At 39.2% G+C, this 72,089-nt stretch overlaps 2 protein-coding genes across 3 annotated transcripts; one reads left to right on the forward strand and one right to left on the reverse strand.

Moving 5' to 3' along the window:
- The first annotated feature begins 1,521 nt into the window (after positions 1–1,521).
- LOC137237458 (ATP-dependent RNA helicase p62-like) lies at positions 1,522–28,428 on the forward strand. Of its 2 annotated transcripts, XM_067761098.1 has the most exons (5): positions 1,523–1,997; positions 22,214–23,359; positions 23,478–23,716; positions 26,291–26,469; positions 26,543–28,428. In XM_067761098.1, exons 1-5 carry the CDS (start codon positions 1,615–1,617, stop codon positions 26,819–26,821), a joined length of 2,226 nt encoding a protein of 741 aa, XP_067617199.1. In that variant the 5' UTR covers positions 1,523–1,614; the 3' UTR covers positions 26,822–28,428. The 2 variants fall into 2 exon arrangements, with proteins under 2 accessions (XP_067617200.1, XP_067617199.1); XM_067761099.1 differs by lacking the exons at positions 26,291–26,469; positions 26,543–28,428 and adding an exon at positions 24,183–25,889 and having other exon boundaries at positions 1,522–1,997.
- Positions 28,429–40,850: 12,422 nt separating this feature from the next.
- LOC137243567 (hatching enzyme 1.2) lies at positions 40,851–54,864 on the reverse strand. Its single transcript, XM_067771391.1, has 2 exons — positions 54,211–54,864; positions 40,851–43,308 (listed from the first exon to the last, which is right to left on the reverse strand). The coding sequence occupies exons 1-2, from the start codon at positions 54,371–54,373 to the stop codon at positions 42,500–42,502; spliced, it is 972 nt and encodes a 323-aa protein (XP_067627492.1). The 5' UTR covers positions 54,374–54,864; the 3' UTR covers positions 40,851–42,499.
- Positions 54,865–72,089: the final 17,225 nt, after the last annotated feature.

Below are 72,089 nucleotides of genomic sequence, written 5' to 3' on the forward strand. Positions count from 1 at the left end.
GTATGCAGCTCTCCATTCAAATACATGTGTTCGGCATCAAAGCGTACAAATTTCGCCTGCAGCGTCTATGACGCGTAGCCTCGTGTGCACCTTACCTTATGAACTCATACGATACACGATAAACGCTTGCAATCTGTTATACCATATTAGGAAATAAATTCTGTGTGTGTGTGAAACCCGATCGTTAGCGTTTATCGTGTTATTTCCCACAAATGACACACACAAGATTGCGCATGTAAACAAAAGATCAGCTGTTTTTTATGGCCATTTTCACGTAATTTTCCTTTAGCTCTTGTTTTTTTCTCTCTTTCTTTCATTGGCTCAAGCAGTCAAGTGTGACGTAGTTCCGCAGAACGAAGCAATTTTGAACTCGTGAATACGTAATCTTATGTGTATGAATTGTGGTATTGCCATACGCTAACTATCGCATCAGCTGTTCAATTTTCTACGCTAGCTAACGTTGATAAATTTTTGCATGATACGTTGGGAGCTATTTAAATAAAAGAAAATATGATTTTATTACAAAATCCAAAAGAATCCAAGTAAAGCCTCTTTCCCAACACTCTGATGCAACACCCTGGGCAAGAAACATTAAAGTGTCACAAACCTTTGTGGGGACACACATAGCACACAGCATCTGGCAACACCATTCTATGTGGCAGTTCTTCTTCGTTTCTGCTTCCTCTTGTCATTCGCTGGCGGTTGCAAGTTCGAATTGCAACCGGAGACAGATTCATTGAATCGCTACCAACTGAACTAAGCTGACGCTTCTATACAACATTAATAAGATTTCAATATGTAATAATTTCACACTTTGTAACTTAATATATAAATTATCCACATAATAAATATACGTTCATTTGATACAAAAGTAAATTGGCTAAGTGGTTAACAACCACACCTTCAAAATATTTGGGATGGAAGACCTATTTTTACGGGCGCGCAAACTGCTTTCTATTTTTGTTGACATACTCTGAAATCTATTTTTTTTACTTCTAGTATGTCAAGTACTTACAGTGTAGAGTTCATTTTAAGAAGATTGGAAGCATCTCCCAATTTTCTTCTTTATATGGCCTTTCGTCAATTTGTTCATTTGAGTTTATAAAAAAGGCAACAGAGGTTGCAGAAAAGATCTTATTATTAAAGCTTTTAAAAACGTTTGCCAGTTTTACGTACTAGACAATTGAATTTGTTAGTATTTGCATATTGTTTTGCTATCCGTTTCGTATAGATTCACAATAATTTGTAAAAAAAACTGTGCTGTCATTCACATCGGGCGTGTGGAAATCTCAATATGATAGCTGATTTTTTACGATACGCTAGCAAGCGTTTATCGTATGAAAATTTATGATTGGGGTGTAAGTCTCTTGTTCTTTGCTCAATTCGCTTCATTCACAATATTGGTGTTAAAAGCAACCCTGACTGAAAGTAAAAATCAACCCTGCGTGATCCGGATGTAAAAATTTCCACAGCCATCTTGCACTGCGTCATTCCACTTTTGGACGAGGTTAGGTAAGAAAGACTTTTGTAATCGGTGTTTCGCACGAGTTAAGTTGAGCTGTTAAGTCCTAGTGAATGTACTTGTGAAGTAAATCTTTTATTAAACATTATAAAATGTTTAAATTATTAGTGCAAAGCTTGGCGAAAAACTCCTGCGAATGCCGAACCAAAACACATGTTACATGTGTTAAAAATTTTTTGATTCCGACTAGTGAAAGCATTCCAGTAGCTAATCAACTTCGACGCCATTTTTTCTTTTCTTCAACGAACAGAAGGCCTTTAAATTTTGCTTTTACCGATTATCAACTGGTAGCAGGTTTCAAAAAAGACGTAAAACCGGAGCACAAGAAGTTCATAACAAATTTTAGTGGAATAAATAGCTGCAACAGTTTCTGCAAATATTTTCACAGTACAAGCAACAATTTAGTGGAAGCGTCGCCTGCAGAAAAGCAAAAATCTACGCCTAATACAACTACTTCACTTGACGAAGACGATATGTAAGTGAAATTTAATGTCTTACCTTGAAATATGTACTTAGATGCCATTGAGTGAAAATTTTCGGCATCTAGTGTGTATACCATATTTAATTCATGCCAGCTCTATATTTGTTGGTGTGCTGACGGCCATTGTAGTTGTTGAGTTGCTCGCTTTGTGTATCTGGCAATTGCCTATTCACACGAATGTAAAGCATACTTTTGCGGAACGAAACGTATACGCGTGTAAAAAAAACGCGGCTATTATAAGCCGATCATTGATCGTTTTTAACGATTGTAATCACTACACTGTTTATTCATGTGGGTACTCTATGGATTACTCTGTTCTAATTCTGAGCTGGAGTATATGGTCCAGTCTTAGGACATCGCAATGCTAATTGGACCATATAATAATATTTTCTAAATTTTTTTTTTTTTTTTTTTATATAATATTTTCGAATTAGGCTTCTGGCCGTAATAAATAAATAATCTAATCTATTTTTTTGTATGAATTGTGGTTAATTTGGGAGCACTCGCTTGGTCCATAACGAGTACTCCATACATGCATGCATGGAGTACTCGCCATTTTTGCAGGGCGCAACATTTAGACCATATGGTCATGAGTAACCAGTTACAGTATTTATTTATTTATCAGTCTACAAATTAAACAATTATACAGACCAAATATACCGACACTTAAATCTCAGATGTAATACACGATATAAAAAACATAAGCAGTCATCAATTTTAAAGTAATATTTAAACAGTATTGAATTAAACGCTTGACAATTTCAATTAAAAACTTAGAAGTACGCAAAAGATAAAATGTTGAAAATGTGTTAAAATGTACTCATGAAGGAGATAGTAAATAATAATTTATGAAATTGACAATAAAGCAAATTAATAGTAGATAAAATATATACAGAAAAGAATTTATACAGAGTAAATTTGATTGCATACATAAAAAAATAATGAGCACAACGCAATTTTGCAAACAAGTTTCAAGTAACTGGTACTTCAAATTTGAAACAGGGTTGAACAGTATATCACGGTTTAGCGTTCTATGCTTCATTTCGAATTACAAATTTAATGTAGTTAAAAGGTATTTTTTAATACCAAGAAACGAGTCGCAGACGTCTAAATTTTTACAGTGTTTATTAAAATTACGACATAAGCAGTGAAGTGGTTCGTGCATTTCATAATTCGACCTGCATGTAGCTACAAAAATTGATTGAAAATGTCTAGATGGCCTAATAGGAACGTTACACTTAATTTCACCAAGCAAAAATGGACTATTTATTGACCCTCTTATTAATTTAACTATAAATAAGACACCCAGCATCTGCCTGCGGCTCTGCAATGTAGGTAGCTGTATTAGTTTTAACCGGCTGCAATAGGGGGGAAGATTTTTAGAAGGATCCCATGGTAAGTGTTTTAAAGCGAAAAGCAAAAATTGTTTCTGGACCGATTCCAGCTTGTCAGAATGAACCTGATAACGCGGATTCCAAATTATTGAAGCATATTCCAAAGTAGGTCTGACCAATGTGGTAAAAAGGGTTTTTGTAACGTATGGGTCATTAAATTCTTTAGACCAACGTTTAACGAAAGCCAAAGTACCTTTCGCGCTATTCACGCAAGATTCAATATGAAGTTTAAAATCGAGTTTTGGGTCCATTGTAACGCCTAAATCAATAAAATTAGTAACTTGCTTGATTACATAGTCGCCAATAACAATCATGGGATTGGAAGGACTTTCTTGTAAAACACATGAACTTACATTTAGGTAGGTTTAGTGACATGGCGTTTACATTACACCAGTCACCAAGACTATTCAGATCAGCCTGAAGACATGCCCTATCCACGGATGAGCGGATAGGCATTACAAGTTTGACATCATAAGCGTACATCAACGGCTTACAGCTCTTCAAAACACTAGGAAGGTCATTAATGAACAACAGGAACAAAACCGGACCAAGATGGCTGCCTTGGGGAACACCAGAAGTTACGTTTATGAACCGAGACCAATTATTAAATATAACTGTTTGTTTTCTTTCCCTCACATAAGAAGAAACCCAAGATAGAAGCAAAGGAGGAAATCCTAACCGATCAAGTTTGAATAAAAGTATAGAATGAGGAACTTTATCAAATGCCTTACTAAAATCAGTATAAATAACATCAACTTCACAATTAGTCTTAAAACTTTTGGATACAAAGGTTGTAAACTCGAGCAGGTTGGACACCGTTGATTTACCCTTGCAAAAGCCGTGTTGTGAAAAGTCAATTAATGAAGATACTCTAAAAGCAATCTGTTTTGTGATAATCAATTCAAATAGCTTAGGAATAGTGTTGAGTTTGGCTATTCCTCTATAATTTATAACCCACGTTCTGCTTCCATTTTTATGCAGTGGTATAATGAATGATTCTTTCCACTTCTTGGGAATAGCCCTTGCTTCAGAGACGCATTAAACAAACAGGTTAGAGGTCGATATAAGTATCGAGCACAAAATTTCAGCACTACCGACGGAATATGATCCGGACCACTAGAGTAAGCAATTTTTAGATTTTCCAGATGAGTTAAACATCATCAGTACATATATATGGGACTGCCTGGGAATCCAGAGGAGACAATCTGAAAGAATAATTCGATGGCGGGTAATCATAGGTGTTTGAATAATTAGATTCGAAGAAATCCGCAACGAAGTTGAGCCAGAGTGACTCGCGTTTCCCTGGGGAGTATGCGTTCTTCTTCCTCAAGTTTTGGGTACTGTTCTGTGAGTACTGGATTCACCGGGCAATTCCCGGCATAAACGTCCGACGCCTGTTTGTGGAGTTCACCAAGGACCTGCTTGTGTTTTTTAGCTTCATACGGCTGAGTTCTCAGGTGCCGTATTTCCTCAAAATGCTTACGGAGATGACTCCTTAAGCCCCTAAGCGGTGCTGGTCCATCAATCAGATGTCTGTTGGGATGCCCAGGTTTCTGGGTATTCAACAGGAACTGTTTGGTTAGCATCTCATTTCTCTCCCTGATGGGGAGTATTCTCGCCTCATTATGTAGATGGTGTTCTGGGGACATAAGAAGACAGCCCGTGGCGGTTCTGAGCGCAGTATTTTGGCAGGCCTATAGCTTCCAGTGGGTAGTTTTTAAGCTTGGCGACCATATAGGGGCGCGTAGCAAGCAAACGGCTGGCCAATTGCTTTGTATGTGGTAATGAGCGTTTCTTTGTCAATTGCGTGCTCACCAAAATGTAGATCCTGATCAAACGTCACACCCAAGATTTTGGGGTGTAGGACAGTCGGCAGCGTAGTGCCATCGACGTGGATGTTCAAAATAGTCGAAATTTGGGACGTCCAAGTTGTAAATAGGGTCGCGGATGATTTAGTCGGTGATAATGCCAGGTTTCGTGAGGCGAAAAAACTGGAGAGATCAGGGAGGTAGCCGTTTATTCTGTCGAACAGCTCATCGATCTTTGGGCCCGGGCCTGTGGCCATTATTGTGCAGTCATCGGCGTAGGAAAGGATAGTAACTCCTGGTGGCGAAGGTAGTTTTGATATGTAAAAATTAAACAAAAGTGGGGAAAGGACTCCACCCTGAGGCACACCTTGTTTAATTCTTCTTGGCTTTGATATTTCGTTTCTGAATTGCACCGATGCCTGCCAACCACCCAGATAATTTGCGGTCCATCTTTTAAGACATGGGGGAAGGGTAGACCCTTCCAAGTCTTGCAGTAACGTGCCATGGTTGACCGTATCAAAAGCCTTTGATAGGCCTACGCTAGGAGTACTGTTCTATGGTGGGGCTTCTGATTTAAACCACAATTTATCTGGGTGCTAATGGCATTTAGCGCGGTGGTGGTGCTATGGAGTTTTCTAAAGCCATGCTGATGACAGGCTAGCTGCAAATTTGCTTTGAAGTGGGGGAGGAAAATGGCTTCAAGCGTCTTGGCTACTGGCGATAGGAGAGATATCGGGCGATATGACTCTCCTATGTTAGCTGGTTTCCCAGGCTTTAGTAGCGGGACCACCTTGGCCATTTTCCATTTTTCGGTTATGAGAAAGGTGGAAAGAGACAGGTTGAAGACGTGCTAAATATTTGAAATCCCCCTTTCCCTAGGCTTTTAAGCATCGGCATGGCTATGCCGTCTGGGCCCACTGCTTTGGATGGTTTGGCATGACCGATGGCATCATCAACCTCTTTGGCGGTGATGGTAATTGGTGACGTGCTGAACTTATGTTTACGTGCGTGTATGTTGGCTCTACGTGTATTTTTGTCGACCGTAGAATGCATTATGTATTGTCGGCAGAAAGCGCTGCCGCATTTTTTCGTATCCGACGGCACTTAGTCGCCAAAGGCGATGGAAACTTTGTCATTGTGCCTAGACGAATTCGATAGGGACTTTACAGTGGATCAAAGTTTACCTACACCGCTTAGGTGCTCCTCCCATTTTACCCGCTTGTGTTCATCCACAAGCAATCTGATCCGTTGTTTTATATCCCTTATTTGGGGGTCGCCGCGATAGAGCTGATTTGTATAAAGTCAGAACCGCTTCTGTGCGCCCCTTGTCATATGAGGGCCAGGTTTGCCTGGATGTCTCACACGATAATATGGCTGACCATAGTCCATTTACGATTCTTAAAGTGCTTGTGCTCACACGAAGCCTGAAAGTGGCCATGGGTATGCCTACCGAATCATTTACCGGAAGGATATGGTCGGTGGGGCCTCTTCTGGCCAGCTCGTCTGCTCTGCAATTGCCTTCAATATCCCTGTGCCCAGGTACCCATATAAGGCTGATACTGAAGTGCTGAGCCATCTCGTTAAGAGATATGCGGCCTTCAGTGACCGACTTTGCGTTGTCGACGAATGAGTCCAGGGCCTTTAATGCGGCCTGGCTGTCAGAGAAAATAAACACCCGTTCCTTAGGCATAGACCCGAGATGGTTCACAGCCCTGTGTATTGCCAGCAATTCCGCTTGGTAAACACTACAGTGATCTGGTAGGCGAAAAAAGACCTCTAGACCCAGATCCGGTGAAAAAAGGCCTGCTCCCACCTTCCCGTAAAGCTTAGAACCATCCGTGTATATATTGATGGCACCCGGTACCGTATGTTGCCTGGTATTCCAGTCCTGTCGCGATGGTATATATATATACTATAATTTTTACGAAGGCTCGCTCGTGCCCAGGATTGTCGCGTGTCCACTAGATCCATTTGACCAGACACCTATTTACCTTATGCGTAGATCGGCGATGACCGCTATTTCCTTCGCCACCAGGTCAAGAGGTGGAAGGTATAGCATTGTGTTGAGTGCTTCAGAAGGAGTGGAGCCGAGAGCCCCGGTGATGCAGAGCTCCGAACTCCGTTGTACCTTTTGAAGCGTCTTAAGATAGGTAGTTTTAGCTAGTGCAGGCCACCAGACCAAGGCACCATAAAGAAGAATCGGGCGCACAATGGCTGTATAAATCCAGTATGTCACCTTGGGGGAGAATCCCCAGGTGGTGCCAATTGCCCTCTTGCAGGTGAACAGCGCTGCTGCTGCCTTCTTGCATCGCTCTACTATATGGTCACTCTATAATAGCTTCCTATCCAGAATTATTCCCAAATACTTGACTCGATCGCTAAACGCTAAAAACGTACCCCCAATTCTTGGCGGTGTTAGATTTGGCACCTTATACCTCCTCGTGAAGAGGACTTCCAAGCCTGTGGCTGTGGCCCAGTGCGAGATTTTGGATAGTGCCCCTTCCATTAGGTTGCAAAGAGCTTGCGGAAATTTCCCCCGCATGGTGACGCAGATGTCATCTGCATACGCGATCACTTGGTGACCTTCCGATTCCATGAGGCGGAGTAGTTGGTTGACGGTAACCATCCAAAGTAGCGGAGAGAGAACACCTCCCTGCGGAGTGCCTCTGCCGACCGGTCTGCGAATCACGCATCCACCTAGCTCAGTTCTAATCTGCCTACGCGTAAGCAGATTGTATATAAACTCCACCAGGCACGCGTCCACCCCCAGATCGGTCAGCGCAGAGGTGATGGACTCAGGGAGAACGTTGAAAGCACCCGCTATATCTAGAAATGCCACCAATGTGTATTCCTTGAGGTCTAGTGACCTTTCGATAGCGGATACTAGTGAGTGTAAGGACGTGTCAGTTGACCTGCCCTTAGTATAGGCATGCTGTGCTTGCGAAAGAAGCGACGGCTCAATCCTCCTCCTGATGTGGTCCTCTAGAAGCCTTTCAAGCGCTTTAAGCAGAAAAGGAGATAAGCTTATGGGCCTATAATCATTTGGTTTAGAGTGGGAGGGTTTTCCTGCCTTGGGGATAAAGACCACGTTGACTTCCCTCCACGATACTGGTACGTAATTTAGCCTAACAACCTATAAACATCCCTTTAATCCAGGGCCTTATAAGTTCGGCAGTATACTGGAGCTGAGCCGGAAAAATTCCATCCGGCCCCGGCGATTTGTAGGGCTTGAAGGTCTGTAAAGCCCAATCTATCCTTTTATCATTTGTGAGTTCGCTTATCAGCTGATCATTAGATGACCCTCCGCTGACAATACTTGAAGACACGCCCGTTCCTGCTGGGAGGTGCGTATCCATTAGCAGGTTTATGGTTTCAGCGCTGGAGTCCGTGCCCATCCGGCTTTTGGACGTAACTTAGCTGAGTTGGGGAATTCGATAGCACCTTCCTTAACCGGGAGGCCGCGGATGCGGATTCAATCCTGCAGCAAAAATCCCTCCAGGAGGATCGCTTTCCATTCCGGATTGCTTTTTTATATATATTTATCTCCGCTTTATAAGCAGCCCATGAGGATTCATGTCCATCATGCCCATCATGCTTTGCTTTATTGAAGGCCACCCTACATGACTTTCTAAGTTCAGACGACCACCATGGTGGTTTGTGAGTTTCCAAAACCTTTTTAGCCGGGCAAGCCCTATCTAAAGCATTCCGGCAATTTTGACTGAAATTGTTTACAAACACGTCCAGCTCCTCCTCGCTTTCTGGGACTCCTACCTCCTCAGATAGCTTTTTACCTACAATCTTCTTATAGTAGCCCCAGTTAGTTCTTCTAATATTTTGTATATACTTAGGACTTGTGTGCGCCTGCGATATAGAAAAACTTATATAGATAGATAGATAGATTGATATTTATTATTAATATGTTTACATATTTTTTGATTTCACAATAAATTTTAAATATCACAAATTCATTTTCAATTCACAGACGTGTATGATATATATATATATTAAGTAATAAAAAGTAAAAAGTAATAAAAAATATTTTAGCCTCGAATAAGATCTATACATAGCCGTTTAAAATTCATAATATTATTCTCTCGTTTGATATAATCAGGTAACGAGTTAAATATGTTAAGGCCCTTATATAATAATGTGTTTTGGGCTGCAGTAGTCCGCTGAAATCCTAGTCGAAAGTCATTCGCATTCCGCACAGCATATTGGTGTGTATCTCTAACATACTGAATGCAACTTGTTAAATACATCGGCGCCCTGTTCTGTTTAATTTTAAAAATCATTATTAGTGTATTGAGCATCAGTTTTTGCTCAATATTTAGCCATTTCAATGTTTCAAGCATGTGACTTATTGGGGTGTATTTGTGGCATTTTATTATTGATCTCATACATTTGTTTTGTAATTTCTGTATCCTTCCTATTTGTGATTGGTTACAAGATGTGTACAGAATTGTGGAACAGTATTCAAAATGTGGCTTTATGATTGTATTGTATATTTTTATTGCTGTTAAAGTGTCTAATTTATTTCGTATTCTTCTAAAGAAGTAAATCTTTTTTGCAGCTTTTTTACAAAAATAGTCCACGTGATTGTTAAATTTGAGCTCATTGTCTATTATTACACCTAAGTATTTCATATTGGTTACTTGCTCAATACTAGTATTATTTATCTCTAAATTTATTTGGCTATTTGTATTTATCACCATTACTTTTGTTTTCTGTTCATTTAATTTGAGCCTATTCATTTTAAGCCATTTCATAATTTCATCTATATCACATTCTAACTTTCGTTTACATTCTTCCACTGTTTCTGCTTCTGTATATACCAATGTATCGTCTGCATACATTACCAATTTGGATTTTGATATCACTTTTTCTATATCATTTATGTAAATTATAAACAGAATTGCTCCCAGAAGAGATCCTTGGGGCACCCCTGTATTCACATATGAAAAACTTGATTTTGTGGATTTTATTTTTGTTTGCTGTCTACGATTTGTAAGGTAGTCCTTAAACCAAAGTAGCTCTTTTCCTCTTATTCCATACATATACAGCTTTTTTATTAGAATACCTCTGTCTATTGTTTCAAATGCTCTTTTAAAATCAAGAAATAGAGCTGCTATTATTGTTTTTCGTGGACGCTTCTTCCACTCACTTACGACGAAGTTTATTGCACTTTCACATGAATGATTCTTACGAAAACCGGACTGGTTTAGAGACAGTATATTATTAGTTTCTAGGTACGTTTGTAGTTGATTTTTCACAACACTTTCCATTATTTTTTCAAATGTCTTAAGAGTATTTATTGGACGAAACCCTTCACATTTTTTTGTTTTAGCAATTTTTTCAACTGGCACTACCAATGAGTCCTTCCATTCATTTGGGAATACTCCGCTCATTAATGAATGATTTATTAACTTTGTTAAGAAAGGCCCAAGTACATTCCAGTTGTCCAAAACGATCTTTGGGCTCACATTATTCCAATCCTTTTTGTTCTTAAGTTTTTTACAAATTGCCTTTAGTTCGCAAATTTGTATTTCTTTAAAATGAAAGGTTTCAGGACAATGATCAATATTGTTAATATATATTTCTTTATCAATTGACTGATCTATTAATTCTATGCTCTCAATGAAGTATTTATTGAGCTTACCAGCTATTTCATTTTCATCACTTATTTCTTCGTTTTTATAAATTATAGAGCTTATTTCTTTTAGATCTTTGCTAAGTATTAAATTTTTAAGTATTCTCCACATTTCTTTTTGATTTGTTGCGCTATTGATTTTTAGCTTAAAGTATTTATTTTTTTCCTTTATTATCTCTTGTTTGTATGTTTTACATATACTTTTATAAATTAACCATGAATTGGTATCGTCCATTACTCTCGCAGCTTGGTATGCTCTAATTTTATTTATTTTTAACTTTTTTAACGTTGAGTTAAACCATTTGTTGCGACTTGAGCGATTTCTAATCGTTCTACTTCTCGTATTAGATACCACCAAATCTTGTATGCACTTTTCCAGAATAACAGTGTTTTCATTTACATCATATGCGTTACTATGTTTTAGGTTTTTGTTTAAAAGCATTCTATTAAATTCACGCTGGTTGTAGTGGAATTGTTCAATTACTTTGTACTTTGGTTTTATTACACTTTCGCGAGTAGGTTTTTCTATAACTATCGACTCATGATCTGATATTTTTTGAGAATGTTGCACTGTTACTCTCAGATTGTGTATATTCGTTAAAACATAATCAATCAAGGTTTTAGAGTTTCTAGTTATTCTAGTATTCTCGTTCATTTTCTGCATTATACCGTTATCATTTGTTATTCTTTCTAATTCTCGCTTGTATAAACTATCTTTCGACCAGTCAATGTTAAAGTCGCCTGCTATTATAAAATCTTTACTAATTTCCGTTATTGTTTCCAGTTTATCTTGAAATGTGTTGCAAAATTCACGTTCCGAGCTATTTGGTGATCTATAAAGCCCCATGATGTACAGCTCGTTGTTATCAACGATGCATTTTATTGTTAATGTCCATATTTTCATATCACTGACTAGACAGTCTACAATATTCGCTTTAATTTCTTTATGCGTGTATATAATCACGCCACCTGTTCTTCGAGAGCTTGATACACACTGAAAACTATTGAAATTTTGTAGTTTTATTTCACTAAGTTCTATGTCTTCGGTTACATGAGTTTCCGATAGAATTATTATATCGTATTGATGCTCTTCTATAATGTGCTCTAACTCCGCTTTATTATTTATAAGTCCTTGTATATTTGCATAAAAAAGTATTATTGACTTTGATTGCTAGTAACCATTTTTTCTCCTTTTAGCTTCCAGTTTATTCACATATAGTGGACAACTTTTACTAAATGTCACGTGATTAATGTCCACATCGATATTTAGTCTTTCTTTCGCACGTATGCAGTTAATACATTTATTTGTTAATTCTCGGTTGCAATCCCTTGAACTATGTTTTTCTAAACATTTCACACAGATTTCTTCATTTTTACATTGTGCGGCTTTGTGGTTGAATCCTCTACATTTATAGCACTGTTGTACCTCAAGGCCATCAAAAACTCTACATTTTTCCCAACCTATATTTACTTTTTCGGCGGCGATAGTCTTTTGGAACGTTTCCGGATCTGCTTCGATTAATGCATTGTAGTATATTACATTGACCTTTTTTGTTTCATACTGTTTTAAAACTTTCAGATTTCCATCCGCAATGTAAGTATTTTGTTTTTTTAACATTTCAATTATTTTTTCATCTGCATGTTTAAAGTTCATCCTCGATATTACAAATCTATGAGACATAATTTTGGGTATTTTTACTTCATATTTTTCACCAATACGGTCCTCGATTGCACATTTTATTTTATTTCTTTCCGTGTCGTTTTCACTTTCGATTAATATCACACCATTTGCTCTAGACTGTACATTGCTTATTTTCAGTTCTTTTGGATCAACTTTTTCATTTAAATCGGTTTTTGTTTGATTGCTGTTTTGTTTTGATTTAGGCTTTATTATTAAAGGCACTTCTTTTCTAATATCTGGCATCACTCTCTTATCTTTTTTTAGTACTTTCAGCAAATGACATTTGTTTGTTGGCGGCCTTCGTTTTACCGACTAACTCTTTTATTTCTTTTTGTGCTTTCTTATTCTCTTCGCTACTATTTTTAATTTCACTGCAAATTTTCTCGCTGTCTTTCTTAAATATCTCCGCTACATCTCTTATTTTCTTTACTTCACTTATATTTACTACACATTTTTCTTGCACCTTTTGCATTTCTTTTATTCTCTCGCTAAATTTAATTTCAATCGCCTCTAATAATTTTTTTATTTCATACTCGTTATGTTTAAGCGCCAATTCGAATTCACCTTTGTACTCTTCTAATAGGGCACCATTTTTGTTTATCACTGCTTGCATGTTTCGCATTGCAGAATCTATATTATATATATATGTAACGCAGTCGTCACACATAAATCTTAACAATTTATTTTGATTTAGCACAGTAGATGCATATTCATCTAGGCCACAACACTTTGTTTTTAGGTGAAAAATCTTCCCGCAAACACCATCGCACCGTATTCCAGTTTCTCTGTTAATTGCTAATTTGCACTTATCACACGACATTTTTATTTTTGAGCTTTCGTGTATATTTGAATTAAAAACAATTCATTGCTCGCTCGCACGTATTATAGTGTCTAAGTAAAATCAAAATATTATTTTACTACTGCACATAAACCATTAAATTCAATTTATTTACAAATATCACACGGAGCTAGTTAGATACACGTCCGAACTCGTTGAAATCACTCGTAAGTATAAAGAGGCTTAAGAATCAGAGGAATAGGTTTTACAAAAAGTTCAAGGCCACTAAGCTAATGGCGTATAAAGAAAAATACCTGCGTTATTCCAAATCGTTCAAAGCGTTAGGCAAGAGGCTCTATGGTAACTATGTTCGTAATTTTGAATCCGACATTAAGGAAAACCCTATGGCATTCTGGACTTATGTAAAGTCCAAAAAACGATGCTCAAGTATCCCTGCCTCAGTCATCTATAATTCTGAGCATGCTTCATCAACAGCTGAAGCGGCCAACCTTTTTGCAGCCTTCTTCTGCTCCAATTTCGTGACACCACCGGAAGACCCGCAGGAGTTGCCCACTGTGGTTGACAGTCCCATTAACTTTGGTGCGCTGACTATCAATTGAAGATATGGTCGATGGAATCCAGAATATTAAATCATCTACCCATACTGATATTGACGGCTTATCGTCTTATCTTTTGAAAAATTGTTTGGCTCTGGCATTTCCCCTCCTTTTAATTTTCAACAAATCATTAGAGTGCGGCGAATTTATTGCTGCGTGGAAGATAACCTTCATCAACCCTATTTTCAAGTGTGGTAGCAAGAACAATGTCTAGAATTATAGGCCCATTGCAAAATTATCATCTGCACAGACTTCACGGATCCCTACACCCTCAAGTTATTGTTCACTGCACTAGTTCGTTCGAAGCTGGAATATGGCTGTTTTATTTGGAGGCCGTATCATGAATGCCATATTGTTAGGCTTGAACGTGTGCAGAAAGCGTTTGTTCGGTTCGCGCTGCGCTCGATGAACTTTTCTGAACCGATTCCATCTTATGAATCCAGGTGCTCACTTATCAAATTAGAGTCCCTGGAATGACATCATTAATGGTGTAGTTGATGCACCTTGTCTCCTCAGGAATCTCCAATTCCATATCCCTATAAGGCCTCTTCGCAATATACCAATTTTCTATACGGATTGTGTCCGAACCCTCTATGCCTCAAACGCACCTTTGCTTAGAGCTATGACCGACTTTAATCGCATCTTTGATTCTTCAGCTATTGATTTTGCTCTTTCTAAGTTTACTTTTAAAACTATACTTACTGATATCTTTTGAAACAGATAAATGTACTGGTCAATCTCGTTATAGCATGTAAGTTTTATTGTGTCTATACTCAACTTATGTACTATACTATTAAATAATTATCTAATTTTAATTCAACATTGTTATCTAGTCTGTAAGGGCTTTAAATGCCATAGATTGAAATAAAGAAATGTGAAATATGAAATAAAAGGAGTGCTACTTTAGAACCCTCCATGAAACGATAAGGTCACTGAAAGAGTCTGTGACCAGTGTTATGTCAAGGACCTCTTTGCCTTGCTCTTTGCTTCCTCGTAATGAAAGTGGGATCATTTCCCCTATTACATATACTCAGGTTAGTGCCTAACAGATAGTTGAATAGAGACTCACCTCGGTCATTTGTATCTCTGCTGCCCCACTGGGCGTGATGAGCATTGGCGTCGCCTCCGAGCAACATAAAGTCGTTTCGTGGATTTGCCGCTCTCACGAACTCCTTGAAATTATCCGGTGGTAATGAGCCTTGGTGATCGTGCGCTAGGTAGAAGGAGGCAAGTTTAAAGCTCCTCCCTAGCCCCTCGACGCTGACCGCTGTCAAATCCCCATCGCTGTAGTTGGGTAGAAGAAAAACATTAAGAGTAGACTTAGCCAATATACATGTGCGAGGCTTACCCTTTTCCTGAGCGCTATAAAGCTTATACGCTGGTGTTCGCAGGCCACAGATCCTATTGCCAGTGATCCACGGCTCCTGGACTAGAACGATGTCTACCACACCTGAAGACAGGTGCAGTAGGAGTGCAGCTGATGCTGCTTTGCAGTGATGCAGGTTTATTTGGAGGACCCGGATCACTTCTTGATTGTGCTCTCCTCCGTGAGCGTCGCGTCGGAATCGCCATCCTCCAGAAGCTTACCCTCAGAGTACAACCCTCTGAGAGCCAAGCTTCCGCTCGAACTTGCCGAAGCATAGCCACCAGCTTCTTCGCCCTCGTCTACCTCCATCTCGTCTTCACGGGGGGGGGGGGGGGGGGGGGGGGGGGTGGAGTTCAGCCACCTCCGTACGAGATGCAAGGTTTACCAAGGCTTCGACGTCAGCCTTATAAACCTTAAGGCTTATATTTTTGAAGCAGTAGCTTACCCTGAAATCCTGCCTTTTCAACGCTTCGACGCTTGCGCTGTCGAGCAGCAGGACTATCGGTAGTAGTGCAGTTTACGGTACCCACCGAAATTTGGCCAAAATTTTCGAGTGAGGTATCAAAAGACGCGTATTCACGTCTAGATCAAGAATCCGAAAGCGGTTCAAAAGATATTAACGAAAAACCGAAAAAAGACCCGCGTTCCCTCCGAAACCGGGGGTGGGATCCATAGTATTTTTGCGCAGAACACCTTTCTGCGTTGGCGGCCTTCGGCCGCGCTTATAAAAATAACCCTGGGCTACGCCATGGCTACCGCCACGGTGATGCACAATTTTTTTTGTGGTTACAAACACAACAACAACCACATGAAAATCGCCAACTTCAACTGCAAATATCTCCGGACAGAGATAACATTTTTCTTTTTTCTTTCTACTACCGGACTATCTGCATCGTGGCCCGTTCAGTCTTCTCCACGTTAACCACCTTCCAGTTTTGGGTCGGTAGACCCGGGTTGTACTCCAGTTCCAGGATATCAGCGGGGTCCGTTGGCGTCACTGGAACCCAGGCTCGCGCCCTTGGTCGTGAGGGGATGTCACACGCCTGCACTACCTTGAGGCGCGCGCCCGGATACACCTCCCCTATCAGCGAAACGGCGGCTTTATAAAGCTTCGCCGACCTGGCGTCGTCACACGCAATTAGTTTTATATTGCCCTGGAACCACCCCGCATCGGTATAAGAAGGCGGCGGACCAGGGTTATCTTTTTTGACCTTAACGGCCACAGTAGCGAGCGCTGCCTCAATCCACTTCACTGCTGTTTCGGGATCCTGCCATCTTCGCTGCTCTCGTCCATAACACCAATGATCTGCCGATTCTTGGCTATTTCGGCGAAAGACCGAGTCCAGCCTCCCTGCACCTTGGCCCTTTTTTGCGTCATAGGGTTGGTTTCATCTATAGACCGCTGACGCTTCGAGTCTTCATCGCTCTCGACCCAGTCCGACCTGAACTCCGGCAATATTTGCTTCGCCCAAGCAAGATCACGCTGAGCCTTCGCCCAGTCCTCCGCGGAAACTTCCCCCTCCCTAACCGGCGAGGAGGTATTCCTACGCAGGATCCGGGCAGCCCAGCGCTTGTCCTGATGACTGGGCTTTTTGACTCCCTTGACCCTGAAGCCCCCCCCCACACACTCCTGGAGCCCCCAGCAGCCCACCCGCCAGACGCTTTACGCTGAGTGGCAGCCGTGCTGGTGGCTACGAGATGGGCGGCAGCCGTCCCAAGAGCCTCCCGGTCGGTGGCCCCTCCCCGAGAGGTACCGACCTTTGCGAGTACCATGGCTGGATTTTACCTCAGCCCTTTCCTGCATAGATTGGCCCTTGGCCCTATAGCCGACCCCTCCCCTCACCCTGAGGCCCCCAGCAGTTGACCCACCAGACGCTTGTCGCTGGGTGGAGGGCTTGCTGGTGGGGCCAAGGGAGGGGCGGTAGTGGCACTGATGACCTCTCGGTCAGTACCCCCTCCATGAGAGGTACGGCCATCGGACTGCTCGAACCGGATAAACTCTGCCCTTTTCTGCATATCTGCCGCTGCAGGAGCGAACCTCTGAGGAGTTCTCTCAGCTAATTTTAGGCCCGGCTGAGCCGTAGCCTTTGCGGAGCAAGCTCCTAACTACTTCTTCTTTGGAGAGTCGCCCTCCTTACAATTTTTTAAAAATTTTTCCTCCATACTATAAACCCACGAGTAGCGGAGAAGGGGAAAGGTCCACCCGGACAGAGATCCACGATGTCCGGGTAAGGCTTAATAGCATCGAAGGTCGCCCGGTATTCGATGCACTCCGTTAACGACTGGGCTATTTATGGGCCCCCAGCCAGGCTGATCCTCGGCATGGGTCGTATAACACCTTGATCCAGCCCATTTAAGGAGAAGGGGAGAGAAAAAGGAAAAGGAAGAAGGGAAAAATGGTTTGAGGGGAGTGGGAAGAGAGGTCGCCGCTTGAATTAGCCGCCGAAGCGTTACCAGGTACCACCACGAGGACGCTCCGCCCCTACATGAGGGAGGGTTGTAAAAACACCTACGAATCGACGGTTTGGGGAGACGCCGGTGAGTGCAAGGCGCAAACACCCCCATGAAAGGCACCCATTGAACAGGTGATGCTCTATTGTGAATTGGCAGTGAACAAATAATTTACTTACAATTGTGTAAATTTTGTTACCAAGGATATATTTCCTTAAAATAGAAATAAAAAATGTATAAAATAATATTTAGTAATGCACTTAGGTTGGTACTGATTGAGCGCGAGGAGAATATAAATGTGAAAGCGATTCGGAGGCAATTAATGGACAGTTCTAACCCTTTGGAACTAAATCTCCCTGTAAGCTAAAAATTACTATTTTCTGCACTTTTGAATACCAAGTTAATTTTTTTTTCAATTAGCTTTCGCCAATATTACAGGCTAAACAAGGCGACATTCTAATATTGGCTAGATATTTTTACGAACTCCATGCCACCATTGAAGCAAAAATTTGGAGTTCCACCAATTGTAAAGTTGAGTACATGTCGCATAGGGAATAGCGTTGGAAAGGACTATGAAGTGGGTCTTAGCCAATCTTGTTTCAGTGAGGTGCTCAACATTTTGGAACCATTGCTTTCTCCACAATGGATAACTTGGCCGACTGATACGTTGTCATAGAAAATAGAATTTACATACTTAGCAATACAGGAATTTCACTTTTTTCCACTCAGCTTCCGCTTGTGCATTATTCATTGATTTATTTCTAATAATAAAAGTACATAAGAGTATTAAATTTCAAAACAAAAAATTACTTACATTTTGTTTTCCTCTCGTTCGCCTGTAAAATATAAGTGAACAAATTTGGGTTTCCCCGCTGTTCATTTCTCCGAACAAAGAGTTGCCGATAAGGTGAAATCTTTTTCGAACACGAAAAATTGTTTCGCCACCCTCTGCAATAGCGTGAACAAAAACTGAATATTTTCGGGTGAAAATAAAACTCGCGATAAGAGTGATTAGTTCAGTGACATTTAACTCAAAACATATTTATTATACATATAATTTTGTTCGCAATATTTTATTTTTCAACGAGAAAAGAAATCGGATTCTCGCGAGATTCTCCAATCTCGAATTACTCGTAAGTCGCCGCATTGGCAATATTCTATACATTTACGGGTTTTTACTTGTGGTTTTGCGGACATTTTGGCTTGTGCTCCAGAAGAAATCGTAAGCTCTATATAAAACAGCCAATGATATCTTCTCGAACATGTTCGAGAAATCGTAAGCTCTAATATCAACAAGTACTTCAATGTGTTTCTTGGCATGGTGCACCCTATAAAAATAACAGTTAAAGGTTGTTCTTTTGAAAGAGTCATAAGCCACCTTTTCATAGGCCGGGTCACACATACAGTATTGGACCATAAAATATAATTAAATAAGCGGAATTAAACACTGCACAAAAAAGGAGAGGAATTTAGTTAATAAGTCTAAGGAAGAAAGGCAATAAGATGAGTTACATAGCAGATATGGTGAACCGTTTCAAAAGGGTAGTGGTCACTTCCACTCAGCGAAAAAAAAAAACAATAACATGAAGTAAAATTGAAACATCTCTGCTGGCGATGAATGGAATTTAATTCGCCATTAAAGAGCTAACCATATTTTGTCCTCAGATTTGCTCTTACCGGAATACATTTTTTCGCCAAACTTGAAGATCATGTTCAAAAATGTGTTTATTAGCGCTTTACATATTGTTTACCATCTGCTTCAAACATACCAATACAGGACTTTCAGACCGCAGCCCATTTTTCAAGTTTGACGGCAAGTATGTGTTCTGGTGAAAGCAAGTCTATTGGTTTTTGTTTATAAGGCTCAGTAGAAGTCTAGGATTTCTGACTGAAAGTTTGGCATCCGCCAATTTTGGAATCGTTCAGTTTTTCACAAATAAGACAAACTGAACAAGAGGATCCTTTAACTGTTGTTTTTATAGGGTGCACCATGCCAAGAAACACTTTGAGGTACTGCTGATATAATGGATTCGATATTTGTCCCTATTAGTTTTTTCCATCACTGTATATCAAAATTCCAGCACCAACAGCATTTGAGAAATTTTTTTTTTTTTTTTGAAACTGCCAGATTTTTCACTTCTCCGGTAGCACCCGAAACCTTTTCTTATTTATAAATAAACTAAAGAAATAATTTACTTTTCAAAAATTTTATTAGTTTATTATTTAATATTCAGCCCTATAAACTAGTTTGCGTGAGTAAGTTGGTTGCACCTTAAGTGGCCCGTGGTAGGTACCGCTGTATACTATTGACAAATATTTATCTGTTCATTTTCATGAAATCAAATTACCATCTATATTGATTTGGCTTGATTAATAAAGATTGCATTTTGATTGTACTTTAATGTAAAGAACATCCTTCACAAAATGCTTTGCACGCCATCGCTGCTTATTATTAGATTGAACAAGTAAGGAAGGCTAAGTACGGGTGTAACCGAACATTCATACTCAGCTGAGAGATTTGGAGACAAAATAAGGGAAAATGAACCTAGGTTAACCCTGGAATGTGTTTGTATGACATGGGTATCAAATGGAAGGTATTAAAGAGTATTTTAGAAGGGAGTGGGCTATAGTTTATAGGTGGACCAGAGGTGACTCTAGAATGTGTTTGTACGATATGGGTATCAAATGAAAGGTGTTAATGAGGGTTTTAAAAGGTAGTCCTAAGTTGTATATTTTCGAGATATCGACCAAAATGTGGACCAGGGTGACCTAGAACATCATCTGTCGGGTACCACTAATTTATTTACATATATATGTAATACCACGAACAGTATTCCTGCCATGATTCCAAGGGCTTTCGATTTCGCCCAGCAGAACTTTTTCATTTTCTTCTACTTAATATGGTAGGTGTCACACCCATTTTACAAAGTCTTTTCCAAAGTTATATTTTGCGTCAAAAAGCCAATCCAATCACCATGTGTCATCCCTTTCTTCGTATTTGGTATAGAATTATGGCATTTTTTTAATTTTTAGTAATTTTCGATATCGAAAAAGTGGGCGTGGTGATAGTCGGATTTCGGCTATTTTTTATACCAAGATAAAGTGAGTTCAGATAAGTACGTGAACTAAGTTTAGTAAAGATATCGTGTTAACGGCCGAGGGGATGACAGACAGTCGACTGTGTATAAAAACTTAGCGTGGCTGCAACCGATTTCGCCCATTTTCACAGAAAACAGTTATCGCCATAGAATCTATGCCTATACCAAATTTCACAAGAATTGGTAAATTTTTGTTCGACTTATGGCATTAAAAGTATTCTAGACAAATTAAATGAGAAAGGACGGAGCCACGCCTATTTTCAAAATTTCTTTTATTTTTGTATTTTGTTGAACCTTATCATTACTGGAGTTGAATGTTGACATAAATTACTTATATACTGTATAGATATTAAATTTTTTGTTAAAATTTGACTTAAAAAAATTTTTTTAAAGTGGGCGTGTTCGGCATCCGATTTTGCTAATTTTTATTTAGCGCACATATAGTAATAGGAGTAACGTTCCTGCCAAATATCATGATATCTGCAACGACTGCCAAATTACAGTTTGCAAAACTTTTAAATTACCTTCTTTTAAAAGTGGGCGGTGCCACGCCCATTGTCCAAAAATTTACTAATTTTCTATTCCGCGTCATAAAGTCAGCCCACACACCAAGTTTCATCGCTTTATCCGTCTTTGGTAATGAATTATCGCACTTTTTCGGTTTTTCGAAATTTTCAGTATCGAAAAAGTGGGCGTGGTTATAGTCCGATTTCGTCCATTTTAAATAGCGATCTGATATGAGTGCCCAGGAACCTACATACCAAATTTCATCAAGAGACCTCAAAATTTACTCAAGTTATCGCGTTAACGGACGGACGGACATGGATAAATGAATTTCTTTTTTCGCCCAGATCATTTTGATATATAGAAGTCTATATCTATCTCGATTAGTTTATGCCCTTACGGATTACCGTTATGCGAACAAAATTAATATACTCTGTGAGCTCTGCTCAGCTGAGTATAAAAAGTTTCGATCTATAAAACATCAAACTTTGAATATTACAGTCAGTTGGCTTTGGGTATTAGATTTGTTTAAGCAGCTTAAGCGATTAACGTTAATACATACATATTTATTTCTTTAAACAAAAGCAGTAAAATAATATACTTATTTGTGTCAGTTTTCTTAGCATAACACACGCTGAATAGGTTCTTCAAAATTTCAAGAGGCTATAAAATTTCAAAATCAATTGTTGAAACTCATTACTATTTTATTTGTGTTGTTTAGTCATTGTTATCATAAATAAAAAAAATGAATCAAAAGAAAAGAAAATCTTCACCTAAAAGGTTATTTACGAACATTTCATTCAGCAAAAGGAAAAGAATATTTCTTAATATATTTTTTTTTTGTTTCTTCTTTTTTAATTCAATAGGTCACCTCACGATAGAAATTTTGGTGGTCGTGGTGGCCGCGGCGGTGATGACCGTCAACAAAAGCATGGTGGTGGTGGCCATGGTGGCATGCGCAATGGTGGCGGTGGCATGCGCAATGGTGGCGGAGATTTCCATGGAGTGCGCAATGGTCGCGTTGATAAGAATCGTGGAGGTGGTGGACGTGGCGGTTTTGGAGGTGGTAGCGGTGGTTTTGGAGGTAGTAATGGTTATGGTGGTGGAAGTGGCGGCGGTTATGGAGGTGGTCAACGTGGTGGTACCCAAGATATCACACTGGGAGCAGTCGATTTTTCAAATTTGCCGGCTTTCAAAAAGAACTTTTATGAAGAACATCCAATTGTTGCAAATCGTCCATCTAATGAAGTGAAACGTTTTCGCGATCAACATGAAATTACAATTCGTGGAAATGCCCCAAATCCCATTCAAGACTTCAACGAAGCATATTTTCCGGATTATGTGATGAAGGAGATACGCCGCCAAGGTTATAAAGCACCAACAGCTATTCAGGCACAAGGTTGGCCAATTGCAATGAGCGGTGCCAACTTTGTTGGTATCGCCCAGACGGGTTCGGGTAAAACTCTTGGTTACATTTTACCTGCAATTGTACATATAAACAATCAAAAACCATTGGAACGTGGGGATGGCCCAATCGCCTTGGTTTTGGCACCTACGCGTGAATTGGCACAACAGATACAACAAGTGGCCACTGAATTTGGCTCTTCGTCGTATGTTCGTAATACTTGTGTGTTTGGTGGTGCACCAAAAGGAGGTCAAATACGCGATTTGCAACGTGGCTGTGAAATTGTAATCGCTACACCTGGTCGTCTTATTGATTTCCTTTCAATGGGAGCCACTAATTTGAAGCGTTGTACGTATTTAGTATTGGATGAGGCTGATCGTATGTTGGATATGGGCTTTGAACCTCAAATCAGAAAGATTTTGTCGCAGATACGCCCAGATCGTCAAACACTAATGTGGTCTGCCACATGGCCCAAGGAAGTTAAGCAATTGGCTGAAGATTTTCTTGGTAATTATATACAAATCAATATTGGTTCATTGGAGTTGTCGGCAAATCATAATATCCGACAGGTGGTCGACGTTTGTGAAGAACACGACAAGGAAGACAAGTAAGTTGAAATATTAAGCATGAACTGCATTTAAATTTCACGCGAATTCGCTTGCTGTATTAGGCAAATTTAAAAAGGCTCAACACGTTCAATTGTTTTTTTTTTACTTTATTCGTAGGCTGAAAAACTTGCTTTCTGAGATCTACGATACAAGCGAAAATCCCGGCAAGATAATAATCTTCGTGGAAACGAAACGTCGTGTTGATAGTTTGGTCCGTTTCATACGCAGTTTTGGTGTACGATGTGGTGCCATTCATGGCGATAAAGGACAATCTGAACGTGATTTCGTTTTGCGCGAATTTCGGTCTGGCAAATCAAATATTTTGGTAGCGACCGACGTAGCTGCTCGTGGATTGGGTAAGAAGTTTTACCATTTATTTTTAATCATCATTATCATGATCACATTATCATCTCTCATCTATCAATTTAAATTTCTCGAAGATGTTTTCGAAAAAACTGGAGCACATACTTTTTTCAAATGAGCTAAGTAATGGTGAATGCAAAGATTTTAATGTCTAAGCAAAATTAAGTCAAGATGACATACTTAGCTTGGCAGAGATTTTGCAATCACACATTCATAACATTTGACGATTGTTAGCAAAGGCGTTTGGACATTCCTATGCTCGTAGGCAGATCGATATGCATGTACTTTAGATTTAAAAAAACTACCCGAACCAATTATCGAAATTTCATTTTAGCTTTATACATAGATAACAAAAAGTCAACCTACAATCAAAATCTGTAAAAGTCATATTAATCAATATGGAATTTTTCCTTTCTTCCCCCCAAAAAACTATTCTCTCCTGATTATTTTCATTCACAGAGGCCGAATATTGTAGCAGTATGGTGGTGGGGATAAAATCAACATTGAAGCTACGCAATCCACAATGATTGTGTTTCAAATGAACTCGTGACATTTCATCACAAAAATAATCGGGTATGAAGTTCCTTCAATGGACTTACTATTAAAACCGAATCAGACAAACGCAGTGTTGGCAGCTTTACTCGTTTACTAACATTCCAATCAAAGGAATGTCTTTTAACCATCTGCTGCCATACTTTGCGTGTATCAATGCAATGCACATTGGAAGAGGAGAATGCTACACTTCCCTATTATGGGCAACATGTGCGTTCTAGCGTAGTTATCAGCATACATACACACATATTCCAAAAATATGTAGTTCAACAACAGATGACCAAAATGCGGCATTAATCGTTAATAAAGCGAGAAATTTATGCCGTTTCGCCGTGACAAAAAAATCTGTTTACTCTGTAAAAATAAGTCAAAAGCGAAACCAGAATAACGATTCTTCTTCCCGGGAACGCAATGTGCATAAAGAGTTCTGCAGCTTAATATCCCTATCATCACGCAGCAAATGTGGCCTCTGATATCCTGTATGGAGCAACTATGTCAGGATTTTCAAACCCGTGTACTATGGAGCACATAAAGGAGAGTTGACTATTATTTGAATTTAAAAATGGGGTTTTTTCCACACTTGGTATGTACATATCTCTCCGGCGTGTGCTCCATATAAAGGAAGCAGTATTTAAATCACACGCAGGCACCTAGAGATACTATACTCCATATACAACAAAATGCATGTCCGTCCTGTTAACGCAACAATTTACTCAAATCTTGTGTTCTTTGGCTCTATTTGCCAAAGTCTATATACTTTGGATTTGTTTTGGAAGGAACAGGATCACTATGGCTATGAAAAAGTGAATGTTTACGTACGAGTTAAAATTAGTTAATGGATAATTAGTGCAAGGTGAACGATGTTTATATATGCTGACAAGCGAGAGGTGATCCTGTTCAACAAGCGGTTGAATGATGTAACGTGGCATGACGTAAAAAATGTTTTGCCTTTGGTATCTACGCCTTTAACAAAATATAACAAACAAGTTGTTGGCGACATTCTTTTGGGCAACAAATGTTGAGAAGCTGTTGCTGTTGTTCTTATTTAATAAGCATGGACATCACAGAACACCAGTTCATCATTTGCTGCAAGTTTAGAAAAAAGTGTCGTTGTCATCTTCACCTATGGCTATTTTACTTAAACACCACGTATCACGTTTCTTGAAATTTGGAAAGTTCGCGTTGAAGAAGGCAAGACGTCTATTAGAAAAATTGCCACAAATGCATCGGAAATCCGCCAACAAATGACACATTTGTAAAATGGATATGTTTGAAAACGTATAGCTAAATTTGGAGGAGGATGTGCATGCATATGCTTCAAACAAAGAAGATCGAGATTGTCATCATGCCTGCCTGCGATTGTGGTTTTATCTGCCTGAACCCCAAACATAGGTTGCTGTTGATGGATGCACGACGTTGTTGGGTGGCGCACAAACATCTCTACAATTCTAAATAGTTGGATGTGCGCTGGACTCCGATCGAGACGCATTTTATTCAAAACATATGCGGAATCGAGCTGCATCGTTCGTCCATCTAATGCCTATACAATGTTGATTGAGAAGGGAGAAATATAAAACAGTCCTGTTAATGAGGAAAATTGCTACTTAAATTTAAAAATGAATATTTGTCCCACAAGCTCTTTTTCTCGTTTCGCTGAACGTTGCGAGAGGAGGGCGTGGTGTGGTATACCCACAGTTCGACAGTTTAAAGGTAAAGTACATTTTTAAATAAGTCCACTAAATCTCATAGAATAATTTAACTCTGTGTGCTTAAATAAAACAAATTAAAAACAAGTAATTGAAAACAAATACATACGACACAGTTACTACAATAGATATAAAGATTATGAATGTATTCAGATAAAAAACAGTTCTATATATATTTTAGAAACGTCGAGAGTAGATGGAATATGTTTCCTTGTTATATAAAGTACAATAGAAACTTCTTGACAATTTAGCTAACTTTGTTGTTTTTCTTTCTATTCTACTCGACTTTTTACTTCTTCAATGCCGCAGATGTGGATGGTATTAAATATGTAATCAATTTCGATTACCCACAATCTTCTGAGGATTACATTCACAGAATTGGACGAACTGGTCGTTCTAATACGAAGGGAACTTCATATGCATTCTTCACCAAAAATAATGCGAAGCAGTCGCGTGCTCTGGTTGACGTATTACGAGAAGCAAATCAGGTATGTGTTTTGGTTTTATCTTTTTTTAATTTGATTCTAATAAATACCATTACCATTTATTTTTGTGTCATAGGAAATCAATCCTGCGCTAGAGGGTATGGCGCGTAACAATCGTGGTTTTGATGGTGGCCGTTCACGTTATGGTGGTGGCGGCGGTAACTCACGCAATAATGGGTCGTTCAGAAAGGGTGCACTAGGAGGCGGTGGCGGTGGCGGTTATGGTGGTGGTGGTCGTAACAATGGTTATGGGGGCAATAGCGGTGGAGGAGGTTATGGTGGCGGTGGCCGCAGTAATGGTTATGGCAATGCCGGCAGTGGTGGCGGTAGACAGCAGCATACGCGTTTTGAATAAATTTTATTAGCTTAGGTTATTAATTAGTTATTATAACTTTTTTTTTTATTAATGTACAAAAATAGCAGCTTTAAGGCTAAAATTCAAAAAAAAAAAAAAAAAAAAACAACACACTTTGATTTATGAATGTGTTTGCGATTTAATTAAGTTGCTGTTATAATCACGGATACAAATTTAGCTTATATTTGATTTAGCTAATACGAATACATTGTAAGTGAATTTAGGACGGTTTTCTCTTGTAAACTTTAATTTTTTTGCTTGAGTAACACAAATTTTTATTCATAACATGCCAACCTAATATAAACGCACGCAAGTCATTTTCTGCCAAAAATGCCTCATGCACATACAACTTGTATAAGCAAAGAGGATAAATAAATAAGAGCCACCGGTCTGCTACGTGTGGCGAGTAACTCGCTGGAAATCAAAAAAATTGATGTGTAATGTTTTCTGTGAGGGACATTTTTAATTGTCTCGCATTTATCCATGCCGTGTAGGTACCTTATTCAAATGTTATTTTTGAGAGAGAATTAATTAATTAATTAAATAAAGTTGGAAAAATAAACCCAAATACCCCACGAAATGTATAGAAGACATTTGTGCACATCTCGCCAAAAAAAAACTGGGAGTACCCTAACGAATAACATTACGCAAAGTAACAAGTGACGTCTCTTATTATATTTATCCTCTTTGGTATAAGAGCAACCGAAATTGAATTTGCTGCATGAAAACCTAACTCGATTTCCAATTTTTGTTCTGCGTGACATTCAGATTTGACGTTTGCATACATGTTTTACATTATCGCAACGCATACTTATTTCGGTTCGGGCAGAAAACGCCGGTTGTTGCGTGCGCTAAAAAAACAGTGCGGTTTTATTAGGGTGGCATGCAACAAATGTTTTTGTCGAGTATAAACCTTCAAAGTTTGCATAAGAAAACAGCTCGTTAAGTTTTAAAAAAATAACAAATTCTCATTTCGCTTTAACAACAAGAAAATTACTTGAGTTTGATTACTTGCGCTCAAAAACGTGATATCATTGCAGATTTGATTCATACAAAAAAAAAAAAAAAAATCGAATGAATCGTACACATTCCTCACAAAGTTAAATTTGTTTTCATTTACTTAAAATTTTTTGGATTTGTGAAAACCTTAATAATGTATTTGAATATTTAGTATGTGAATAATGCGCTTTGGAACGCAAGTAATTTGGGATATAGACCCAATTCTCAAAATTTAATTTATTCTAGCTGTACAAAACGCGTATTTATCATTTACTAACGTCACCGTTTACCTTCTTCTTCTGTTTATTGTACGTATCTACCTAGTATTAAGTTAGCCACTTTTCTACTCATAAAACCTATCCAGGGGCTAGCACAAAATCACCCTCTGAAATGATATGTGCTTTTACTTGACATTTACAAGCAAAATGTATAAATAAACATATTACATACAAATATTATTTAATGTAAAAAGCCCATAATTAATAGGCTTTAAGTGAATTTTAAATGCTCTCGTAACAACAATTTATATAAAATTAAAATGTATGTTGCTACGCGATGAAACAAAAAAGAAAAAAATTGAAATAAAAATAAAAACCATTTGGTGTGAATTAGCGTTGCTATTTATTCTCGAACATTCAGACTATTAGCAAAAACCTCGCTTACATTACCCGAAGATGCTTGTCTGCGTACGGATTGGGCATGATCAAATACTGAAATTGGGTATTCATAAATTAGAGGAAGATTAGAAACCATTACCGTTGTTTAATTTTCTGTACCAACCATCGCGGGAACGATTGATAAGACCAAGGCAGCCGGTTCTATGCACCGGAGCGACTCAGAATTTTTCCCGACCAAAGGCGGTAATTTCAGTGTAACCCCATTTAATTTGTTGCGTCCCTCCCATAAATTGTCATCCTCCCAGAAGATCTTTGCAGCGGGATTACGCCATGCTCCTGCTCCGGAAAGGTATCGAATCCAATCCGGGTCCTTCAACTGACCCCGGTCCTGAGAAATGGTTTTGCTGCGTTTGCCGGAAAATAATGTTGTGTTGTAGCAATGCTCGCCCCACCTAATAGCCGCGACCGATCACAAATTGTCATCAATATCCTCTAACGGGAGTCCAAGGAAACTTGCCGTTTCAACAGGGGTGGACCATAAGGAAAGGGGTGTTAGAGGCGTTGGTTCCACATTACAATTAAAGAGATGGTTGGTGTCATGTGGGGACACATTGCAAGCAGGGCATACATTTTGTATGTCGGGGTTGATTCTGGATAGGTAAGAGTTTAACCTGTTACAGTATCCAGAACGAAGTTGAGCAAGAGTGACACGGTTTCCCTGGGGAGTATGCGTTCCTCTTCTGCGAGTTCTGGATATTTTTCTTCAAGTACTGGATTCACCGGGCAATTCCCGACATAAAGGTCCGACGCCTGTCTATGGAGTTCACCAAGGACTTGCTTGTGTTTTTTCGCTTCATACGGCTGGGTTCTCAGGTGCCGTATTTCCTCAAAATGCTTACGGAGATGACTCCTTAGGCCCCTAGGCGGTTCTGGTTCGTCAATCAGATGTCTGTTGGGATGCCCAGGTTTCTGGGTATTCAACAGAAACTGTTTGGTCAGCATCTCATTTCTCTCCCTGATGGGGAGTATTCTCGCCTCATTATGCAGATGGTGTTCTGGGGACATAAGAAGACAGCCCGTGGCGATTCTGAGAGCAGTATTTTGGCAGGCATGTAGTTTCTTCCAGTGGGTGGTTTTTAGGCTTGCGACCATATGGGTGACGCGTAGCACGCAATCGGCTGGCTAATTGCTTTGTATGTGGTCAAGAGCGTTTCTTTATCTTTTCCCCAGGTACTGCCAGCAAGGGATTTGAGGATTTTATTACGGCTCTGAATTCTTGGAACAATTGCGGTTGCGTGCGCACCAAAATGTAGATCCTGATCAAACGTCACACCCAAGATTTTGGGGTGTAGGACAGTCGGTAGCGTAGTGCCATCGACGTGGATGTTCAATATGGTCGACATTTGGGGCGTCCATGTTGTAAATAAGGTCGCGGAAGATTTAGTCGGTGACAATGCCAGGTTTCGCGAGGCGAAAAAACTGGAGAGATCGGGAAGATAGCCGTTTATTTTATTGCATAGCTCATCGATCTCTGGGCCTGGGCCTGTGGCCATTATTGTGCAGTCATCAGCGTAGGAAACGATTGTGACTCCTTCCGGTGGTGAAGGTAGCTTAGATATGTAGAAATTAAACAAAAGCGGGGATAGGACACCACCCTGTGGCACCCCTTGTTTAATTCTCCTTTGTTTTGATGTTTCGTTTCTGAATTGCACCGATGCCTGCCGACCACCCATATAATTTGCGGTCCACCTTTTAAGACATGGGGGAAGGGTAGACCCTTACAGGTCTTGCAGTAACGAGCCATGGTTGACCGTATCAAAAGCTTTTGATAGGTCTAACGCTACGAGTACTGTTCTATGGTGGGGATATTGATTCAAACCGCAATTTATCTGGGTGCTAATGACATTTAGCGCGGAGGTAGTGCTATGGAGTTTTCTGAAGCCATGCTGATGAGGGGCTAGCTGCAAATGTGCTTGGAAATAAGGGAGCAAAATGGCTTCAAGCGTCTTTGCCACTGGCGATAGGAGAGATATCGGACGATATGACTCACCTACGTTAGCTGGTTTCCCAGGCTTTAGTAGCGGGACCACCTTGGCCATTTTCCATTTCTCGGGTATGACAAAGGTGGAAAGAGACAGGTTGAAGACATGCGCTAAATATTTGAAACCCTCTTTCCCTAGGTCTTTAAGCATCGGCATGGCTATGCCGTCTGGGCCCACTGCTTTGGATGGTTTAGCGCGACCAATGGCGTCCTCCACCTCTCTATCGGTGATGGTAATTGGTGACGCGCTGAGTTTGTGTTTATGTGCGTGTCTATTGGCTCTCCGTCTATCTTTGTCGACCGTAGGATGCATTATATATTGTCGGCAGAAAGCGCTCGCGCATTTTTTAGCATCCGACAGCACCTTATCGCCAAAGGCGATGGAAACTTTGTCTTTGTGCTTAGTCGGATTGGATAGGGACTTTACGGTGGACCAAAGTTTACCTACACCGGTAGAGAGGTTACAATCTCTTAGGTGCTCTTCCCATTTCGCCCGCTTGTGTTCGTCCACAAGCAATCTGATGCGTTGGTTTATATCCCTTATTTGGGGGTCGCCTGGATCAAGCTGTCTTATAAGGTCGCGTTCCCTCGCTAAGCTCGCGGCCTCCGCCGGGAAGTGGGACCGGATTTCGGGAATTCTCCCGGCGGGAATGAAATGTGCCGAGGCGGATTCAATGACCTTACGGAAGGCACGCTCCCCTTGGCGGGCATCAGTCGGGATAGGGAGGGCAGCAAAGCTGCTGTCTGTTGCGGATTTATATTCTTCCCACTTTCCTTTTTTGAAGTTTATGAAAGTGCGTTTTTCGGTGACGATGAAGTCGGCGGTACGCTCGAACGAAATAAGTATGGGCAGGTGGTCGGATGCCAATGTTACCATCGGCTGCCAGTTGACGCAGTTTACGAGTTCTGCGCTCACGATTGAGATATCTGGCGAGCTATGACAGCTTCCTACCATACGTGTGGGGGCGTCTCCGTTTATTGTGCAGAACGTCGTTTCGTCTATTTGATCCGCCAACATCTCACCCCTACTGTCCGCCCGCAAGTTTGAATGCCATAGGTCGTGATGGGCATTGAAATCGCCTAAGATAATGCGATTGTTGCCAGTGAGTAAGGCCTCGATATTAGGGCGGTATCCACTGGGACAACAGGTGACAGGAGGGATGTAGATGTTGATGATTTCTAGATTTGCATCGCCTGACCGGACAGATAGGTTTTGACGTTCTAAGACATTGTCCCTGCGGTCGATGCCAGGATCAAATATATGATATTGCACAGAGTGGTGTATAATAAACGCGAGGCCGCCTCCATTTCCGCACTCGCGGTCTTACCTGTGGACATTATAACCAGAGCAGGTCTGCAATGCAGATCTTGCTGTGAGTTTAGTCTCTTGAATCGCAGCAATGCGGATGTTGTGCCGCTTCATGAAATCGACTATCTCCGTAATCTTCCCACTTAGTCCATTACAGTCGAACTGCAGAATTCTGAAGTGCATGAGGGGTGACGCCGCCACCCTAGGGGTAAGTGACGGGTGACTACGCCTAGGTTGTGGAAGGCTAGGGCGCAATTGCTGTTGTGGCCTTGGGACTGGGCGCCCTTGGGCAAGCATTGGGGTACCCGGATGATTTGGGTTTGCGACCTGGCAACATGGCGCGATGAAACCCGTCGAGGGGTTGCCGTCGCGGAGACCAGAACATCTAGGAAAGTGGCACACCCAAGGCAGGAGCTGCATTGAGCGGATGTCGCAAACCTATATATTCTGTGCTGGCAGACGGTGCAAACGGAGGCAGGGACTAAGAGTCTGTTTCCCTGACCTGCACGATTGCTGCCAGAAAAGAGGGGGGGGGAGAAGAAGACGGGGGCAGGGCCTGATGCTCAGCATTGCTACCAGCTCTACTACGAAGGTAGTAGTTATGAGTGGTATCAGCTGTGTGAGTTGTTGGCGCCGTGGGGCGCGAGCAGCAGCGGGTACTTGTTGTGGCTTGCTGAGCAGCGAAGCTGCTGGAAGGTAGTGGGGATACGCTTAGGCGTAGACTACGGGACGCCCTTGAGCGTGAGCAGCAAGGAGCCACAAAAGATTTATAAAAGTTACGTGGACGTCGGGTTTTGGGATCAAGGCCAGAACAACCTGTCCGATGCAACCATCCCTTGCACGAGACACACTGAACAGAGTATGACCGTCCTAAAAAGATTCTTTTCTGGCAAATGCAGCAAAACCATTTCTCAGGGCCGGGGTCAGGAGACGGACCCGGATTGGGTTCGATACCTTCCCGGAGTAGAATATGTAGCAGTCCTGCTGCAAGGAGCTGCTGGGAGGATGACAATTTGTGGGAGGGACGAAACAAATTAAATGGGGTCACACTGAAATGACAGTCCTTGGTCGGGAAAAATCCCGAGTCGCTCCGGTACATAGAACCGACTGCCTTGGGAAGCGCCGGAAAATAATCTTTTAAGGTGGTCACACATGTCAGTGTGTCACGTGCTACGTATGGTTGTATCGACAGGTTGTTCTGGGCTAGACCCCAAAATCCTTGTAACTTTTTTATAAATCTTTTGTGGCTCCTTGCTGTTCACGCCCAAGGGCGTTCCGTAGTCTGCGCCTTACCGCCACAAGTACCCGCTGATGCTCGCGCCCTACGCCGCCACCAGCTCCCACTCATAACTTCAATCTCTGTAGTAGAGTCGGTAGCAATGCCGATTATCAGCCCCCGTCTTCTTCTCTTTCCGGCAGCAATCGCGTAGGTCAGGGAAACAGAATCTTAGTCCCTACCACCTTTTGCACCGTTTGCCAGCACAGAATATATACATATGTATGTTTGAGTCATCCGCCCAATGCAGCTCTTGCCTTGGATGGTGCCATTTTCCTAGATGTTATGGTCTTCGCGACGGCAACACCCCGACGGGCTTCATTGCGCCATGTTGCCAGGCCGCAAACCCAACAACACCGGGTACCCCAATGCTTACCCAGGGACGTCCAGTCCCAGGGCCACAACAACAATTGCGTCCTGGCCTCCCACAACTCAGGCGTAGTCACCCGTCACTTAGCCCTAGAGGGACGGCGTCTCCCCCGCTGCACTTTAGAATTCTGCAGTTAAACTGTAATGGATTAACTGGGAAGACCACGGAGATAGTCGATTGCTGCGATTCAAGAGACCAAACTCACAACAAGATCTGCTCTGCAGACCTGCTCTGGGTATAACGTCCACAGAAGAGATCGCGAGAGCGGAAATGGTGGCGGTATTGCGTTTATCATACACCACTCAGTGTAATACATTTTATTTGATCCTGACATCGGCCGCAGAGACAGCAGCAAATCTGTCCGGCCAGGCGATGTAAACCTAGAAATCACCAAATAAGGGATATAAACCAGCGAAATGGGAGGAGCACTTAAAGAGTTGTAACCTCTGCCGGTGTGGACAAGCTTTGGGCCACCGTAAAGTCCCTATCGAATCCGTCTAAGCACAACGACAAAGTTTCCATCGCCTTTGGCGACAAAGTGCTGTCGGATGCGAAAAAATGCACGAGCGCTTTCTGCCGACAATATGTAATGTATTCTACGGTTGACAAAGTTAGACGGCGGGCCAACAGACGCGCACACAAACATGAATACAGCGCATCCCCAATTACCGTCACCGCCAAAGATGTTGACGATGCCATCGTTCATGCTAAAGCAGTGGCCCCAGACGGTATAGCCATGCCGATGCTGAAAAAACTAGGCAAAGAGGGATTTAATTATCTAGCACATGTCTGCAACTTGTCCCTTTCCACCTTTGTCATCCCCGAAAAATGGAAAATGGCCAAGGTGGTCCCGCTACTAAAGCCTGGGAAACCAGCTAACATAGGAGATTCTTATCGTCCGATATCACTCCTATCGCCAGTAGCCAAGACACTTGAAGCCATTCTGCTTCCTTACTTTAATGCAAATTTGCCAATCATCAGCATGACTTTAAATGCCATTAATAATCAGATAAATTGCGGATTAAATCAAAACCCCCACCATAGGACAGTACTAGTTGCGTTAGACCTGTCAAAAGCTTTTGATACAGTCAACCATGGCACGTTACTGCAAGACCTGGAAGGGTCTTCCCTTCCCCCAAGTCCTAAAAGGTGGACCGCAAATTATCTGTCTGGACGGCAAGCATCGGTGGAATTGAGGAATGTAACATCAAAGCCAAGAAGAATTAAACAAGGGGTGCCACAGGGTGGTGTCCTATCCCCACTTTTGTTTAACTTCTACAAATCAAAGCTACCTTCACCACCAGAAGGAGTCAGTATCGTTTCCTACGCCGATGACTGCACAATAATGGCCCAGGCCCACAGATCGATGAGTAGCAAAATAAACAGATATCTCCCTGGTATCTCCAGTTTCTTCGCATCGGCGACCTTATTTAAAATATGGACGCTCCAAATGTCGAACATATTGAACATCCACGTCGATGGCACCACGCTGCCGATTGTCTTACACCCCAAAATCTTGCGTGTGACGTTCGATCAGGATCTACATTTTGGAGAGCATGCAGCCGCAATTGTACCGAAAATCCAGAGCCGTAATAAAATCCTCAAATCTCTTGCCGGCATTACTTGGGGTAAAGAAAAAGAAACGCTCATTACCACTTACAAAGCAATTGGCCAGCCGATTGCTGCTACGCGTCCCCGATATGCTCGCCAAGCCTAAAGACTACTCACTGGAAGAAGCTACTTACTTAATTGGCGCTTAACCATTTAAACGGTTATGGTCGCTCCTTCGCTCTGCCAACCTGCGCCAATTGGTCACACCAAGGGAGTTAAAATGTTCCTTCCAGCGGAGTGGGGCCGCCCTCTACCTCTGCTTCCATAAGCGGGTTCCGATAGCAACACTTTCTTGGCCGGAGCGTCATCTTTCATTCCCATAACATGGCCTAGCCAGCGCAGCCGCTGTGTTTTAATTCGCTGGACTATGTTGATGTCTGCGTATTGCTCGTTTAAATATTCTTCGGTACTCGCCACCGCCAGCGCTTAGAGGTCCATAAATCTTTCGAAGAACTTTTCTCTCCAACACTCCCAGAGCCGTTTAATCTGATGTTGTCATGGTCCATGCTTCTGCACCATATAGCAGGACAGGAACGATAAGTGACTTAAAGAGTATTATTTTCGTTTGCCGAGAGAGGACTTTACTTTTCAATTGCCTGGATTTTAGACCTGATGTTGTTGCTAGGGTTGATGCTGGTTCCCAAATAAACGAAGTCTTTTACTATTTCGAAATTATGGCTGCCAACAGTAGCGTGGTTGCCAAGGCGCTTATGCCCTGACTCTTTGCTCGATGACAGCAGGTACTTCGTTTTGTCCTCATTCACCATTAAACCCATCATACCGCTTCTTTTTCCAGCTTGGAGTAAGCAGAACTAACGGCGCGGCGCTTAGGCCGATGATGTCAATGTCATCAACATATTTATTTATTTATTTATTATTACCGCGTTTTAAGCCTAAAACTTTTATTATTACAAATTATAAGTACATTTTATAATAATAGGATCTCTAGAATTTGGGGTGTCGGAATGCATGAGATTCCGATCAGCACGGGAACTAGTGGTCCCAACGGGCGGATCTGGAGTCATCTCATTGGGAGGTTGGAAGGAACGTGTTCTCAATCCTGCCTTACTCCAAGACGTATGATTACACAGTTTTATTATTTATGCTGTCGGAATGCATTTGATTCCGGTCAACCCAAAAGCTAGCAGCTCAGCAGAATGAGCCACTCTTATCGGACGGTTGGAAAGGACGTGTTTCCAATCCTCCCTGTACCAGCTTTTATGTAAACATAATTAAAATATATTATTGTTTTATTATTTTTGTAGGAATATACGTGATTCGCATGAACACTCCAACTGTTTGGGTCGATAATTTCAGGAACTCTTTCCCAATTTGATTGCGAGCGATATATGTATTTGACCTGATGCATAAGGTTCCTCTGTGTCTGGATTGCCATGTACGCTCAAGGATCAGTAACATGAAATACAGATACAAAATATTTTATCTTATTGGAAGGGTTTTGCAATATTCTAATCAACTTTTTTTTGAAGGTGTTTAAGTTTTCACAATTTTTAACATGATTAGGTACCCTGCTAGACAGAGCTGACGGAAACTTCAGCACATTAACAAAATTTTAGACATCTCTAAAGGCTCCATTACTGATACTTAGCATAGACTTGACTTGGCTTGCGAACTGTCACTTACAGTTCTGTTAAATTAACATTGCATGTTTCTGATTACTCAAGACTTTACTTGACTTAGAAGTCTGTTGAATTTTGATTTTCTATGTAAGTTCTAAATGACGTTTACATTTTGAGATGCTATTTGTTTGTTTTCATTTCATTTTGACATTTTGTCATACAAATTGACATTTATTTAAAAATAAATTTCAACGCTGATTATGATGCCAGATTTTATGCGCCAAGTGGAGTATAATCGTGGCTAAGTTGCCAAGTTTACGCCAAGTCAAGTCAAGTCTATGCTAAGTATCAGTAATGGAGCCTTAACACACTCGCATACATTTTTCTCGTGTTCCTCTTTCTTTTGACATTTCTTACCGAAAGAAGAAGAAGAACGAACAGAAAGCCAAAAATGCGCGTCATTTAATTCAATCCTGAAATTTTGTTTGCTAATTTAATTAATACAGCGGTACCTGTTACAAAAAAGTGAGTAAATGAATAAGAGGCATGAATTCCAATTTTGACGCAGAGCAGATAACACATAGTCACGGAGCAAAATTTTTAAACAGCAAATCAGCATCAATATAACGGATTAAAAAGGAAAAAAAAATGTAATAAAAAATTTTTCTTTCTCGAGTGAAGCGGCTAATTTTTGTTATAAAGTTAACTTTAGTTGTTTTAAAAGTTAGTGTATGTGTGAAAAAGTAAGGTTTGTATGCCTTGTCTAAAAGCCAAATTAAACTTCCTTAACCCTAACGCCATAGTCGTAACCATACCCATATCCATAACCATCTCAATGTGATCGATTAATGGTGCCTTAACCTAAAAATCGTGAAAATTTCATAAAAATTATGAAAACGGAAAAAATTACAAACATATTCCACAAAAAATAAGTATCTTAGTCATAACGTATCCAAAACAATGAAGAAAATCTAAAAAAAAGTTATTAAATTCACCAACTCAAATATTTTTAGGTTATGGATATGGCGAGAAACCAAAAACCAATTGAATGGCTATGGCGTTAGCGTTATGGTATGGCACCATTAATCGATTACATTCCTTTCCATAAGGTAGGTTCGATCAGCTGATTTATATGGTTATGGCTTTATGGTTATAAGTCACCATTAATTCGCCCTTAACTGGTGAGTTTTTTCATGATTTTAACATACTTATAGTTAAATTGGTGTAATGGAGGAAACTTCGGTGTCTGATGAGTTAGACGGGCTTTTTTCTGGGTGCAATCCTTCCGTAAGACGGTTTGGGGAGGGGAGGACTCAGAGAAGGGTGCGTAGTGGGATAAAAAGACAAAATAGGCAAAAAAGTGACAAAAATTTGGACAGTGAGATCGACAGTGACACAGATAACGGTAGTGGTAAAAGACATAAAAAAAAAAACTAGGACAGAGCAGATTAAAATACCGTTTCAAGGTACAATTGTACCGAAAGGTGTACCTAAAACTCAGCAAAATCAAACTATAGAGAATAAAAATGTGGACAAAAATATGGATAGTGGTATAGACAATAAAAACAAAAATACTAAAGATGATTTGAATAAAGATTTTGTGGAAAATGTAAGTGTAACAGAGGATACTGTACCGAATGTACAGCTAGCCGTAACTGTTGAAGATTCTAATATGCAAAATATAGGGATGAACGTTAATGAAATGAATACAGTTGTGCAGTCAGATACAGTTATGTATAAGGAAAATCATAAAGGGGCGTTTTGGGTACTTTTTGATACTTCAAAAAGTTCTTTGTTCAATAATGAAACGGTAAAAAATGGTCTTTATTTTTATCAAAGGATTTTACATTTTAATATAATAGGTATTAAAGACATAATTGCAGTAGGTCGTTTTTTATATAAAGCTTCTTTCAGCTCATATCAGAGAGCTAATCAATGCTTAGATAATAAAGACCTGTAAGAAAAGGAAATTAGAGCTTTTATACAAAAAAATATGTTACAAACTGTGGGAGTAGTTACTCAAATTCCATTGGAATTTACGAATACTAATATCATGGAAAATATTGAATCAGAAGTTAAAGTTATGGAAATTTCTAGAATTACAAGGAGAGATCCAAATAATTCTGAGCAATTATTACCAACGTATGCTGTAAAGATCATTTTTGAAGGCAGTGAATTGCCGGAATTCATTAAAATTTTTTGTGTTATGCTGAAGGTTAAACATTATATTCCGAAAGTGCGCCAATGCTATAATTGTCGTAGGTTGGGGCACACAAAGTTAGCGTGTAAATCTCAGAAGAGATGCATCATTTGTGGGAAGATAGGAGGATGTGAAAACAGATGTAATAATGATACAAATAAATGCATATTATGTGGAGGGGAGGGACACAATGCGTTAAATAACAGAAATTGTCAAAGATGGCTTAATGAGAAGAAAATTACGAAAATAATTACTTGGAAAAAAATTTCCAGAAGAGAAGTCAATGAAACATATGGACATGCAATAAAAAATATCAGTCAACTTTCAGTATTGTAGGATCTTAACTATATAGATTCTAATATTCAAAATTTTGATGGAACTTTTAAAAAATCCTTAATAAATAAGAAATATATAAATTATCTAATAAAATGCAACAAAATGTACAAAAATTAGAAATCTCAGATAGAAAGAAAATAGAGTCATCTCAAAATGTTTTTAAAACAACTAATTGGAACAGAGTTGGCGAAATTGAGAAACTTATAACTTTGCTAATTAAAAAATTCAAAATAAATGAAGATGAACCATTGGTTAAACTAATTTCAAACATTTGTAAGCAGGATGTTAATAGACTTTCTTTTTCTTCTTTTGTTAATAATGGCAGTCATGAAAAAGATTCTCCAGTATAATATTCAAAGTCTTAAAGCTAATAAAAGTTATGTAGATACATTTAATAACAAGTATGACATAGACATTCTATGTCTACAAGAAATTTTCTTGCATGATGAACAAGTTATCAATCATAATTTTCAATTTAATTAAAAAAAAACAAGATCTGATGGATATGCAGGTGTGGCTATTGGTTTCAAAAAGAACATTAAATATAAAAGAATTAGGTATAGAATGCAGTTTAGAGTTTTGTTATCTAAAAGGAAAAAGCGAATCTTACTAATAGAATAGTTGATATACAAGATGCAGTAAAGGCAATTGATGAATGGAAAGTAGCTGTTAAAGAGGAGGAAAGGAAAAATTTTTTAAGCAAAGTGAGGAAGTAAATTCTAATCCAAATAGTAATGAATCGTGGAAATTTATATCGAACATTAATGGCAGAGAAGAAAATAAAATTGATATTTGGAATGATGAAAATAATTACAATTATTTACGCTTGTTGGAAAATCAATCGATTCAGTGTATAATGATATTGCTCCATTACTTGATACAAAAATCTCTAATGATCAATTAGAGGTATCGTTTGACAAATTTATAACACATTTAGAGAAAAAAAAAAACAAATACACGGCAGGTGGGGCTGATAAAATTACATATGATAATATAAAAAATTTATCAACTAAAGCTAAATATAAATTTTTTTAAACAGCTTGAACTTCATTTTCAAAATAATATAGTTAGAGATAGCTGGCGGATTATTAAAATTATACCTATTCCTAAATCAAATAAAAATCTAGAGGATATTAGAAATTTTCATCCTATTTCTTTAATATCGGTAGTTGTTAAAAGTTTAAACATGTTACTGAAAGAGGAAATAGTTAGGATATCTGATAAATTTGAAATTATAACACAACAAAGTTTTGCATATCGCAATATCTTTTGACAGAAATAAAATGTTTAATTTCCGCTGCGTCCTTTGACACTTCTTCCGATATTTTTTTACGAGTTTTAGCAGTTGTGAGCTAAAGCAAAGATTACCGCAAATCAAAATATTTGCCAATTAAATCGAAATATTGTTCCGGTTGAGGCCAATTATAATTATTAATAAACCAATCGATGTCCTTAAACAGTTATTTCTAAGACTTAACGAAAGATAAAATGTAGAGTTAGTTCCTACCTATTTCACGACTTCGCCAAATAAACCACACATTCAACTGAGTCTATAATAACTTTCACTGTGTTAAATTTAATTTATTACTATCTTTATTACATGCGGAAATCAAAAATTCCTCTTTCAAAAATTCCTCTTCTTTACCACTATTAATAGCAATATGTCATCACAAAACAACGGTTACTTTAATTAATTTTTTAAATAAAACCAAGTAGAATATTATATGAGTATCATTTTCAGCGGAACCCCTTTATGAACTTCGCGACCAGCAGAGGTTTTAATGAGACTGCTCATGCTCATTATAAAGAAGATATGCTGGAGATGCGTGATGATGAAAAATCAGCATTGGAGTCTATTTATGATCAAGTTTTCGAGGCAAAGGAGAAAAGTATTGTCTGGAGTATGTAATTTAAAATTGATCACTTATTGATACACAACCCAACGGAGCGACGCAAATAAATGAATTTGGCAGCTGAGGCAACGAAGCCAAAAGCTAAGCCAAAAGTTTTTGGTAAAGCACATTGTCGTAATTTTGATCGTGATGGCACTTGTAGATTTGATCTAAAATGTCCTTTGCACATTTGGCTCCAGCAAAGGCTGACAGCGATGAGCTACGTAAAAACGAGAAGGTGCTTTACAATGATAACAAGTTCAAGCCCATCCACTTATTAAATAATTTATTTTTAGGGTTCCTAAATGATAACGAGGAAGAGAACTGGTTCTTTCTAGAGATTCGTTTTCAACCTAATACCAAATATCCTTATGAAACATCATTAATCTACCTCAAAAAAACATGTCACGAAATAACGAAAAAGAAGGAGGATGAATTGATTCGTGAGTTAGAATATACAGATATTAAGTCAGAGACTGCTGTGCCTGGAAAGAGCATAAAAGATGATAAATTAAGTTGGCGCAAATGTATGGACGTTACTGAAGCTAATACAAGCGCGTTAATTAAGATTTTTTAATTCAACTAAATTTTATGTTTTATGGCTTTGTATATTACTATTAATGAATAATGAATTTCGTATATTTATAAATCAATATGATTTAAATAAGATACATACTTATAATAAATAATAACAACATTTTAATACTACTTGTAAACATGCGAGAACGTACGTATACACGTTAATAGCTGTGTTTTTTTACATCTATATACATATACACTTAAATTTTATATGACTGCTAAGCGTTAAACTTTATATAAACTTCTGAAATTGCTGCGCAGAAAATTAGTATGTACTCCTAAATTTCAATACGCATTATACTCAGATGTAACTGAAATGTGTGTCTATGTTTTACCTCTACAAATGGAATGGTGTGTGTCCACTAATTACCGCAACCGATTCAGCTATAGCGTATATTCCTTCGCATAGCATTGCAGCACCAGGGTAACCGCTGCGTATTAATTCGCTGGACTTTGTTGATATGTTGATGTCTGCGTAGAGCTCTTGCAGATCCCTATTTTCGGTGCTTATCACCAACGCGTAGAGGTCCGTAAATCTTTCGAAGAGCTTTCATTCCGAGATTGATTCAAGACTAATTCGGTATTTAAGGGTCATAATGAGGCGGCCGCCTTGGTGTGGCAGTGGCATGCTCACCTACGACCCCAAAGGTCCTGGGTTCATGGCTCGTGAAAAGCAACATCGAGAAAAAATTCTCAGGGGGTCACCTCTCGGCAGTGGTTTGGCAAACACTCCAATATATAGTTGCTTTCGCAGTTAAAAAGTAGCAGGACGCAAATTCTCCTGGGGGAATATACGTATATAGTATATACGTGTAAAAAACACAGCTAATATATATCAATTTTCGAATACATATTCTAATTCTTATAACTATAGTCCTAATAAATTACAAAAACTTTTATACATTCGAGCATGTCTACCATTCAAACAACCATATAAATCGTTGATTTTCAGACAATCCGTTTTACTAATCGTTTTTCTTTGACCAATTCGTACACCTGGTTGTAACGGTGTCATAGTGGGTTTCTCTCCTTTCTTCTTGCTAAAATAATATTCCCCATAATGCATAACAGAATTATAATCATAATCAAATGAATGTTTGCCTTTCTTTTTAGAAATTAATTTAAAATTTTTACGATATTTCGGTACAATATTGTCCCAATGTATTTTAACATAATTATCACGATCTGCTCTGGATTGTTCATGATATATACCGATCGCATGCATAACTTCGTGCATAATGCGTCCTTCGCTGCTAAAACAATGTGCACTCGTTTCGTCTGGTTGTTGTAATGAGATAACTTGTTCACCACCACGTTTACCCACAAACGACCAACAGCCGAGTGGTGCATCATCAACGGGTGGTGTAATGAGTACATAATCTTCGTCCTCGCCATCGTAGTGTATAAAATTCATACAGGTTAAAGCGTTGAATGTTTTTAGTGCGCGTTCAATGGCTGAGCGTTCGTTGTTGTTATATAAGTGACTGATTTCGAAGGGTATAGTCGCATTCGGCCACAAACGTTTTGGGTGCTTCATCGGATTAACTCCTAATCGCAATGATATATATGTGTATGGATCAATTGCAATGTCACCCTGATAGAGACGTGGCAATGTTTCGGGATCATCTAAAACTGTTTCACTATCATCCCAATGCTCTGTGTTCGAGTTCAGCGAATCTGTGCAAATAAAGAGAGATATTTATCACACGATACACAATATTAGAAAATGAAATTGATGAGATTAGTATATTTATATACCACACTCAAAACCCTTAATGTGTTCTCAAATATTTCAGCTTTGTTCGTGGGAAAACCATCTCAAAAGTTTAGGATGCTGGAAAAGAAGTTACACGCGTAAAGCAGACCGTGAAAATTCGTGGAGCTTCGAATGTTAGGTATGCCGGAAAACTTTACCAAAAAATCCGGCGGATTACGAAAGTCCCAAGAACAAAGTTAATTTCTGCTGGAATGATAATGGCGACCCAGTAACAGTTGTAAAAAGGGTACTTAGTCTGCTAGATAGCGAGAGAGATGACGAATTCGATGAGAATCTTAATATCTCGGCTAAAACATAACAAGGCTTCGGAAAATAATTAACTAACGCCGTGGTGACGGCGGTTGTCGCAGAGTAACCGAAATATATCGGATTTTTTCAAAGAAAACTTGCTTTTTCTTTTTTTTACTGACCGCGAGCCGGCACAGAAAATATAAAAATACGCCGTGCTGTTTAAACACGGAGGGACAGAGTTATAAAGGCCATACAACAAATCCCATGCAAAATGCGGTCGGACTAATTTAAAGTGTTTTGCCCAACTCACAAGAAAGGCAATGCCACAAACCTCGCGAACTATTGCGAAATCAGTCTATGTACCTGTTATGGAAAGTTCTTTTCTATCTAGCGTAATCAGCGAAAGGCTGAAATTCGATCAATTGCTGGACCTTTTCAAACAGTTTCTTTTAAAACCTTCTGTAATTTCAGCATTGTATTGTCCGTCCGCTCTCGAAATGGTCGGGTTATTACCTTAATGGTGCTTTGTTACCGGAACGTACCGGATCTATATCCGGCAAAGGAGCATCAACGTCGATAATACTCCCCAAAACCTTCGGGTTCAATTCAACCGAAATTTCTGTAAATTTTTATCCATCGCAACAAGATGGTGAATCAACTGCGCACGAATCGTTGATTCGTAATTGACCGTTTTAGTAGTCAAATGAACAAAAAAAGTTCTTGCGACAGCTTTGTATGAAAGTACCTACATATGTTGCCATATAAATATGTAAATAAATGTAAGGCGCGATAACCTCCGAAGAGATTTTAGGCCGAACTTCTCTAACAATTTGCGTCTTGCTCCTTTTTAATTTTTCTTACAAATTGGCGGGACGGGACCTACTTGTTTTTTGCCGACTCCGAACAACATCTGCAAGGCATATGAGTTTTCACTGGGAGCATTTCATGGCAGAAATACACTCGGAGTGCTTGCCGAACACTGCCGAGGGGCGATCCCGCTTAGAAAATTTTCTTCTAATTGAAAAGGCTTGTTTCTAAAATTTTGATGTTGTTTTGCCCGTGGTGTGAACCCAGGTTCTTCGGTGTGGTAGGCGGAGCACGCTACCATCACACTTACTAACCGAATTTCAATTGGGCGCACATCAAATATGCTGGCACACATTAAACATTATACACTTTATTATTTTGTTTTATTAAACACACTTTCACCAAATTTTATAATTTATTTAATTTATAGTTTTGAACTTCGCTCTGCAAATAGAAATGAAAATAGTAGTCACAATTTGTTTTGCCAGGTTAGCCTTTTGGAGGCTAGATTTAGCCTTTTTTTTTGCCTTTAGCCTCGAAATTTTGTGTTTAGCTTCGTGACATTTTTCTAGCCTTTTTTACTCCGAATATATTTTTAAAAATTTCTAAAATAAAATAATTTCAATAGTTCCTGTGAACACCTAATACCTAATAATATGAGTTCTCTACAAAAGATTAATTCTTTTTCTGCTAAAAATTCATTGAAAATTTCAAAGCCAGATGTATTTTCTTACTTTGAAAAAGAGAAGTATAGTTATTCTAAAAGTCAAATAGCATTAATAGAGCTGCAGTGGCGAAAACTTATAACTATACAATGGAAAAATGTAAACTCCACCATGGAATTTTGGTCGGAAGTCCGAGAACATAAAAATGCATTAAACGAACCTCCTTTTTTTAGAACTTGTCGAATTCATATTTAGTTTTTTAGTATTACCACTCAGTAACGCGGAGGTTGAAAGAGTTTTTAGTGGCATGAAAATTCTGAAAACTAAATTAAGAAACAAACTAAAAATTAAAATGCTTAATGCGCTGCTTAATATTAGATGCTCGTTAAAACGCTTATCTAAATGTTGTAATGACTTTGAAATTACCTATGATCTCATATCTATAGTAAATAGCCAAACTTTTGTACCCAGACATAAGCTCTTCTGATTCTTCAGACAGGGAATATTTTATATAAATAATTAGTTTGTAATTTTTTTTTATGTATATACACATATGCAATCATTTAAAGTAATTCCATGTGCTAGTCAAAGAAAATCTGCCTGATATGTTTTGAAACAGGAAGTTATGCTTAAGTTATGTTTATAAGTTTTTTTATAAAAAAATTTTTATGAATTAACCAAAAAATTTCTGGCCTTTTTTTAGCTTCTTTTTTTTCTAAACTTAGCCTTTTCTAACCTTTTTTTTTGCCAATCTAGCTTCTTTTTTATGCATCACCTGGCAAAACTGGTCACAAAACTGTTTCTCAATTCCATGGCGGAACGATACAAGGTGGCAGCATGGAACAGCTGATTATAAACTTTTTTTATTTAATTTGATAAATCAACTTCCGGCGCAGTACGATTTTGACATTTGTCCATCGAATTTACAAACAAAGTACATGGGATTTTTATTTATGTTTGTAGGTATGTCACCATGCTGCCACCTTGTATCGTTCCGCTATGCTCAATTCTTTCAATTGCAGCTCAGCTCATTCTCAATTTCTTCTCTCGCATGTAGTTGCCACACTTGATTGTTTCGAACAAAACTTGTAGTATAAATGTTTGACGTAACATTTTAAAAAGAGAACTTGTAAGTTATAGAAAAGTAAAGAATCAAATCGCAGGAAGGTAATTCACCATTGGAGTAATTTTACATGTAATTCGGCAAGTTTAATTTTCGTAACACTTTAAGTTGAAACGATTCCAAAACAAGTAAGGAAGGCTAAGTTGGGGTGCAACCGAACATTACATACTCAGCTGAGAGTTATGAAGACAAAATAAGGGAAAATCACCATGTAGGAAAATGAACCTATGGTAACCCTGGAGTGTGTTTGTATGACATGTGTATTAAATGGAAGGTATTGAAGAGTATTTTAAAAGGAGTGGGCCTTAGTTTTATAGGAGGACGCCTTTTCGAGATATCGCCATAAAGGTGCACCAGCGGTGACTCTAGATTTTGTTTGTACGATATGGGTATCAAATAAAAGGTGTTAATGAGTATTTTAAAAGGGAGTGGGCCTTAGTTCTATAGGTGGACGCGTGAAGGCGTTTTCGAGATATCGACCAAAATGTGGACCAGGGTGACCCAGAACATCATCTGTCGGGTACCGCTAATTTATTTATATATGTAATACCACGAACAGTATTCCTGCTAAGATTCCAAGGGCTTTTGATTTCGCCCTGCAGAACTTTTTCATTTTCTTCTACTTGATATGGTAGGTGTCACACCCATTTTAAAAATTTTTTTCTAAAGTTATATTTTGCGTCAATAAACCAATCAAATTACCATGTTTCATCGCTTTTTCGTATTTGGTATAGAATTATGGCATTTTTTTCATTTTTCGTAATTTTCGATATCGAAAAAGTGGGTGTGGTCATAGACGGATTTCGTTCATTTTTTATACCAAGATAAAGTGCGTTCAGATAAGTACTTGAACTAAGTTCAGTAAAGATATGTCGATTTTGCTGTAGTTATCGTGTTAACGGCCATGCGGAAGGACAGACGGACGACCGTGTATAAAAACTGGGCGTGGCTTCAACCGATTTCGCCCATTTTCACAGAAAACAGTTATCGTCCTAGAGTCTAAGCCTCTACCAAATTTCACAAGGATTGGTAAATTTTTGTTCGACTTATGGCATTAAAAGTATCATAGACAAATTAAATGAAAAAGGCCGGAGCCACGCCCATTTTGAAATTTTCTTTTATTTTCGTATTTTGTTGCACCATATCATTACTCGAGTTGAATGTTAACATAATTTACTTATATACTGCAAAGATATAAAATTTTTTGTTAAAATTAGACTTAAAAAAATTTTTTTTTTAAAGTGGGCATGGTCGTTCTCCGATTTTGCTAATTTTATTAAGCATACATATAGTGATAGGAGTAACGTTCCTGCCAAATTTCATCATGATATCTTCAACGACTGCCAAATTACAGCTTGAAAAACTTTTAAATTAACTTCTTTTAAAAGTGGGCGGTGCCACGCCCATTGCCAAAAGTTTTACTAATTTTCTATTCTGCGTCATAATTTCAACTCACCTACCAAGTTTAATCGCTTTATTAGCATTTGGTAATGAGTTATCGCACTTTTTCGGTTTTTCGAAATTTTCGATATCGAAAAAGTGGGCGTGGTTATAGTCCGATATCGTTCATTTTAAATAGCGATCTGAGATGAGTGCCCAGGAACCTACGTACCAAATTTCATCAAGATGCCTCAAAATTTACTTAAGTCATCGTGTTAACGGACGGACGGACGGACGGACATGGCTCAATCAAATTTTTTTTCGATATATGGAAGTCTATATCTATCTCGATTCCTTTATACCTGTACAACCAACTGTTATCCAATCAAAGTTAATATACTCTGTAAGCTCTGCTCAATTGAGTATAACAACTCAAACTTTTATTTTGTCGGAAACATCAACATGAAACAAGGATTTTTTTTTTATTATCTTATTAGATTCGTTCGCATGAGTGAAAATTCATAAAAACTTGAACAAAATGTTACTTTGGAAAAATGCTGTTCGTTCAAGCAAAACTTTTGCAATAAGAGGGCGCCATTTGGCATTTCGCTTGGACGAGAAGTTGCACGCTTCCCAAGGCAGTCGGTTCTATGTACCGGAGCGACTCGGGATTTTTCCCGACCAAGGACTGTCATTTCAGTGTGACCCTCCCACAAATTGTCATCCTCCCAGCAGCTCCTTGCAGCAGGATTGCTCCATATTCTCTTACTCCGGGAAGGCTTCGAATCGAATCCGGGTCCGTCTCCTGACCCCGGTCCTGAGAAATGGTTTTGCTGCATCTGCCGGAAAAGAATCTTTTTAGGACGGTCATACTCTGTTCAGTGTGTCTCGTGCAAGGGATGGTTGCATCGGAGAGGTTGTTCTGGGCTTGATCCCAAAACCCGACGTCCACGTAACTTTTATTAATCTTTTGTGGCTCCTTGCTGTTCACGCCCAAGGGCGTCCCGTAGTCTACGTCTAAGCGCCCCCCACTACCTTCCAGCAGCCCCGCTGCTCAGCAAGCCACAACAAGTACCCGCTGCTGCTCGCGCCCCACGGCGCCAACAACTCAAACAGCCGCTATCACTCATAACTACAATCTTCGTAGCAGAGTCGGAAGCAATGCTGAGCAACAGCCCCTGCCCCCGTCTTCTCCACCCCTCTTTTCCGGCAGCAATCGTGTAGGTCAGGGAAACAGACTCTTAGTCCCTACCTCCGTTTGCACCGTTTGCCAGCACAGAATATATATGTTTGCGACATCCGCCCAATGCAGCTCCTGCCTTGGGTGGTGCCACTTCCCTAGATGTTCTGGTCTCCGCGACGGCAACCCCCCGACGGGTTTCATCGCGCCATGTTGCCAGGTCGCAAACCCAAATCATCCGGGTACCCCAATGCTTGCCCAAGGACGCCCAGTCCTAGGGCCACAACAGCAATTGCGTCCTGGCCTTCCCCAACCCAGGCGTAGTCACCCGTCACTTACCCCCAGAGTGACGACGTCTCCCCTTATGCACTTCAGAATTCTGCAGTTAAACTGTAATGGACTAACTGGGAAGATTACGGAGATAGTCGATTTCATGAAGCGGCACAACATCCGCATTGCTGCGATTCAAGAGACTAAACTCACAGCAAGATCTGCATTGCAGACCTGCTCTGGGTATAACGTCCACAGGAAAGACCGCGAGAGTGGAAATGGAGGCGGTCTCGCGTTTATCATACACCACTCTGTGCAATATTGTATATTTGATCCTGGCATCGACCGCAGGGACAATGTCTTAGAACGTCAAGGCCTATCTGTCCGGTCAGGCGATGCAAACCTAGAAATCATCAACATCTACATCCCTCCTGCCACCTGTTGCCCCAGTGGATACCGCCCTAATATCAGGGCCTTACTCACTGGCAAAAATCGCATTATCTTAGGCGATTTCAATGCCCATCATGACCTATGGCATTCAAACTTACGGGCGGACAGTAGGGGTGAGATGTTGGCGGATCAAATAGAAGAAACGACATTCTGCACAATAAACGGAGACGCCCCCACACGTATGGTAGGAAGCTGTCACAGCTCGCCAGATATCTCAATCGTGAGCGCAGAACTCGTAAACTGCGTCAACTGGCAGCCGATGGTAACATTGGCATCCGACCACCTGCCCATACTTATTTCGCTTGAGCGTAACGCCGACTTCATCGTCACTGAAAAACGCACTTTCATGAACTTCAAAAAAGGAAAGTGGGAAGAATATAAATCCTTTACAGACAGCCGCCTAGCTGCCCTCCCTATCCCGACTGATGCCCGCCAAGGGGACCGTGCCTTCCGTAAGGTCATTAAATCCGCCTCGGCACATTTCATTCCCGCCGGGAGAATTCCAGAAATCCGGCCCCACTTCCCGGCGGAGGCCGCAAACTTAGCGAGAGAACGTGACCTTATAAGACAGCTTGACCCAGGCGACCCCCAAATAAGGGATATAAACAAACGCATCAGATTGCTTGTAGATGAACACAAGCGGGCGAAATGGGAGGAGCACCTAAGAGGTTGTAACCTCTCTACCGGTGTGGGTAAACTTTGGTCCACCGTAAAGTCCCTATCGAATCCGACTAAGCACAAAGACAAAGTTTCCATCGCCTTTGGCGACAAAGTGCTGTCGGACGCGAAAAAATGCGCGAGCGCTTTCTGCCGACAATATATAATGCATCCTACGGTCGACAAAGATAGACGGAGAGCCAATAGACGCGCACATAAACACAAATTCAGCGCGTCACCAATCACCATCACCGCTAAAGAGGTTAGGGACGCCATTGGTCGTGCTAAACCATCCAAAGCAGTGGGCCCAGACGGCATAGCCATGCCGATGCTTAAAAACCTAGGGAAAGAGGGGTTCAAATATTTAGCGCATGTCTTCAATCTGTCTCTTTCCACCTTTGTCATACCTGAGAAATGGAAAATGGCCAAGGTGGTCCCGCTACTAAAGCCTGGGAAACCAGCTAACATAGGTGAGTCGTATCGTCCGATATCTCTCCTATCGCCAGTGGCAAAGACGCTTGAAGCCATTTTGCTCCCTTATTTCCAAGCAAATTTGCAGCTAGCCCCTCATCAGCATGGCTTCAGAAAACTCCATAGCACTACCACCGCGCTAAATGCGATTAGCACCCAGATAAATTGCGGTTTAAACCAATACCCCACCATAGAACAGTACTCGTAGCGCTAGACCTATCAAAAGCTTTTGATACGGTCAACCATGGCTCGTTACTGCAGGACCTGGAAGGGTCTACCCTTCCCCCATGTCTTAAAAGGTGGACCGCAAATTATCTGGGTGGTCGGCAGGCATCGGTGCAATTTAGAAACGAAACATCAAAACCAAGGAGAATTAAACAGGGGGTGCCACAGGGTGGTGTCCTATCCCCACTTTTGTTTAATTTCTACATATCTAAGCTACCTTCACCACCGGAAGGAGTCACAATCGTTTCCTACGCCGATGACTGCACAATAATGGCCACAGGCCCAGGCCCAAAGATCGATGCGCTATGCAATAAAATAAATGGCTACCTCCCTGATCTCTCCAGTTTTTTCGCCTCGCGAAACCTGGCATTATCACCGACTAAATCTTCTGGCGGCCACTGTGGTGTGATGGTAGCGTGCTCTGCCTACCACACCGTATGCCCTGGGTTCGAACCCCGGGCAAAGCAACATCAAAAATTTAGAAATAAGGTTTTTAAATTAGAAGAAAATTTTTCTAAGCGGGGTCGCCCCTCGGCAGTGTTTGGTATGCGCTCCGGGTGTATTTCTGCCATGAAAAGCTCTCAGTGAAAACTCATCTGCCTTGCAGATGCCGTTCGGAGTCGGCATAAAACATGTAGGTCCCGTCCGGCCAATTTGTAGGGAAAATCAAGAGGAGCACGACGCAAATTGGAAGAGAAGCTCGGCCTTAGATCTCTTCGGAAGTTATCGCGCCTTACATTTATTTTTTATAAATCTTCCGCGACCTTATTTACAACATGGATGCCCCAAATGTCGACCATTTTGAACATCCACGTCGATGGCACTACACTACCGACTGTCCGACACCCCAAAATCTTGGGTGTGACGTTTGATCAGGATCTACATTTTGGTGAGCACGCAGCCGCAATTGTTCCGAAAATTCAGAGCCGTAACAAAATCCTCAAATCCCTCGCTGGCAGTACTTGGGGAAAAGATAAAGAAACGCTCATGACTACATACAAAGCAATTAGCCAGCCGATTACGTGCTACGCGTCACCCATATGGTCGCCAAGCCTAAAAATCACCCACTGGAAGAAACTACAGGCCTGCCAAAATACTGCTCTCAGAATCGCCACGGCCTGTCTTCTTATGTCCCCAGAACATCATCTGCATAATAAGGCGAGAATACTCCCCATCAGGGAGAGAAATGAGATGCTGACCAAACAGTTCCTGTTGAATACCCAGAAACCTGGGCATCCCAACAGGCATCTGATTGATGAACCAGCACCGCCTAGGGGCTTAAGGAGTCATCTCCGTAAGCATTTTGAGGAAATACGGCACCTGAGAACCCAGCCGTATGAAGTGAAAAAACACAAGCAGGTCCTTGGTGAACTCCATAAACAGGCGTCGGACCTTTATGCCGGGAATTGCCCGGTGAATCCAGTACTTAACGAAAATTATCCAAAACTTGCGGAAGAGGAACGCATACTCCCCAGGGAAACGCGTGTCACTCTTGCTCAACTTCGTTCTGGATACTGTAACAGGTTAAACTCTTACCTCCAGAATCAACCCCGTCATACAAAATGTATGCCCCGCTTGCAATGTGTCCCCACATGACACCAACCATCTCTTCAATTGTAATGTGGAACCAACGCCTCTAACACCCCTTTCCTTATGGTCCGCCCCTGTTGAAACGGCAAGTTTCCTTGAACTCCCGTTAGAGGATATTGATGACAATTTGTGATCGGTCGCGGCTATTAGGTGGGGCGAGCATTGCTACAACAACAACAACAACAACGAGAAGTTGCAAAATTGTACCCGATTGATAGGTGTCCCGGTATCTCATAATTTTTTGCACAGAAAATTCAAAAAAGGGTTTTTTCGTTTTTTTATTTTGGTTTTTTTTTTAACAAGTGGTACCATCGTCATAAGTACAAAGTAGAGAGCGCAGTGAGCGTAAAATTCTCTATAAAATTTGCTCATGTATTGACAGTTGAGCGCCGTTGAATTTACCTGTGAGATCAGATGTGTTAACAGAAAAATCAGTTAAGATTGATTAGGAATCTGTCAATTTTACAACCTTTTGTTAACTTAAGAGCGACAATTTCTCTTCTGTTGAAATGACTAAACTAATTTGTTCGCTTGACAAATAACTCGGTCGAATTAACCATAAGTCGATCAATTTCACCGAACCTCCGTTAAGTCAAGAACAACAGAACCGATTTGTTGATTTTACTAGCAACATTTCTTTCAGTGTTTGCCAAATGACGTTGAGTAGAACCACTACCTCCCTAAGGGTTGGGAAGGGCTTCAGACGGTCCGACTTCCTTCAGTGTAATTTCTTTAAAATAATTCTGAGAACCAACTTATAGTAGCAGATGATTACATAAAATTGCTGCAGTAAGCTGATATCACTGTCGCAAACAAACCGTAACGCGACTCTTGCAGTAAAGGCGGACCAGAAGAGGAAATTGTTCTTATCAAGCAAGGAAAGAATGGAGGCTTTTGCGCCTTAGAAGCTACTGTTGACAGATATAAAGTGGAGACTTTCCGATGGATGAAGTCCTGCCTATCGAGGAGCTAGCATTTTCTGCCAAATAAATGACAGCTAAGAAATCAAATGGAGAATAAATCTTACTAAGAAGTGCTACGATGGACTGAGTAGCCAATTGAATAGTGAAGTTCTCTTTCGACAAACAAAAATTACGCTCGGTAAGTCTCTCAGCTTGTAGTAGTTCTCCCGAAGATTTATGGTATTTCCCGTGATGCCAATGGTACTCTGATATCCACATCGTTTAACGATTAAAATCCTAATGGCTTCCCTGGCTAGGTTAAGTTATGCGAACGAAAGCTTAGAAAGTATTCCTGTCGACAACTTTATTTAGTAGCAGAAAAAGGACAAAGCATCCACTATGTTGGTAGTGAGGCGTAGAAAAACTAAACGAACTGCGCAAGCATAAAAGGGCTTTGAAAGAAGGTTTCTCAACAGAATTCAGCGGGCCGTGCAAGCTGTGTAAGTTTCCCTTCACTTTGTAAAGCCGTTTGCATCGTGCCTTACACATTCTTTTGGAATTTTTGGATTAAATGAACATCATCCTTATGAGACCTAACGCCGCAGTTCTCCCTGTTAAGAAGATAAATGAAATACAGAACAAGCCGTGTCTGTAAAATGCTTAGAAACCTCAGAATTTTAACAGAGAGCTGATTGATGCAAAATCGCCTTCGAGGAACAGAAGGGGACATCTGGAAGAGATTCGGCCCTCATCCCTACATGGTCGGGAAAGTTTTATATCAATACTCAAAATACATTTAGGTACATGGGCCTAGTTAAATATACTGAACACTTTGTTTGTTATTAAGCTACCTGCAGGGCTTATATATTCATGATCGAATAAATCCACACCCATCGGTTTGTATCTGGTCTTAATTTTGGCATTAGCAGCTTGATAAACGATTCCACAGCTCACGAGTACCAACAACAACCAAAATCGCTGAACCCGATTTAAATGTCTGCTTGCAGTCCTCATTATTTAAACTTATCACGAGAGCTCACTAAACGTTATTTTCTAAGTTCACTTAAAAGCCACGAAAAACACAATGGGTTAGTGAATCTCTTTATTATGGCATACAATTTGCACTTAAATATGCCAAACATAACAAACAAACAAACACACACGCCAAACTTGCTTGTGTTAATCTTTTGAAATATCTACTTGCTTATTTGAATATAATTAATGTAATAAAATTAACTTATATATATGTATATATTTTTTTTAGCAATGTTAGCTAATGCCGTTAGGTGTTTTGATTTTTGGCATTGTTAGCTAGTGTGGCTGAGATTTAGCAGCATTCGCGCATGCGTAGTTAAGGTAAAGCAATGTGAAATTATTATGAAACAACTGAATGTAGATTAACTGCGATATAATATTTGTAAATTAATTTCCGAAATAACTTTTATTTAGTACGTATAAACAACCGATTACACCGATATTACAACCAAAGCCGCAACAATACTCTGTATTCGATCACCTACGATTTACGACTGCGGTTGATATCAGTAAACGATCATCAAGTTGAAAGAAATCACTAAACATACAAAATTACTCAACTATAAACTCACCTTCTTATACGCTACATTATGGTGGTCCTCATAAATTAGATAAACGATTTGTTCCAGTCTCAACCCTAATTCCAAGTAATTCAAAAGTATGACATATAAATTTTGCTTCCGGTTGTAGACTGTCAAGCGGTGTTGCTTAGGGCTCAAAGTTAAGATACTTCTATGAAGATTAAAAATGTAAATTCTTGTTTTCTTGTATTTAATACCCAACATCGGTACTAGTTTAGGAGACAATATCACATACAAATTTTGGTCCGGATTGGAAACGAGAGATATCGCACAGTGGCTAAAGTTCAGATATTAATACATTGACTGTTGAGTGGAATATCAGCTTATCACGGTTGCAGTTTCGAGAATCTCATTTCCCAGATAACTTTTTAAGAACACCTTTCCCCCTATTGCGAGTGTCGATTGGAAAAGCATCGACCATTTGTCGATTCCTTTTTTTCCATTTAAGTTAGTCACTATGCAAGTAAATCGCCAAATACTTCGACCTTTATAAACAAGTATCTATAATATATTATACGAAGAAGATTTTGATATTCTTGTTTTAATATTTCGATTTATATAACATATTTTCTATCCACTATAAAGATAATCGATTATAGCTCAGCGATCGACACTCGCAATAAGGGTGCCTATTTATTTAAAATTCTGTTTCGAAAAGTCCCGATCACCGAATTTCCTTGAAGAATGCTATTTTTCACAGAAGGTCTATCTAACGTCAAAATGTATTGGGCTTGCGTGTTTGAAATTCTGACAAATTCTGAGATCGGGCGCTTTTCAAAATTTTCTGAGAAAGGGCGTTTTTGAAAGGGAAGTTGCGGTATTCCACACAGCAGTCGATATAGAGTCTTCATAGTATATTTACACTGGACCCCAGTACAACTCGCGTTAACTATTTCCAATCTGATTTGGGGTCTCCATATATCTTAACTTTGAGCGTATCGCACACCAGCCGGTAAAAAAATGTAAGTTATATTTTTGATATAAGTATTACTGTTTAAAAGAAGATATTGGAAAATATCGGTTATCTGCTTTATGAGGACCGTCTAAATGTATATATGAAACTAAGTTTATAGCTGAGTAATTTTGTGTGTTTTATGCGCAGTCGTTAATTGTGGGTGATCGAAAATAGAGTTTAGTTGCGGCTTATGGTTATAGAATGTGATACTGGAAAAATCCTTTATTTGATGTATATGGACCACCCTAATTTACAAACGTATTTGTTTACATATGAACATAAGTAGAGCTATGAGTATGGTTTTTACAAAATTCGAGCCTACATACTGAAACTATTAGATACATTTCATTTATATGTACGTTAACCTGGGTCGATTTGTATGGACGAAAGTGCTTTTGAAAATTCTGCTTTTTTAAAATTCTGCTTTCTAAAATTCTGCTTTCAAAATTCTGTAAAATATAATGTTAACAATGTTAAAGAGGTCATGTAATTATTTTGAAAAAGTGTGCCATGCACAGTAATTCTGCGTAGAACACCTTTCTGCAAAGGCGGCCTTCGGCCGCGCTTATAAATCCTGACTACGCCATGCCAAGTCCGGGTGTGTGGTATAACCGTGGCTACCGCCACGGTGATGTCCTTCTGCGTAGTATACCCTTCTGTGTAGGCGGCCTTCGACCGCACTTTAAAAAAATAACCCTTAGCCGATCCAACACCGGCTACGCCATGCCATGATTCCGGAATTTTGACTTCCAGAATTAAACATGCAGAATTTTGAAAAAGAAGAATTTTAGAAAGCAGAATTTTAAAAAGCAGAATTTTTTTGCAATTTACAGAATTTTGTCACCCTGAATTTTGAAATACAGAATAATGACACGCTCCCGACGAAAGTTAACCGATATCGCGCCATCGATTTTTCGATAAGATTGGGCTCAGGAAAAAAAGTTCCACTACGCATACCCAAAAAAATTATTTTCGAGCCTGCAAAAAATGATGAAAAGGGTAAATTTTTCAACCAAAACACTCTCCAATACCCAAAAAATATTTTTCTTTTTCAGAAAACTGTTGTAAAAACGTTGGCGGTAACAGTTTTTTGAAAAAAATATTTTTTGGGTTTTGGGGAGTGTTTTGGTCGAAAAATTTACCCTTTCGTCATTTTTTTTGCAGGCTCGAAAATTATTTTTTTGGGTATGCGTAGTGGAACTTTTTTTCCTCAGTCCAAATCCTATCGAAAATCAATGTCGCGATATCGGTTAATAAATCGACCCAGTCTAATGTACGCACCTGAGTACAGGGGCGTCTAATAAGCTCGTGCCAAAAGAGATCGTTATATTTTAAAGTTTTTTGACGATTACTTTCTTGTATTTCGGCCTATTATTTAATATATGCAAGGTATGTTTTTGGACGATTTTAATTTTATATACATATTGTAACGAATTTAGGGAAATTCCGCTTTCTCCAAACCTTTTGCCAATTGCGTGTTTAATACTATGTACAAATACACACCAAATTGGCAATTTATACCATTTGGGCAATTTAAAACGCAATTTATCATATAATACATTGTAATAATAAATTGCCAATTTAAAAAAAATGCGTAATAAATTGTTTCAAACTGCAAATGCAACCTTGTAAAGTGTGTTTATTGAGTAGATTTAAGCGTCACTTACGCATGGCTCAACTATATGGTTGGCCCATTTCATCAGCTCATTTTATTTTTTTCATTTCACTGGAGTAGGGATCGTCAAAAGAAGATGGCAAACTCAAAATGAAACCAAAACATTGAAGACATTTTCTTACAACACACAAAAATGACAAAGTTTTATGTTTTCATTCCATTCCATTCGCCTAATACCAACACGCACATTTTGACAGTCTGAAGAAAGATATGTTGTTGCTGTGGCTCGTCTCTATAAAATTACTATTGTGTAAGCTAAATTGAGTTGTATGAACACCACTCAGTTTAAATCGAAATTGCCTCAATTTTTTTTTTCAATAATAACTACTCAGCTTTCGCTCCTTTTACGCTTTCATTTACCTCGTTCAGCCATTTCTGCTAAGGTCTAGTAACTTCGCGAACTTCATGTTTGGTTACCAGTCATATATGTATATGTTTTTTTGTAGTTTATAGTCTCTCGCATAGCCATATGCGTGTGTATATGTGAGTACTAATTCGGCTGATGATTACATGTGTTCATGAGTATCTCTCCGTTGCCTTGTATGTATGTGTGTATATGATGATTGATTTGTTTACGTACATATGAATGGCTGCTTAGTATCGGCTTAGCGATGGTAGTATCACTTAGAGATGTTAATATTTGTCACAATATATATGAGAGTATCAGCGGGAAGATGGCGCAACCTCCAATTTAGGAAAAAGTGATGTATTACGATTTTCTTTCTTTTGATCTACCCATCATCATCATTAATCGGCGATTAACCGTCTAGGCGATTTTGGCCGTTGCATAGTAAGTCACTCGAGCCTTCCCTGTTTTGCGATATCTGACGCTAATTGCAAGCACCTAGGGAGATCACTTCATAATGTCACATCAGTTGTTTGACTGTCAGCTTTAGTCTTTCGCAAAATACCCTAGATAGAACCATATATGCGATCTTTAATTTATTGGAATGGGCAGAGCATACTTATGCATGCTCTTTAGCAGCTCTTCTCCCCCGTATTTGAACAGTGTGGCAGATAGTTCGTCCTTACCCGGCGTCTTGATATTCCTTAACAATTTCAACTTCGTCGTCGTCTGGTGGTTGAACGTACATTTCATCGTTAGGGATATATATTTCATCATCTCACTCGTTATCTTGTTATGAAGGAAGGTCAAATATATGCATTTTTCCTACATACATATTTACGACATCAATGGACTTATTTTATTGACCTCGTGCTAATTACCCCGGCATATGTCTGTATATTAGGGTGGTTCTTATAAATCGAAATAATGATTTATCCCAGTCTCATCTTGTTGTTGTTGTTTGTTGTTGTTGTTGTATTAACGATAAAGACACTTCCCGAAGGTTTTATCGAAGAAATGCATTTGGAATAAATCATGCGAATGAAAGTTGACGCTCCGGCCAAGAAAGTGTTTCTATCTGAACACGCCTATGGAGCCAGAGGTAGAGGGCGACCCCCACTCCGCTGGAAGGAAAAGAAGCAACTGGCGCGCCTTGTTGGCGGCCATTACCGTTTAAACGGTTAAGCGCCAATTAAGTAAGTGTAATAAATCATAAAAAAATAATTATTTTCTTTTATTGAGTTAGGATTTTTTCCCGCCGAGCTTAACATAAATCTTAACTTTGACCCGTTTGCGACACCCATAAATCTCTAACCGGGACCAAAATTTACATTCGACATTTTGATCTTGAAGTTACCGTTAAGAGAGTTGAGACTGGAAAGCATCATTTGATTTACATATAAGAACCACCCTAATATGTGGGATTCACTATAGAATAATTTTATGGCTGCATTTTAGCATTCAATGCTTTTGGTGAGTTTTCTGTAATCATTTGATACCGCCACTTAGATGATCGCAATCTTTATATAATTGAATGTTTGAAGTCTATAGGTATATTAAAAGGTTGAATCATTGGGAGTTTCTAAGTGGAAAATGTTTACAGTCTGATGATCATCGCGTCTATTTTCTAAGAAATTTCAACGAAGCAATACAAACCAAAGGTAAAAGAGAATAAAAGAAAGTGATTATATGGTGATGGATAAAAAATATACAGACCAATTCTAAATATTTTCGCGGAATTTTGTTGTCGCGGAATTTTGTTGTCGCGGATTTTTTTATTCCCGCGGAAAAATTCCTCCCATTCTTTTCTCCTAGGGAGAAGAATAATTGGTGAATTGGAATTTCGAATTTTAGAAGTCAGCTGTTTTGTCAATTGAAATTTCGTTGCGCATTTCTTATTTTGTTTAAAAAATTGTAAAGTTTAATTATTGTTGCCAATTTGTTTGAAATTAAGAAATAAAATATAAACAATGTACAGTATTTATTGCATTTCATGTGGTACTCACTGAAATGCGTAATGAATTGGTGCCACAGCAACATCAACAGAGGAGCGAAAGAAGAAGACCGGCGGGATAACACAAATCCGCCGGAGTTGCCTGCATTCATTCTGCAAAGCAATTTTCTGGCGGCCAAGTCGAGTTGAGTTCGCCTTTCGCCATATGCCAAAATCTATTTAAGCCTTCTTAAAAAATCCTTGCGCAATTTCTGGATGGCTGCATCAAATATGCGAAGAGCTATTCCGTTGCTTATGATATACTATTCGACTTAAAATAAAGAATATTGTGGTTGTTGTTGTTGTATTAACAGTGAGAATATTGCCGTAGAATGTAAATACATATTTTAGCACAAATTTGTACAAATAAGTGTTCTTTCTTAAAATAACCAATTTCCTTTAACTATTTTGATGCATTCCCTTTAATTTAACTAGTGAAAAAACTCCTATGAAATGACAGAGAAATCTCCCTCTCCCTCACATTCATAATACCTACTTTTCTCCCATAACCGGTTTCCGCTTTTTCGAACATTGTTCAGAATAGGAGGAAAGGGAGAAGTGAAAAAACTCACAAGGAGTTTTTATTTAGAATACGAGGAATGGGAGAAGGGAAAAAACTCGCACGGAATTTTCGTTTAGAATTGGGCTGATAAATTTTAAATGTCACTTTTTGGGCGAGGCACCCTAATGTACCCACATCATATGGGTAATATGAAAATATATACAGACTAAAATAAAAAAATAATATAAACAAACAATAATGCCAACATCTTCATTCGATACTTAAGCGAATCCATTGCTTGTGGTAATCGTTATTGGCTCTTGATTTGAAAGCTTTGTTTTTGACTTATTGCATGCCAAAATTTAACAAAATTCGGTACAATAATGAATCTTTTGAAAGCAATGTTCATAGATCAATAAAAACATGTAAATACATATAAATATGCAGGTGAGTGCGCATTTCAGTTGATTGTAGCAACAGCTGGCAGTCAATAAACTTGCGTAGCTGCTTTGGCCGTTATTAAAATCTGTGATATCGCTTTGCGATCGTGTTGATATCAAAGTTTATATACACATATGTATGTATGTAAATGTGCTTTAGGCCTTATCCGATTTTATGCATGTACAAATAGATTTATGTATATAAGTGCATACATATGTGTAAAAAATGTTTCACATATTCATCATTACCAGTTCTCTCGGTCGCCGTTCAAATATTTCCATTTAATCGAGCTTTGATTGTAGGGAGTAGTGGAGTAAGCTTGCGGATGGCATAAAGAGGTTATATGACAAAATTACTGTTTTTGCTGCCAAATTTTACAGAAATTAATATTCACGAATGTTGAGAAACTTTGGTTTGTAACTTGAGACCACTTCGCGGTGATGGATGGAAAGCATAAGCAGAGAACAACAACAATAATAATAATAACAACAATAATAACACAATGAACCACAACTGTAAAAAAATTATTTTTAACAGTAATAACATTGAAACAAATAAGGAACGCCACTAATAAAGGCACTATAATCAGCAGAGTAAATATAGTTTAAGACCAGATTGTCAACCTGATCAACTCGGTACTTATTGATGGGTCTATCACTTCTCCTTTATGGACTTACAATTTTGAAAATCGTGACATACTCTAAAATAAATTTAAACAATAATGAACGAAAAATACTAGAATTATTCTAAAAAACGCGTGCGAGGAAGTACAAAATCATCTGTCTTTTCATAACCAAATCATCTTACATTTGAAAATATGTTTGTTTGAAATTTTTTTTCACTAGTTCATCTTTTCACAGAAAAGGAATCTCAGCATCTACAAACTGAGTAATAAGGAGTGTTTTGTTGTACTTCTTAAGTGGCTGGCTTTACTTCTTCAGTATAACTTATTAGCTTGAAATTCGCAATCCCTGCTATTGAATTGATCTTCCATCGCTCTTTGAACTTGCATCATTATGTCGGCATGCATATGTAAACAAATAGTTTACAAAATTAATTAGAATTTTTGCATTTACACTGCGGCCTATCGTAACTTAAATTGCATTTAACCTAAATTGATTTCACTATCTTTATTTTATGCACATGGTACATATGTATGTACATATGTAATAGAGATATACGCCGCCGATAAACGCTGCCGCAGCCGCCGCCGGTTGTCAAAAATATCGGCGCGGCGGCGGCGTCCGGCGCGTATATATTTTCTACTGTTGTTGTGTTGTGAGTGTTATCGATGTGATGGTCCCTTGCCGGATACAAATCCGGTACGCTCCGGTACCACAGCACCATTAAGGTGCTAGCCCGACCATCTCGGGAACGATTTAGGTGGCCACATTAAACCTTCAGGCCATTCCCTCCCTCCCTACCCCCAAGTTCCATGAGGAGCTTGGGGTCGCCAGAGCCTCGTCTGTTAGTGAAACAGGATTCGCCGCGGATAGGAGAGGTTGACAATTGGGTTTGGAGAAGCTATATATTGCGCTGGCAGCCTGAAGGGTTGCGCTACACAGCCCCTTGAATCTGGTATTTTAGTCGCCTCTTACAACAGGCATACCTACAGCGGGTATATTCTGATCCCCTAACCCGCTGGGGTTTAGGCCATTTATTGTTCATGTCGAAAATTGGTCGGATATGATCGAAAATGGTATCAACGGATACGCATCACTGCCAGTTATAAGAAACTAATTGCGAAATTTAACTCTTTATAACTGTTCAAAAGTTATTTAAAAACAAGTAAGGAAGGTTAAGTTCGGGTGTAACCGAACATTACATACTCAGTTGAGAGCTATGGTGACAACATAAGGGAAAATAACCATGTAGGAAAATGAACCGAGGGAAACCCTGGAATGTGTTTGTATGACATACGTATCAAATGAAAGGCATGAAAGAGTATTTTATGAGGGAGTGGGCCATAGTTCTATAGGTGGACGCCATTTAGGGATATAGCCATAAAGGTGGATCAGGGTTGACTCTAGAATGCGTTTGTAAGATATGGGTGTCAAATGAAAGGTGTTAATGAGTATTTTAAAAGGGAGTAATCCTTAGTTCCATAGGTGGACGCCGTTTCGAGATATCGCCATAACGGTGGACCAGGGGTGACCCTAGAATTTATTTGTAGAATATGGGCATCAAACGAATGGTGTTAATGAGTATTTTAAAAGGGAGTGGGCCTTAGTTCTATAGGTGGATGCCGTTTCGAAATATCGCCATAAAAGTGGACCAGGGGTGACTCTAGAATGTGTTTGTACGATATGGGTATCAAATTAAAGGTATTAATGAGGGTTTTAAAAGGGAGTGGTGGTTGTTGTATAGGTGGTCGCCTTTTCGAGATATCGCCATAAAGGTGGACCAGGGGTGACTCTAGAATGCTTTTGTACGATATGGGTATCAAATGAAAGGTGTTAATGAGTATTTTAAAAGGGTGTAATCCTTAGTTCCATAGGTGGACGCCGTTTCGAGATATCGCCATAAAGGTAGACCAGGGGTGACCCTAGAATTTGTTTGTACAATATGGGTATCAAAAGAAAGGTGTTAATGAGTATTTTAAAAGGGTGTAATCCTTAGTTCCATAGGTGGACGCCGTTTCGAGATATCGCCATAAAGGTGTACCAGGGGTGACCCTAGAATTTGTTTGTACAATATGGGTATCAAAAGAAAGGCGTTAATGAGTATTTTAAAAGGGTGTAATCCTTAGTTCCATAGGTGGACGCCGTTTCGAGATATCGCCATAAAGGTAGACCAGGGGTGACCCTAGAATTTGTTTGTACAATATGGGTATCAAAAGAAAGGTGTTAATGAGTATTTTAAAAGGGAGTAATCCTTAGTTTCATAGGTGGACGCCGTTTCGAGATATCTCCATAAAGGTGGACCAGGGGTGACCCTAGAATTTGTTTGTACAATATGGGTATCAAAAGAAAGGTGTTAATGAGTATTTTAAAAGGGAGTAATCCTTAGTTCCATAGGTGGACGCCGTTTCGATATATCTCCATAAAGGTGGACCAGGGGTGATCCTAGAATTTGTTTGTACAATATGGGCATCAAACGAAAGGTGTTAATGATTATTTTAAAAGGGAGTGGACCTTAGTTCTATAGGTGGACGCCGTTTCGAAATATCGCCACAAAGGTGGACCAGGGGTGACTCTGGAATGTGTTTATACGATATGGGTATCAAATTAAAGGTATTAATGAGGGTTTTAAAAGGGAGTGGTCGTTGTTGTATAGGTGTTCGCCTTTTCGAGATATCGCCATAAAGGTGGACCAGGGGTGACTTTAGAATATGTTTGTACGATCAATTGAAAGGTATTAATGAGAGTTTTAAAAGGGAGTGGTGGTAGTTGTATATGTGAAGGCGTTTTCCAGATATCGACCAAAATGTGGACCAGGGTGACCCAGAACATTATCTGTTGGATACCGCAAATATATATATGTAATATATATGTAATACCTGCCAAGATTTTAAGGGTTTTTTAATTCCGCCCTGCAGAACTTTTTCATTTTCTTCTACTTAATATGGTAGGTGTCACAACCATTTTATAAAGTTTTTTCTAAAGTTATATTTCGCGTCAATAAAACAATCCAATTACCTTACCATGTTTCATCCCTTTTTGCGTATTTGGTATAGAATTATGGCATTTTTTTCATTTTTCGTAATTTTCGATATCGAAAAAGTGGCCGTGGTCATAGTCGGATTTCGTTCATTTTTCGTACCAAGATAAAGCGAGTTCAAGTAAGCACGTGAACTAAGTTCATTAAAGATATGTCGATTTTTGCTCAAGTTATCGTGTTAACGGCCATGCGGAAGGACAGTAGGACGACTGTGTATAAAAACTGGGCGTGGCATCAACCGATTTCGCCCATTTTCACAGAAAACAGTTAATCTATGCCCCTACCAAATTTCAAAAGGATTGGTTAATTTTTGTTCGACTTATGGCGTTAAAAGTATCCTAGACAAATTAAATGAAAAAAGGCGGAGCCACGCCCATTTTAAAATTTTCTTTTATTTTTGTATTTTGTTGCACCAATTACTGGAGTTGAATGTTGACATAATTTACTTATATACTGTAAAGATATTACATTTTTTGTTAAAATTTTACTTTCAAAAAAATTTTTTTTTAAAAGTGGGCGTGGTCCTTCTCCGATTTTGCTAATTTTTATTAAGCGTACATATAGGAATAGGAGTAACGTTCCTGCCAAATTTCATCATGATATCTTCAACGACTGCCAAATTACAGCTTGCAAAATTTTAAATTACCTTCTTTTAAAAGTGGGCGGTGCCACGCCCATTGTCCAAAATTTTACTAATTTTCTATTCTGCGTCATAAGTTCAACTCATCTACCAAATTTCATCGCTTTATCTGTCTTTGCTAATGAATTATTGCACTTTTTCGGTTTTTCGAAATTTTCGATATCGAAAAAGTGGGCGTGGTTATAGTCCGATATCGTTCATTTTAAATAGCGATCTGAGATGAGTGCTCAGGAACCTACATACCAAATTTCATCAAGATACCTCAAAATTTACTCAAGTTATCGTGTTAACGGACGGACGGACATGGCTCAATCAAATTTTTTTCGATCCTGATTATTTTGATAAATGGAAGTCTATATCTATCTCGATTCCTTTATATACGTACAACCAACCGTTATCCAATCAAACTTAATATACTCTGTGAGCTCTGCTCAACTGAGTAAAAAAAACAGACGTTTTCGATGTCACGGACTTTGCATCACCCAATTCACCAAGTTATTAAAACAAAACACTAAAAGAAAAGTTATATAATAAATTTATATGCTGACTTTGCATATTTTATCCAAAAAATAATGAACAATGAATTCAAATAAAATTATCCAAGGCGTTTCAAATTGTTTTCAAATTGTCCTCAAGTTGTTAAAAAAAGCAAAATGGTGCCGATTTTTTAAAAAATTGTATATTGCGATTGGCTGAAAGAATAAGCCAAATCAGTGATGCAAAATCCTTTAGTATGATTCCTTTGAAATGATTCTTACCTCATACTTAAGTTGAGGATATATGTACGTATGAGAAGGTTTTGAAAAATGATTTGAGCTTACATTCAAAAATCTGTTGTTTATTTGCGAAACTATATAATAGCGTCTGAAATGTTAATTTAAATTTTCACACTTCATCCTTCAACACCCAAGTCTCCCGGTTTGACATAAAGATGGCGGCCCTCTCCAAAACTAGTCCCTTGGAGTGAATCACATTGATTATAGCCTATCAACCAAGTTTAAATATCACCTACACGTTACGGCTCCTTTTACAAATGTGAATACGTAGGCACATATATGTGTTTACCAGGTGAGGCTTTCTCCTTCGCAAGAACACTCAAAGTGGTGAAGCAGAAGCTTTCCGAAGACAGTCGAAATAATGACCGTGTGTGCTACTACACTAACGTAGTGGACATTCGAACCAGTCTGAAAACTGAAGCTACGCGGTCATCCATAATGGTCACTCTCTAACGTTTCAAGGTGTTTCTCTGGTGTAGCTCGGCAGCATAGCGCGACAAAAGCATCCGTTGGAAAGTCTTCGGAGCTACACCTAGAGCTTCTACGAAAATGACGTCGACGAAGGTATGAGTTCGAAGTCGCAGTCCTATAGATTCTGTGCTGGCATATCGTGTGAGGGTCAGGAGGCGTGGTAGCGACTGGTGGTCGGGATTGCTACTGTTCGCACATCGGGAATTGTAGCTCTTAAAAACAGCCGAAAAAAGTGGAGGCGCCCTGTGCCACAAGAGTCATGAGTATTAATAGACCATTAATAGCAACCGTAAGTCGCCGAAGCCTCTCTGGAGTAAGTGAAGGAGGGACAATCCCTCCGCAAGGAGCTACTCCTGAAAATTTTTTAACGGTCTGCAATATCTTCGGATCTTTCCGAAATGGTCAACACGTTGATTTCCTTAAATACATACAAACAAAACCTTTCCTAAATACTATTTTTTTAAAATAGAATAATCAAGCTTTTTAAAGTAAGAAAACCGGCGTGCGGCGGCGGCGTGGGCGGCATATATATAATAAAGCCTACGCCGCCGCCGCCGATAAAGTGATCGGCGTAAACCTCTAATATGTATATGTAAATACCCAGCAAAAATTGGCATAAGCGTTTGTAAGCAATCATTATTGCTTAAATATAGTACGTCATACGTTTTATAAAAACGTCTAATTTTAGGCTTATTTACGCTACAATTTAGATGAATAAAAAAGAAAATGTTGCATAAACTAAGCTAAATAAAACCAAACCATAACCGATAAATTATAGCAATGTAACGAATTTTGGGAAACTCTGATTGTTCTGCACTTTCTGTTATAGTTCGAATCGCTGAACTGTCAAATAAGTAACTAAAATATTCAGTATAGCAAAATGTACTTTATTCACAACACTACTGTGGTAGTAATATTTGGCAATTTAATTACTCGCTTACTAAAAGCATGTTAAAATCTAACTAACTGATTGTTTCTCAGCTTGCGCTGCTTTTATACTCTCTGCGGCCTCGTTGGCATATTTCTCAAACAGCCTTCCCGAATAGTTGCTTATTTATTTTGGTTTTCTATTTCTTAATGACTCTCAAAACTACCAAACAGCAGCTTTTGAAAGGGCCAAAAAGAGATGACTATATGAAGTAGAGTAGAATACATCCCTCCAAGGATTAGGAAGGATAATTTTGAGCTATTCGAGACCAACCTAGAATTAGGACAAGACCAAATAGGTATAATGATGAAATTAACATAAAATATACCACCTAGCTTTGGTCTTTTTCTTGTTGCTAATTACATCAAATATACTTATTTAACTGCTAGCTAGAGAAGGTTATAGTAATTACCAGCGGTGTGACCAATCACCCTTTCAAGAGCACACTTTTTTTGTACTGGAGCCTCAAAAAACAAAATTACTTTTGGTATTTTTTTGAGGAATTTAAATCTTAGTCGATTTTAAACCGCCTTCGGCAGCACGAAGAGGCGCTGCCTATATGCCGCTATGTCTGAATTTGGTTTCCCCGCAAAACTTATACGACTGTGCAAAAATGACGTTGAGCAACACCATCAGCTCAGTCAGAATTGGGAAGGACCTCTCCAAGCCGTTCGAAACTAAACGAGGTTTCAGACATGGTGACCCCCTATCGCACGATTTCTTTAATTTGATGCTCTAGAAACTTATACTAGCTGCAGAACTTAACCGCTCTGGAATTACAAAACGAAGTAACTGCTGTCATCGAGCAAAGAGTCAGCGCATATGCGCCTTGGCAAACACGCTACTGTTGGTAGCCATCATTTCGAAATAGTAAAAGACTTCGTTTATTTGGGAACCAGCATCAACACTAATAACAACACCAGCTCTGAAATATAGCGAAGAATCACTCTTGCCAATAAATGCTACTTTGGACTAGGTAGGCAATTGAAAAGTAAAGTCCTCTCTCGGCAAACAAGAATCATGCTCTACAAGTCACTAATCGTACCCATCCTGCTATATGGGGCAGAAGCATGGACCATGACAACAGCAGATGAAGCGGCTCTGGGAGTGTTCGAGAGAAAAGTTCTTCGAAAGATTTATGGACCTCTACGCGTTGGCGATGGCGAGTACCGAAGAAGATTTAATGATGAGCTGTACGAGCTATACGCAGACATCCACATAGTCCAGCGAATTAAAACGCAGAGGCTGCGCTGGCTAGGCCATGTTATGCGAATGAAAGATGACGCTCCGGCCAAGAAAGTGTTTCTATCGAAACCCGCCTATGGAGCAGAGGTAGAGGGCGGCCCCCACTCCTTTGCAATGACCAGGTGGAAAACGATTTAAACTCCCTTGGTGTGACCAATTGGCGCCGGTTGGTAGAGAGAAGGAGAGACTGGCGCGCCTTGTTGGACGGCCATAACCGTTTAAACGGTTAAGCGCCAAATAAGTAAGTAAGTAAGTAATCATTACTACCCAGCTCTTCTAGCAGCATAGTGGTGTATCGAAATGTTAATATACGCCACAGTAATATTTTTTAATTGAACAAATAGAATACCGAACAATAAGTAATTTTTGTTCTTTCAAACAACCCATCAAAGATGTAAGTTCTACATTTCTTGCGATCTGAGTAGATCATTTCAAGTTTTTGGTAATTTACCCCGTTTAGAAAAACTTTAAAATAGTATTTTACATGTTAATTTTCCCGTAACTTGAACGAAAATAAGTTTAAAGTCAGATTTTATAAGTCCTATGCAACCCTTATATTACATGTGCAATAAGACTTAAAAATAGGTTAAAGTATGAAATACTATTCCTTATTTTACTTGGTTCATAAATCTTATAATCAGATTATTGTACTCAATAAATTGTCTTATTATAACGACTTATGTAAGCCTTATTTGCTATAACCCTTATATAAAAGGTTCTGGTACAGTAAGTAATATCTTATAATCAGGCTATAAGCCTTACTTTATTTGATCCATAAGAATAATAATAATACGGTTTTTAGATTCTAGCTAATGGCTTATAATAATTCCTTATATAAGCCATATTTTTTATGGGCTATTAGCCTAATGCATAACGTTATCTTTCAGATAAAACTTATGTCGTAAGACAAAGTTACAGAAAAACAGGTAAGGAAGGGTTAGTTCGGGTGTAACCGAACAGTACATACTCATCTGAGAGCTTTGGAGACAAAATAAGGGAAAATCACCATGTAAGAAAATGAACCTAGGTAAACCCTGGAATGTGTTTCTATGACGTGGGTATCAAATGGAAGGTATTAAAGAGTATTTTAAAAGGAAGTGGGCCATAGTTCTATAGGTGGACGCTTTTTCTAGATATCGCCGTAAAGGTGGACCAGGGTGACCCAGAACATCATCTGTCGGGTACCGCTAATTTATTTATATATGTAATACCACGAACAGTATTCCTGCCAAGATTCCAAGAGCTTTTGATTTCGCCCTGCAGAACTTTTTTATTTTCTTCTACTTAATATTTTAGGTGTCACACCCATTTTGCAGAGTTTTTTCTAAAGTTATATTTTGCGTCAATAAACCAATCCAATTACCATGTTTCATCCCTTTTTTCATATTTGGTATAGAATTATGGGATTTTTTTAATTTTTCGTAATTTTCGATATCGAAAAAGTGGGCGTGGTCATAGTCGGATTTCGGCTATTTTTTACACCAATACAAAGTGAGTTCAGATAAGTACGTGAACTAAGTTTAGTAAAGATATATCGATTTTTGATCAAGTTATCGTGTTAACGGCCGAGCGGAAGGACAGACGGTCGACTGTGTATAAAAACTGGGTGTGGCTTCAACCGATTTCGCCCATTTTCACAGAAAACAGTTACCGTCATAGAATCTACCTACCAAATTTCACAAGGATTGGTCAATTTTTGTTCGACTTATGGCATTAAAAGTATTGTAGACAAATTAAATGAAAAAGGGCGGAGCCACGCCCATTTTTTAATTTTCTTTTATTTTTGTATTTTGTTGCACCACGTCATTACTGGAGATGAATGTTGACATAATTTACTTATATACTGTAAAGATATTTTTTTGTTAAAATTTGACTTTTAAAATTTTGTTTAAATTTTTTTTTAAATTTTTTTTTTTAAGATTTTTCTACTTTTTTAACTTTTTATTTAGCATACATATAGTAATAAGAGTAACGTTCTTGTCAAATTTCATTATGATACCTTCAACGACTGCCAAATTACAGCTTGTAAAACTTTTAAATTACCTTCTTTTAAAAGTGGGCGGTGTCACGCCCATTGTCCAAAATTTTACTAATTTGCTATTCTGTGTCATAAAGTCAACCCACCTACCAAGTTTCATCGCTTATCCGTCTTTGGTAATGAATTATTGCACTTTTTCGGTTTTTCGAAATTTTCGATATCGCGCGTGGTTATAGTCCGATATCGTTCATTTTAATTAGCGATCTGAGATGAGTGCCTAGGAACCTACATACCAAATTTCATCAAGATACCTCAAAATTTACTCAAGTTATCGTGCTAACGGACGGACGGACGGATGGACATGGCTCAATAAAATTTTTTTTCGATACTGATGATTTTGATATATGGAAGTCTATATCTATATACCTGTACAACCAACCGTTATCCAATCAAAGTTAATATACTCTGTGTGCAAAGCACGCTGAGTATAAAAATTGTTTCAAATAAATGTTTTCATACATTTGAAGGCAATAAGGGCAACCCCCGCTTAATTTATACTAACGGTTTTTGATTTATGATATTTGTAAAATTGATTTTATCATAAGTAGGCGGTGCCACGCCCATTTTCAAAAATGTTTTAAAATTTTTATTAAGAGTCTCAATATCAGTCCACACATCAAATTTCAACATTCTAAGTGCATTATTTACTTAAAAATCCGGGTTTCTGTGTTTTCCAAAATGTTATATATATAAAAAGTGGGTGTGGTTATAATCCGATTTCACTGGCGGCCGCCGTGGTGTGATGGTAGCGTACTCCGCCATCCACACCGAAGATCCTGAGTTCACGCCCCGGGGAAAGCAACATCAAAATTTTAGAAACAATATTTTTCAATTAGAAACAAATTTTTCTCCGAGTATATTTCTGCCATGAAAAGCTCTCAGTGAAAACTCTTCTGCCTTGCAGTAGGTCCTGTCCCGCAAATTTATAGGAAAAATTTAAAGGAGCACGACGCAAATTGGAAGAGAAGCTCGGCCTAAAATCTCTTCGGTGGTTATCGCGCCTTACATTTTATTTTTCACTCAATTTCAATACCAATATATTCAGGGTTCAGATAAACCAATATACCTAATTTCGTGGAGCTATCTCAATATTTGCTTATCGTGTTAACGGACAGACGAACGGACGGACGGACATGGCTTAATAAATTTTTTTTCCGATACTGATGATTTTCATATATGGATGTTTATATCTATCTCGATTCCTCTATAGCTGTACAACCAATCGTTATTTTACCAAAGTTAATATACTCTGTGCGCAAAGCACGTTGAGTATAAGAAACTTAATTACGGCTCGGCCATTCATTGGAAGTTAAAAATTAACAGCCCACCCTTGTTCGTATGAATATTTTCCAAAGGCTATAAACGTTTAGCATAATCAGTCAAACAACATAAAAATATGTCTACCAATACACGTACATATAAAACATACAATTTTATGAATTTC

The sequence above is a fragment of the Eurosta solidaginis genome, chromosome 1 (genome assembly GCF_040869045.1).
Source record: "Eurosta solidaginis isolate ZX-2024a chromosome 1, ASM4086904v1, whole genome shotgun sequence".
NCBI lineage: Eukaryota > Metazoa > Arthropoda > Insecta > Diptera > Tephritidae > Eurosta > Eurosta solidaginis.

What these genes read in the sequence shown, in the direction of transcription:
- LOC137237458 (XM_067761098.1), top strand. Translation starts at nt 1,615, where the DNA reads ATGTTTAAATTATTAGTGCAAAGCTTGGCGAAAAACTCCTGCGAATGC. An exon ending in GAACACGACAAGGAAGACAA is followed by an intron (nt 23,360 to 23,477) that starts GTAAGTTGAAAT and finishes CTTTATTCGTAG; the next exon opens with GCTGAAAAACTTGCTTTCTG. An exon ending in CGTAGCTGCTCGTGGATTGG is followed by an intron (nt 23,717 to 26,290) that starts GTAAGAAGTTTT and finishes TCAATGCCGCAG; the next exon opens with ATGTGGATGGTATTAAATAT.
- LOC137243567 (XM_067771391.1), bottom strand. Translation starts at nt 54,373, where the DNA reads ATGAGGACTGCAAGCAGACATTTAAATCGGGTTCAGCGATTTTGGTTG. An exon ending in TGAATATATAAGCCCTGCAG is followed by an intron (nt 43,309 to 54,210) that starts GTAGCTTAATAA and finishes TTATTTGCACAG; the next exon opens with ATTCGCTGAACTCGAACACA.